Source organism: Lepidochelys kempii, chromosome 5 (genome assembly GCF_965140265.1).
Source record: "Lepidochelys kempii isolate rLepKem1 chromosome 5, rLepKem1.hap2, whole genome shotgun sequence".
NCBI lineage: Eukaryota > Metazoa > Chordata > Testudines > Cheloniidae > Lepidochelys > Lepidochelys kempii.
In genome coordinates, this window is record NC_133260.1 from 31,391,508 (window position 1) to 31,463,596 (window position 72,089).

Genomic DNA, 72,089 nt, shown 5'->3' on the forward strand with positions numbered 1-72,089 from the left:
CCCCCTGTGATAGCGGCTCCCCGGCATGAGATCAGGCTCACCCCGTGGGGGTCGGGGGGGAGAAGCAGGTTATTGGGAAGGGAAATTTAGAGGTGCGAGGTCCCTGTAGGAAGAGGAGCAGGGGGTCGGGGCCAGGACCGCTGGGGAGCGCGGGTGCCCCCAGCATAGCGGAAGCGCTCAGCACTCAGCCGACCTTGCGGCGGCCCCAATCCCGGCAGCTCTCGCTCTGCATGCTGGGAACTGTAGTCCTCTTTCCCAACGCGCCTCGCGCCCAGGGTTTGACAACACACCTCAACAAGACAGTCCGCCGGAAGCATGCGCATAGTGGCTAGGAAGGAGCTTCTTCCGCCCCCCACTTTCTTGAAAAGGAACCCTCCCCCTTTGACTGTTTCCTGGAGCGACGGGCAAATGAAATGCTTTGATTCAAGAAGTGGCTCCGCCCTCTTTTTCTCGGGGCCCCCAGTTTCTCAGAGGAACGTTCGGATTGGCGCATCAAAGCACCCACGTGACTAATAGTAGCCAATTACTGGTGTACACTCCCCTGTCCGTCCCGAGTCTCCCTCCCCCTCTGACAAGATGGCAGCTCCCAGGGGGTGGCGGTTGGTGTGGCAGGGCAGCTGTCGGTTGCTGCACACCGAGCTCTCCGCGGCCCCTCAGCCTCAGCCTCCGTCTCCGCTCTACCCGCCCGTGGTCGCCTCCCACACGGCCAAGAGCAAGTCGGCCAAGCGCCGCCGGCTGGAGTATTTCTACCAGCAGGTGCACGCGGCGCCCTCCATCGCGGAGAAGCTGCGGCTCTACGGCCGGCTGCAGCGGCTCAAGTACGTGGTTTACCCGCAGACCTTCTCCCTGAACGCGGACCGCTGGTACCAGAGCTTCACCAAGACCGTCTTCGTGCCGGGGCTGCCCCCCGCGGGAGCGGAGCCGGCGGGACCCGGGGGCCCGGATCTGAGCGAGCTGCGTTCCCTGGCCTGTGACGCGCTCCTGCAGGAGCATTTCTACCAGCGCAAGCGAGAGCGACCCTTCGTCTACCGAGAGCAGCAGCACGTCGCGGCCCCCTTCCTCACCCAGCTGGTCTCCTCCCTCACCGCCGCGCTGGGCAGCTGCAACCCGCTGCTCGCCGCCGCCCGCTTAGGTGGGGCGGGAGGTTGCGCGAGGGGGGTTACTGGGGATCGGGGCTGGGGCTGGTTGGGAGGTTAGGCCATGGAGCAGCAGAAGAGATTGTGCTGAAATGCCCCTGGGCTGTTGTGGGTAATGGTTACATCATTGACTGATTTTTTTATTTTGTTTTTGTGCTGAGGGCTGATGTCTTTTTGCATGCTTTCACCAAGTATACACGGGGGTAATGGGCTGGCTAAAAACAAAATGTGTTTCATTTCAGATTTAAAACCACAGGTTAACTTCTATTGGGAGCGCGGTGAGACTGTTGTTTGTCGAGGATATCGAACTGGCAGAATCGATCCAGTGAGATTTCAGATAGATGACAAACCACAGATTCAGATCCGTGTGCCAAAACAGCTTCCAGAGGTATGGATGTTTCTAATGCTTCTAAAAGTGAATATCAGCTAGTACTGTGTTACAGTAGCATTTAGTATGTAACATGTATAACACTAGCTTTGCTGTGATAGGCACGATACAAACACCTAGTAAGAGAGTCTCTGCTTTGAACAGTTCACAGCATAAGTATGTTCTGTCTAAAAATCCTAACCATTGTTATAAATGTTTGCTTGTTTTTGTTTGATTTTAAACTCAACCAGTCATATCTCAGGGAAAAACTTTTGTAGAAAAACCTAATTTCCTCTATAAAGGTTCTATTGTACGTATAACAATCTTATTTATTTCATGATTTTAGTTGCTATTAAAACTATAAAACTGAGTGACTGGGCAACAAAATGGCAGATGAAATTCAATGGTAATAAATGCAAAGTAATGCACATTGGGAAACAATCCTAACTATATGTACAATATGATGGGGTCTAAATTAGCACTCAAGAAAAAGATTGTGGAGTCATGGATGTCTTTCTGAAAACATCTGTTTTGTGTGCAGTGGCCGTCAAAAAAGCTGCTAACGTTGAAAACTATTAAGAAAGGGATAGATGATAAGACAGAAAATATCATCATAACACTGTATAAATCCATGGTATGTCCACACCTCGAATACTGTGTGCAGTTTTGGTTGGCCATCTCTAAAAAGATAAATTAGAATTGGAAAAAGTACAGAGAAGGGCAACAAAAATGACTAGGGAATATGGATAAAATGAAGAGAAATTCAAAAGACTGGACTAGTCATCTTAGAAAAGAGACTACTAAGGGAGATATGACAGATCTATAAAACCATGAATGATGTGGAAAAAAATGAATAAGGAAGTGTTGTTTACCTCTTCAGATAACACAAAGACCCAGGAGTCACCCAATTAAATTAATAGGCAGTAGGCTTAAAAGAAATATAAGGAAGTACTTCGTCACACAACACACAGTCGACCTGTGGAAGTCATTGCCAGGGAATGTTATAAAGGCCAAAAATATAACTGGGTTCAAAAATAATTAGATAAGTTCATGGAGGGTAGGTCCATCAATGGCTATTAGCAGGCCCATGCTCTGGGTGCCCCATAACCTATGGGACTGGATTTCAGGGGATGGATCACTCGATAAATTGCCCCATTCTGTTCTTTTCCCCCTAAGGCATCTGGCACTGGCTACTATCAGAAGATAGGATACTGGGCCAGATGGACCAATGGTCTGACCCAGTATGGCCATTCTTATGTTCTTGTTTGAATTACAGTGTACTATGTGCTTTCCAAAGGTAGGTAGATATTGATGAAATGGTATCCAAGATGACTTAGGCCAGGTCTACACTACAAAGTTTGACTGATGTAAAAGCACAGAGAACTCGGCTGATACTGGAATGCTGAAATTATTCGGGCTTGTATGCTGCTATTGTACTGGTGCCTGCAGAATTCATTGTAGAGTGGGAATATCTCTTATCGGGGTGGAAGAAACAAGATTATCTCTAGAAATGTTCAGGAGACAATTGCAGGGTATCTCCATGAATGTTGAGGCAGTGCTCAAGAAGTAATAAGGCACATTCCATTTCAGATAAACAAAAGACTCTATGTGGGGGGAACTGTGGTTCTGTCTAGCCCATCAAGACATATAATGGAAAAGCAGATGCTACCTCAGTCTTTCTTCTACCACTGTCTGACAACAGGACACTGATCTGATGTGGACTGTGTAATTCGGACTGCCACACTTTTTTTTTTTTAATCTTCTTGTCAAACGTGTTTCAGAAGGGTAGCTGCGTTAGTCTGTATCTGCAAAAGCAACAAGGAGTCCTTGTGGCACCTTAGAGACTAACAAATTTATTTGGGCATAAGCTTTCGTGGGTTATAACCCACTTCATCAGATGCATGGAGTGATAGCCCATGGAAGTTTATGCCCAAATAAATTTGTTAGTCTCTAAGGTGCCACAAGGACTGACTACTTGTTCTTTATTTTCAAACATATTACACATACAATGGAAAATCAGAAGTCAGTACTTTTGTTCTCTAAATGCACAAATGAGATGGGAGCTATTTTTAAATGGGGAAGAAGGGTGAGAGGGAGAGGAGGTTTTGGGCAATAAAAAGGTAAAATGCTTATAAGGAATTATGCATGTGTACACTTACCTGAGCACTCTCCCACTTCATAATCTGGCCCATCTGCCCTTGCCTGGTGGGACTGTCTTGGCTCCAGAAGATTGTCAAATAGCTCCTGGCTCACTGCAGTCCTCCCCTCCCTTTGTGCACTGAATAGATCTTTGCATCAGGCTCCGGCAAAGTGTCCCGTCATATGTGGTGTGCTGGTGGGGTCTATGCCATGTATGGCATGCTATAAGCATCAGGTGTAGGGGAGGCCCCAGATTTGTTGTTGCCCTTCCTTACCTTCTGATAGTCCTGCTGAAATTTCTTCACTTTCGTATGGCACTGCTGCTAATCCCTGTTGGGCCACAATTTCAGCACCCTATGCAATCTGTACACCTGTGTGTCTACACTTCAATTAAAAACGCATGGCTGGCCCGTGCTAGCTGACGCAGGCTAAGGACCTGTTTAATTGTGGTGTACACTTTAAGGGTGAGGCTGCAGCCTGTGCTCTGGGACCCTCCAGCCCAAGCCTGAACATCTCCAGTGCAATTAAACAGCCCCTTAGCATGAGCCTGAGTCAGCTAAGTCACAGATTTTTTAAGTCACAGGGCATTATAGACATACCCTAAATTTCTTCGGCTGTTCCTTAGCTTGGCTTGTACGGTTTCTTCTCCCCACAGGCTGAGGTGATCCATGACTCTTTTCCTACTCTTTTGGAGCCAGCATGGTCAGATGCTCACAACAGTGGGCCCAGTAGGTGTTCTCACCTCAGTGGGCAATCAGGAAAAGGCATTGCAAAAATAAGCTGGGGGTTTTAAAGGGTGGGGACAGGCTTCTGGTGTCTATGACCCCAGGCAGTGGAGTTTAAAATTGCGACTGATGCGAGCACAAGGGCAAATTGTGAGACAGCTGCCAGTCGACTGTTACAGTTGAGATGGGTAATGTCTACACTTGCACTGCGTTTACAGATCTAGATTGACTGGCTCTGCTTCGTTTGGGGAGGTGGTGGCATTGCGTCTGTAATAGGGCGTTTACATCTGCAGGAGAGAAATATATGTGTAGACAAGTTCAAAACTAAGTCAAAAAAAGTCAACCTAACTTTGTAGCGTAGAACAGGCCATAGGTAAGGGCTTCTTCTTAATGTCATGAAGTGTAGGTGTCCACTTCACTATAAATTCTTAGAATGTTTTTAGTCAGTTTCTTGGTACTGTTTACATCCTCTTTAAATTCTTCATGTGTATAGCATGCATAGAAGCTTGTACTGGAAGAGTCTAGCCCCTGGCTTTTGTAGCTCCTCCTTTTGTCACAGATTCCACTTTTGCCAGTCTTGGTGGGACCAGAATTCTTCCTTTTTTTTTCTCCTCAAGATGTGAGAGGCAGTGAATCTGGGTTGTGGTACAAATGAGGGGGAGACTGAGTCATTGGAAATGAATGAGAGAATGAATATGTAGATAAAGTGAGCAGAGTTGAAAGGTGGGGAGAGGTTGCATCTAAACTTTTAAACTTGAACTCTGTAATTCCAAACATAAAAATAATATAGAAGAATCACTGGTGTTAGCATATAGCTTACCAAATTTTTGAAAGCTGAGCTGCCTCTTCAAGAAAATGAAACTGATTGCACATCCCTAACCTTTCCAGGATAGCAGGGCAGCATAGGGGAAACATGCACACTTTTCTTTTGTGCCCCTGCCAGCTAGTCCTGTGTGCTTCTTCAGGGTGCTGTGCTTTGCACTTTGACTGTTTTATTGTTTTGTTAATTTGATTGTGTGCTTTGCCAAGGTTGAGACTGCTAGATAGGATTAAACTGAGTGACAGTAAATCTGAAAATCAGAGTTTTAGTGTCAGGAAGGTGATAAACGTGGTGCCCTTACAAGTAGGCAATGTAGCTTTGAACATTCTTTAAAATGCTTTCTTTGACTGTGTTGGTTTTAACAAGGCTTTCTTCTAAATCATGAGGTAGGATAATTACAAATAGGTAGACAAAGAATAAAATCTAGTTAAATACAGAATAAACTTCAAACTGTTAAATAACAGCACATATAGTACTGTAGGTGTGTATGACTAATTTTTATACTGGGTTTTCATCTGTTTTCAGAGAAGTTTTAGGGAACTTTTGAAAAAATAGCACTTAACCTCTATTCTACTTTTGTGAGGCATTCAGCAATGCTGTACACAAACACTTTGGGTGAGACTTTCTTAGAATTTACTACTAGGGAAAGAGTCTCCTGTTTATCCTCTTCTCCTACCTCCCCCACCAAAATAAATAAATATATATACAATATGTATGTAGGGGGAAATCAAGATGTAATCATTCAATTAATCAGAAACTTGAGTTTGGAAAAATCTAGTTTGTATTTTAGAGTAAACTTAAGTGTGGGGGGAAGGAAATAAATATACATATATAATATGTGAGGAAATCGGTGTATACTGGGGCTACTACCCATTGGAGGAAGCCTTGCTAGCAATCATATGGTCAGTGCTAAACTCAGTGGCAGGACTGAAAGTTTCTCAGTTCCGTATGTTTTATTTAGATTTTCTATAACTTGCCAAAGAAAATGTACACCAGGATTTTAAAAAATGACTTTTTTTTTTTTTTGCTTGGGTGTTCAACTTTTGAGTCCTCTTTCAGAGGATGCATGCTTAGCATTCTTGAAATTGACATCTTGAGTTGGGCATCCAGTATGATTGGCTAGTTGCTTTTTTAAAAATCTGAACTGCAAAATACTATGACCATGTTGTATTCAATGTGAGGATAAAAGTCCAACACAAAATGCTGTTAGTGAAGTTTTGGTGTTCATTTTTTGTTTCCCCTGCAAAATGTGGGATATGCCATCTCCAGTCAGTGGAAAGTGGTGCTAACCAACAATTGTCCAGGCTCTGGCACTTCAGTCCTTCCTGTTCTACACACACACTTCTCTATTGCTGCAGGAGATTCACGCTCTCTAGGACAAACATACGATCTTGTTGGTTTCTCTCTCGGAACAGGATCAGGTTTGTTCAAGGTTGTAAAATGGATGTTGAGCTCAATGAAAATTCCCTAGGTGTTTGGATGGCTGTTTAAACAATTCTTTCTTAAGAATCAAAATATTGGTATCAATGTACTATGTAATAATACTGAGATCAAAAACATTTCTATGACTTGCTGAACTGATTTTCTTTCTCTCTCGTTCCTTCAAGTTTGTACCATTAGATTATTCAGTCCCTGGAGAAGTTCCTGTTGTTAATCACAAACCAGACAAACTTCCATTGTTCAAAAGACAGTACGATAACAAGGTATTTATAGGTAAGACTTCCTAGTGATAGAAACATAGTTACTGTGTAGAAGTACTAACGAATGGTACACTTTTGAAAACGGCTTATTGCAGGAGCCAATTTCAAAATCTGTCTAATGGCATACATGACTGTGGTGCTATACTTTGCTGCACATTAATTTAAAAAAATAAGAGACTGGGTATAGTCAGTAAAACCATACACTTCAAATTGTGATAAAGTGACACATTAGACACTTCATATTTCAGAAGGAGTCATTTAAGTCTTGATCTGAAAATATTTTATTCAAAATGCAGAATGTTTTCTGAATGGGTCATTGGGCCTTAAAAGGATTTTGTTCTTTGCTTTTCTTTTAGTTACAAGGGGGCTCAGATAGCTTTACTCATAAAGAGGCTGCTGCTTCTCTGTAATAAACCAGATACCTGCACAGTCAGGGCCAAGCCCACTCTTATTCTCCTACAGCTCCAGAAAAATATGCTTCTTACCACTCTTGCTAGAGGAAGATCAGTTACCTGTCAGCTTTAAAAGGAGTCTTCTGGTCTTTTTAAACAACATCCAGTCAATGAAGGGGGAAGAGGCAATACCGCTTTAATTTCAGTGGGAGCAAGATTGGACCAAAATTAGTAAATTATTAACTTTAATTTCAGTGACTTTTCTCCAAATTAGCCAGCAAGTGAGTTCATAAGGAGACTGTCTTCTGAACTAGAGGAAACCAAAGAAATATTGATGTCAGCATTGCAAACCAAACTAACTTTTTAAATAACTTGTTACTTTGGGTAGAAGTTGAATAATAGAGATGTCAGAAATAATATTTTTTCCTTAACCTCTGATGCTACCTATAACATTTCATTTGATTTGATTTTTTTTTTTTAAAGTGGCTTTTAACTTTTCTCCTTTTTATAACTCAGGATCAAAAGTCGCAGATCCATGCAGCTATGGTCATACGCAATTTCATTTGATTCCTGATAAACTGAAAAGGGAGCGATTATTAAAAGCAAACCTTGCTGATCAAATTGAAGTAACTTATCGAGCTAATGGTATTGCAAGTCTCTTTGCTTGGACTGCAGCACAAGCTATGTATCAAGGTGAGGCAAAACTTATGCTTGATTGTCTTTACATCTATAAATGGCGAGCAGACTTCTTTCTCCCTTTCCTTTTATCGTCCATATGTGATTTTCTTTCTGTGTAGAGCATGTTTTAATTTCATTACTGAAACTTAAACGAGCCAATTAAACTATGTATATGGGTGATATTAACACATTCTTTAAAACAAGACCCTTAAATCTGAGTAAAATGCTTGAAGACTAGGAGAAAAGAATCACGCCAATATATATAGAACATTAAATGGCACTTATTAATTTTGCAATTATATACGTTAAATTATTTTTGGTATTTTTTAGGTTAAAATATGTAGTCTATACACTAAAGTTTTTTGGCTGTAATGTATGATAGTAAGCAGCTGAAATTAGTATCCCAAAAAATAGGGTGTTATAGTGGAATTTTGGCAGTTAAATTCTACTCTGTGTTTGGTGCACATAAATCAAATTTCTCTTATCCAAATCTTCATGGAAGGTTGAATTTGATTATAAGCCAGTTTACTATGCAATAGGGTGAACCGTCTTTAAAAGCAGTCTCATGAGCTTGTATTGTATATTATAATGAAACACAAAAAGATGAATAGTTGCTATGGGGATCAAGCTAATGTTTTATCCTGAACTAGTAAACCATTACAGGCACATGAAATCTAATGTTCTTGCTCTAGCGTTTGGCCTTTCAGATATGCCCTGTACTAAATTCTAACAGTGTATATCTGAAGAAATAATGCCCAGTATACTTGCATAATATCAGACTAGAGATTTTTTGTAATCCAAGATAGATTACAAAAAAATAGATCTACATATTGATCACTAGTATTGCACTACTTGTATCTGATCAAAATAAAAGCCAATAAAAAAAACCCTAATTGTTGAGAAAGAGTGTGTGTATATTTGAGCAAACTCCCATATTCACCATCTGTACAATTCAAATTCCATAAAGGGCTTATAAATATTAAATAAGACCTTAGCTGGAAAGAAGAGAAGGTTCAAGAGAACTTAATTCACTTAGCTATAGATGCCATTCGCTAGTAACTAGCTTCTGGCAGTGGAAGCAGATTCTGAAGTAATGACACCATGTTTGGGTCACAGTGATGCAAATCCCCTAATTAATAGATCTGTATAAAACAATAAGAAAATAGTTTTGCATCAAATTTTGCACGTGTAATAGCATATGCTAATCACATGTGATCCAAACTTCTTTTTTTTTGTGGTGTACCTGTAACACTGAAATTGATTCTCATCTTTACAAGTCAACTAGAATCTTCAGTGACATTGGTGTATAAGACAGAACATTTGTCTTCATTCTCTGACTCTACCTGGTTATTTTATAATTTTAGTAGTGAGCATTGCTTAAGGAAGCATATGTATTCAATATTTGTGCTGTAAGTTCAGTTCTCTGCATATGCTACTGCATATGTTGTGCATGCAGAACAACATGATATTGTATAAAAGGAGAACCCCATGAAAGATTTAGCTTGTCTGTCTAACCATTTTAGCATTCAACAGTAATGGTGTATTAAACTTGAATCAACCAAACATATTCTTGAATTGTCATGATGAATAAGTGCATTCCCTTATGGATAAAGTCATTTCACCATAAGAGGGTTCATGGAAAATTCAGTTCTCCTCTAAATAGAAGGTGCTGGGCTGCCAACGGTCTGGTTCCCTGCCCCCAAAAATAGTATCTGCAGGACACACCAAATGTGTGGTGCTGTACATTGTATCTAATTTTAAACATGCAGTTTTGTGAAAGATGGGTAACCTTTGCAGGCAGACTCTGTTCCATGAGAGTCCATACGCATTGAAAATATTAGTTTTGTGAGCATATAAATTAGTATAATTTTGAAAGTGGTCCTTAAAGTATGTGACATAAAACTTTTCTTGGGGGTAGGTGAGGTGGGGATGTGTTCTTAGTTTTAGACTTTTCAGTCAAAACATTTTATATAATAATCTATCTTGTTCCTTGAGGATAAGCAGTTTAGGTTTGTAACTGTCTCTATTTCAAGCCCCTGTTTGGAATTGTGCCAATATGAATATTACTTATGCCTTGTGTAACTAGGGTGTAATTTCATTTACAGGATTCTGGTGTGAGGCAGATGTGACCCGTCCCTTTGTATCGCAGGCTGTGATCACTGATGGAAAATACTTCGCTTTCTTTTGTTATCAGCTGAATACCTTAGCACTAACTGTACAAGCTGATCAAAATAACCCTCGGAAGAATATCTGTTGGGGAACAGAAAGTAAGCCCTTATATGAAGCTGTGGAAGGCAATAACGTAAAAGGTTTTAATGATGAAATTCTACTTCAGTTAGTTCATTTTCTGCTAAACAGACCAGAACGATTGTAAATTAGGCTACCAAAGGGCTCTGTTTAACTGCCTGGGCTTCATCAGAAGTCAAATGAAATGTGATGTGGAATGGTTCTTCATGTTTATTCTCTCACACACACACACTCTCTCTCTCTTTCTCTCTCTCTCTCTCTCTGTCTGACTCAATATTACTGTAAAATAGATTCTGTATTCTGTGATCTCTTGTGGGGATTATTCCCATACACTCACCAAAATATGTGGTGCTATACATTGAAAATAAAATCTAGAATAATATAATGCCTTTTGCATACTTGTATTTGAAGTAAGGTACCTTGACTTTTTAAATAGAATAAAAAAAAAAAGAAACACAGAATCCAGGTCAACAAACTGAGATTTCCTCATGCAAACCTGATTGGCAATAGAACAGTGTTCATATAGCCTGGGGTGCCAAAACTGTATGGAGGGCCAGGTTGGGACGGCTGTGCTTCCCCAAACAGCCTGGTCCCTGCCTCCTATCCGCCCCATCCAACCTCCCCGCTCCTTGTCACCTGACTGCCCCCTCCTGGGACCCTCTGCCACCTATCCACACCCCCGCCCCCTGACAGGCCCTCTGGGACTCCCACACCAACCGCCCCCTGCTTCCTGTCCTCTGACTGCCCCCCTGCCCCTTATCGAACCCCGTTCCCCTTACCATGCCAGCTGGAGCCAGTCATGCCACCATGCAGTCTAGAGCACTGGAGCAGGCCAGCAGTTCTTGCAGCCACACTGCCCGGCAGGAGCTTGCAGCCTCGCTGCCCAGAGCACTGGTGGCATAGCAAGCAGAGGGAAGGAGGGACAGCAGGGGAGGGGCTGGGGGCTAGCCTCCCTGGCTGGGAGCTCAAGGGACAGGTAGGACGGTTCTGCAGGCCGTAGTTTGCGCACCTCTGATATAGACTGTAAGCTCCTTGGAAGAGGGTTTCTCAACACAATTGAAGTACTTATAAAACTTGATAGTGGTGTATTTTGTTTGTTTTGTTTTTTGCACAAGTTTTCTGATGACGCACTAACTTCATCTTGTAAAATCTTTTTTAATGCTGAGGCATTGTTTTAGCTGTGAGTTCAGGGGAGGGGTTAGAAGTCAGTAAACGGGTAGGTTTCTTTTCAAGTAATTGATTTCTCCTCTGGAATAACTTACACAAAACTGCATGAACTCTGATTAACTTTTTATAGTTAAATGATTCCTTTTTACAGAGTTGAGTCCATGGGTTTCATATCTTCCCAGGCCAGAAGGGACCGTTATGATCATCTAGTCTGACCTCTGGTATAAAACAAGCCATAGAACTTCCCCAAATTTAATTCCTAGAGCATATCTTTTTAGAAAAAACATCCAGTCTTTATTTTAAAATGGTCAGTGATGGAGAATCCACCACAGCCCTTGTCAGTGTCTTTTTTTTTTCCTTTATGCCACTTTTACTGGTGAGGGTTGTGGCAGCAGCATGGAGAGTAGGTAGGACCAGACCTCCCTTTCCTCCACAACATGTTTGAGCTCCTTTTGAAGGATTCCCCAGTGTTCCCAGGCCAGCTGGGAGATACAATTCCTCCAGCGTGCCCTGGGTCAGCCTCAGGGTCTCCTCCTAGTGGAATGTGCCCAGTAGAGTTCCAAAGGAAACCTCCCAGGGGCATCCTTATCAGGTACCAGCTCAGCTGGCTCTTCTCAATCCAGAGGAGTAGTGGCTCTACTCTCAGGCTCTCTGAAATAGCTGAGCCCCTCATGGTCTTGACAACTGGCATTCCATAAGGAATTAAGAAAAACTGACAAACAGTAGATGGCACTGTTTACCATTCTATTGCAGAAGAAGAAATGAAATTCTTTGCTTTATATTTTTCACTGATTAGCAAAACTGAGACAAATCATAAATATGCACAGTAGTCTCCAGCACATTAGGCAAGTTATTTTGTTTTAGTAAGTAATCTGTAGAATGGCATTAATCTTTCCTTTTGTATTGTTGTCTGGTCCATAGTATTTAAGAGTGAAATACACTGACAATGAAGGAAATTTCTAGTATTGTTTAAAGTGGGAATATATAGCTGCTAAATGTTTAAATCTAGAACGTCAGACACTGCAAGATTCCTGTTCTTTAGCTCCATTCAGCAGAAACATTTGACCATGGGACCAACCTTCTTTTTTTGGCATCTTATTCTGCAGGGTTTGGTGCCTGACAGTACTTTTTAAAAAAGGCAATTCAAGGGAGTCATAAGGGGATGAAACTTACATGAGAGAGGGTAAGGAAGAATTTAAAAGTTAAATCACATTATTTTTTGGGTAATAGGGAAACTATTTGTCTTTCTCCTTATAATCCCAAATGCTGAACTATTTTGCCTTTAAAAAAAAAATTAACAACCCTCAAGCAGATACCAAGTCTGGGAAATGTCAGCTGTTCTGGTGTCTACATTCTGAGACTGAAAATAGGGGACCTGTACTGGAAACTTTTATGCAGCCTTCTCTAAATTCCATGAAGGAATGCCAGGAGTCTGAAGACTATGTACCCTTGCCTTTATGCCCACATAGGACTAGATACAATCTAGTCCAAAACTATTGAAATGTAAGTAATTCTCCCTCTTCCTCCATTCAAGAAAAGGCAGTGTTGATGTTTAATATCTGCTCAGCTCTTGTCTAGGTATTTGCGATTCTTTTTTGTTGATGAGTTTTCATTTTTAATCTGCACCTATAAATAGGAAGGCTCCAGGATTAGCTGAAATATTCTTTGCAAGTCAACATTATTCTTTGTTCCCTCATTTACCCAATGAACTTTGTTTTATTGACATAGATCTTATCTTGCCTCATTACTCTTCCCATCCCTGCTGATCTATGTTGGCTTTTACTTGCCTTATTAAGGGCTAAATTCGGTCTTTTGGGGTACAACAAGGGTGAAAAGGTGACACTGCCTACTGTCTCTTCTGCAAAAGGACTTTTGCTTACATTTCTGTTTGTTTTGTGTTTGTTTCATATTCAATTAACCTATGATCGTTAGAGCCTGGACAATTCCCACTGTCAAGGAACAGGAAATTACCTGAACAGAGTTTAAATGAATGGAGTTACCAAACAGCCTGTTCCATTTGGAGAAGCAGCAGGTGCACTTTCAGTTAAATGAATCTCAGGATCTGCATAGAGAAGAGGGCTATCTGTGTGGAGGGATAAAGCAGCATAGAGAGACTAAGGTTCCCTACATCCTAACATACAACTCCTCTTTAAGCCCTGCTGACCTGTATTTTCCAGCTGTGCTCTTAGCCAACCCACCAATTTCTTGGGCTATTGGGAGGGGGAATAGCCAAAAACTGAGTTAATATTCAATGTGCAATCTGAGGGAAAATTCCACTGGCAGTTCTGCAGGTCTGGAAGGGGATGATGTGCTATAGGTGACCAGCCCCAGCCTTTCTCCCTACATTTTGCTTCTTATCTGCCAAAAGCCCTGCAGAACCCCTTGTAGTTAATGTAGCAGAGCTTCCACAGGATCAGAAAGGGATCTGGTGCCCATTAAGCCTTTTTTACTCTGTGTCCCAACACTCAGCTCGCTTGTTTTATGCATTAATGCATGGAGAATACAGTAGCACCTCAGAGTTATGAATTGACCAGTTAATCTCACACGTTGCGGTTCAGTGATGAGACAGAACACAGCTTTATGCAAGCAAACAGGCTGGTCAGCGGAGATGGGCTGTTCTGCCCCCCCTGCCTTCCACCTTCTCCTTTTATTATATTTCTCCCCCTAAGCATTACACACTGCTACACAAAGGAATGTATGACGTTGATTCATATGCTTAGTTACCATCCTCTATCTACTACAATCCTGGTTCTCAGGCCTTGAGCCCAGGCTAAAGAAACCTCCCACAGTTGCTGTCCAAACAATCAAGTTCTCAGGGTTCATATCTAGCCCTTGTCCTTGGATAGAGCAATGTGTGCATTGCTCCTAGGAAACAGTCAGGGTGTGCCCCGCCTGCTTCCAGGTGGAATAGCTAGACATTAACCCTTCATCTCCCCTTTTTTTGTTTATTGATAGTTGGCCATCTTATGGTAGCCGCCAATTTGTTTTGTCATGCTATTTAACTCCCAGACAGACAAGGACATAACCTGGGGAGCTTTCCAGGGCAAAATTTTACAAAGTCTTAACAAGGAAGGAATACATTGTACACAGCAACAACAAAAAATAAGCCCAATGATTACAAACACAAAATAACCAAAAGCTTAACATCTGCAATATAATCATCTAAAAGGGGTACACTTCTTTTACTACAATTGTAACCAGCAAAAGGCAATATAAGTATCATTCTACTAAGACAGCAAAGGGTGCCATCACTTAAATTTGCAGGAATATAATTAAAGGTGCATGAACCACAAGTAAAAACCCATCCTGATGGTAGGATGATATGGCCATACTTATATGAAACATTAACAGCATGAGAATAATTTAAAAGGGATTGAGAAATTTTTTGACAGCCCAATGGCACCTTTGTACTAGTGCAGTTAACTACACGCGCACAGGTGACATTGTGAGCCCCGGCCGGGTACGGTGTGTGAAGGGATATAGCCGTGCAAGGCAGAGTATAGTTGGCCGGGCCCCAATTAGCCATGCTAGAGTACTGGGAGAAAAGATTAGCATAAGCAGAGAACAGTGTCTTATTCTCCTTCGGGCTTGTAACGGGGGAGGCGCTTCCAAGCCAACCCCTACAGGAAATAGCAGGCACAAAAGGCACACAATCATCACAGAATTAGCAGTGATTTGGGCGAGAATCGCCACAAACAAAGTCTTAGGAGTTTCTGGCTGCTGATCTGCTGCCAGTTTTCGTTGAGCCGTGGCGACCAACGCTTTTACTGCTCCCCATGTCACGGGCTGGCTTGGGACGCTACGCCTCCTCCGTTTCCGTCCCGCCGTTGTCGACTCGGGGGGCAACGCGGTCTCCTCCAAGGTCAGCTGAAACTCTGGTATGGGATTTGACAGCCCCTGGTGCCATGCCATGTTGTTTAAGTGCTGGTCGCACGCACCGGGCTGGAACCCACAACGGTCCTGCAGGGAGAGACACAGCAGCATATCCCCGACCCCAAGTGATTAGAGGTGCTGGGCCCAGCCACTGTGGATCGGGCAGCTGACGGTAAAAGACACGCGGTCTTTCCAGTACCTCAGATTTGTGAAAATGCCGATCCGCAGGGGTCTGCTGATCTGCATTCAGTGTTAAATTATTTAAAGTAAACAAGAGGATATACATTTGTTGTTGAATGTCTCCTAAGGTTCGGAGACGCAGCTCCCCTTGTTTTAATTGTTTATCTAGCAAGGTTTTGAGTGTGCGATTGGCACGTTCAACAATGGCTTGGCCCGTGGAATTATAAGGGATTCCGTGTTTAAGACGGACGTCCCAGCGGGCACAAAAGGTGGAGAGGGCTGCAGAGCAGTAGGCTGGGGCATTATCTGTTTTAATTTGGCAAGGGCGACCCATAACAGAAAAGCAGGCCAGCAAATGGTGAATAACTTTGTTAGTGGCTTCCCCACGTTGTGGGGTTGCCCAAAGGAAGCCTGAATAAGTATCAACGGAAACATGTAAAAATGAATAGGGGCGGAATTGTGGTACATGAGTAACATCCATTTGCCACAGCTGATTTGCTGCGGTACCTCGGGGGTTAACGGCATAAGAAAAAGTAGGAGCAGCAGCAGCACAGTGGGGGCAGGAACGAACAATGGAACGTGCATGATCAGCAGGAATGTGAAACTGCCGGGCCAAAACAGAGGCAGACTGATGAAAAAAGGCATGGCTTTCAATGGGGTCAGAAAAAAGGGAATTTACCTGACCACGCAACGCGCGATCGGCGCGTGCATTGCCCTCAGTGAGTGGCCCAGGCAGAGGGGTATGACTGCGAATATGAGCAACAAAGTAAGGGAAATGACGAGTGGCAAGAAGATGCTGTAAAGACAAAAACAGGTGAAGGAGGTCTGCATCAACCTGAGGGGTAATGAGGGCAAGGGGTAAATGATCAATTACCTGATAAACATAATGGGTATCCACAATTAAATTAAAGGGACAATCAGCAAAAAGTTAAAAGGCCAAAATAACAGCAGCCAATTCTGAACGCTGTGCAGAACGCTGAGGCAGTGTAAAACGAGAATGCCAACGAGGGGGGTCACCCAACTGATAAGTGACTACACCTCGGTGGGGAGAGCCATCAGATGTTAATATCGAGGGTGGTGTCTAACTTTGTAAGTAAATCACGGCCCCAAATATTGAGGTGGACAGGGAGCACAAAAGGGCGGATTGTAGCAAGGGCACGGCCTCCTGGTTTAGAGACCGTGACCCAAGACAAACTTTGGCGCCCGGGTTTGCTACCCCCAATCCCCCACAACTCTTTAGAAGGAACCGTAGGCCAACTAACCGGCCACTCCAGATCACGAATCACTGTAACGTCAGCTCCAGTGTCCACCAGCCCTGTAAAAGGAACATCATTTAAAAGAAGTGTTAACTGAGGTTTCGAGGGGCGGACTGACATTGTCAGAGCAACAAGTGGAGAAGACGCGCTGTGAGACGGCGAGTGAGACAACGGCGATCCAAAGCCTCCTCCGCCCCGAGTTCGATCCTCGGCAGCTGGCACCTGATAGGGGACTAAAATCAATTGTGCAATTGACCGTCCACGCGGGAGCGGCTGTGGAAGATGAGTCCACACCTGAACCTTAATAATGCCAGTGTAATCAGCATCAATGACCCCTGGAATGACAAAAAAGCCCTGTTTCCCAGCATGTGAGCGAGGGAGAACAAGACCTACAAAGCCGGCAGGGAGAGGTCCCGTCACCTGTGTAGGTATGGCACAGACCTCCCTGGCAGCTGAAAGTCAGTGTCCTCCTGCATGATCAAATCAAGCCCTGCACTTCCAGCAGTCGCTGCCCTCATAGAGTCTACGGATTCCAAGGCAGAGGAGCGATTGCCTGAGTAGGAAACACCCCTGTTTGGCCCTGGGTTTGGGGGGGACCCGTCGCGTGGTTTCCCGACCCGCCACGACACTGATTAGCCCAGTGATAACCTTTCCCACACTTGGGGCACTTCTTTGAGGGTCGGGCTGGTGCCTTAGATGAGCGGCACTCCCGCTGAAAATGACCCTCCTTTCCACAGCGGTAACAGCGCTTCCCCTCCTTCCCAGTTTTTCTGAGGGCGGCAGCCAGAACTCCAGCCTTGTGGGCTTGTGTGCCAATGTTCTGGCACGCCCGCAGCATGTCTGAGAGCTCTAAAATACCAGAGACTTGCGCTGCCTGGAGAGCACGGTGGCAATCCTCATTTGCATTTTCAACTGCCAATTTTAACAGGAGCTCGTGAGCTGCCTCAGTGTTATCCACCTGTCGGAGGATAGCCTCCTGCAATCTGTTGGTAAAATCCAAAAAGGACTCTAAGGCACCCTGACGGATACTGACAAAGCTTTTGGTAGGCTTGCCTGAATCCGGGACCTTCTTGAAAGCATGCTGGGCACAGGTGGAAATAATGGGGAAGACGGCCTGAGGGAGTTGAGACTGCATCTCAATAGTAGCAAACTGGCCCTCCCCTGCCAAATGCTCATAAATGATACCTTGCTCTCTATATACCTGGGCTTGGCGTTCTGCCATCTGCCGATACTCACTAAGCCAAATAACATACTGACTGGGTGACAACATCATGCGCAGCAGCGTTTTCCAATCCTCAGGGATTAGGGAGTACCCAGCACCCATCCCTTCAATGAGACCATGCACAAAGGTGCTAGTCAGGCCAAATTCACGAATTGCTTTCTTTATCTCTCTAACCACCGAGTATGGCAGAGTGGTCCAGGTGCCCACGGGGTTGCCCTGGTCATCATTCTGCCAGGTCACCGGGCAAACGGAGACCAGATCAGCCAGCTCCTCTGCTGTAAGATCTGATCGAGCTTTCGCTGCGTGAACCATTTGTTGCACCAGCGAAAGCTTTTGAGCAGATGCAGATGACTCTCCGGGGGGCCCCATGGGGGGAGGGTGATCACACACCGGCTCCGGTGGGGAAGGCCAGGGAGGCGGTGGTAATAGAGGCACTGGGGGCGAAGCAGGGGGAGGGATGGCTGCAGGAGCGGATGGGGGTGGCAGGATCGGCAGCTCCTCTGTTGGTGCTGAAGAGGGCCTTTCCGAGGCGACACGCTGTGTCGCATTGCCAGGAGGGGGGGTGGCTGCAGGGGCGGACGGGGGCGGCGAGAGCACCAGCCTCGCGAGGGAGGGTCTGTCCGAGGCGACACGCTGTACCACGTCGCGGCAGAGGTGCCAGGCATGTAAAGCCTGCACGGGTGCCCGAGGCTCTTTGTGCAATGTCTGGCCCAATCACTCCCAGTCCGCTAGCTTAAAGCTTCCAGCTTCAGGATACCACGGGCACTTGGCACGCACCTCCTGTAGCAGGAGAGTGAGTTCTCGAGCCGGGCAGTCATGCTGAGCCTTACGCAGCAAATACTGCAGCTCATTGCAGTGTTGCACTTGCAAAGCAGAGAGGGAGCTTCCCATACTTACCACAATGAAAAATACTCACCGGGATCCACGAAGTGGATGAGTGACGCGTCTGAAACCCTTGCCGGGCGAGGTGAGTGCTGAGGGCCCCACGTTGGGCGCCAGTTGTTGCGGTTCAGTGATGAGACAGAACACAGCTTTATGCAAGCAAACAGGCTGGTCAGCGGAGATGGGCTGTTCTGCCCCCCCTGCCTTCCACCTTCTCCTTTTATTATATTTCTCCCCCTAAGCATTACACACTGCTACACAAAGGAATGTATGACGTTGATTCATATGCTTAGTTACCATCCTCTATCTACTACAATCCTGGTTCTCAGGCCTTGAGCCCAGGCTAAAGAAACCTCCCACAGTTGCTGTCCAAACAATCAAGTTCTCAGGGTTCATATCTAGCCCTTGTCCTTGGATAGAGCAATGTGTGCATTGCTCCTAGGAAACAGTCAGGGTGTGCCCCGCCTGCTTCCAGGTGGAATAGCTAGACATTAACCCTTCACACACACCTCATTTGGAAGTACACATTCAGGCAGCAGCAGAGACCCCCATCTCCTCCCCACCCCCAAAAAAGCAAGTACAGGTTTAAATGTAAACTACTAAAAAGATAAAGTGAAAGCAGCATTTTTCTTCTGCATAGTGAAGTCTGAAAGCTCTATTAAGTCAATGTTCAGCTGTAAACTTTTGAAAGAACAATAATGTTTTGTTCAGAGTTACGAACAACTTCCATTCCTGAGGTGCTCATAACTTTGAGGTTCTACTGTAGCATGATATATGTACAGTGCCTCCCATTATATAGGTTCTTCAGCATACCATATATCAAATAGTGTTACTGGAACAGGACAGCTCAAGTGAATCAGAGCAATCTGCAGATTTGCAGGATTTGGCCCCTAATCTATTTCTAGTCCCACTTCTTTGTGATCAGTTAAGGGACAGTTATTCCAACAGTATTTGCTACTTGTTCAATTTTCCAGTAATGCCACAGTTGGCATTACGTGCTTTTGAGACTTTTTTTAAAGAAAAAACCCTCTCAAAAAGAATTTTTTTTTTTAAAAGCTTGGAAGTCCAGGTTGAGACTTTCAGAAAACAGAAAGTTCTGTTTTCCAACAGGCCGTACACAATAAAACATATGCTATTTTACTTTTCTGTTCATGTGCCAAGGAAATGGAAAAATATAGTCAGCAGAAATGCACCTGTACAAGGCTGATGTCAGCCAGTTTACAAAAAGTGAACAGAAGCAAAAATCGTCTAGCCCATCCTTCTGTTTCTCCAAAAAGTCATTTGAATGTGCAATACTTTCTTTAACCTAGTGAAAATGCATTGAGTAACTTTTAAAAGTTGTTTTGCTCTACAGTGTTGTTCAAAAGATGCCCTCAGAAACAAACATCCATATCTTTGGTAGTGGTTATAACCACACATATCATGGGGTGATAATAGGTAAATTGAATCTAGCTTGAATCTTTCAGTGCCCCACCTTCACTCTGACCACCAATCCATCTTTCAGGACTCATTTTGAATTTCCAGCCTCTGAACATCTTCAAACAGCTGTCAGTTATTTAAACAACTATCAACCCAACTCCCTATTCCCCGCTCAGAACCAACCTCCTCCCCACCAACTTTCTCCAAGTGTAGAACTTCCCCTCAAAAATCTGCACTGGCCTGAGGTTCAAGACAGGCATACTTAAACCTGCATCAGTGACAGATTTAATGTCTGATTCAGTTTTATGTATTTGCAAAGACTTCCAACATTCCTAGGCAGGGCTGGCCCTAGACCAAATGGTGCCCCAGGCAAGGAGCGTCTTTGGCACCCTCTGCCCCTCCATTTATTATAATTTTGAATACCTTATTTGTTCTTGCATTTGTACCTATTTCATGACTTTGATGCATGATTTATCCCTGTTTTATAAGATAAATTTGTACATTAGGATCTGTAAATCTGTATTTATTCATGCCATATATAAGCAAATAAAAAAATTGTTTCCTCTAAGCTTATAGAAACTTCTTAATTTTAAGAATAACTGAAATGTACTAACATCAAGAAATTGAACTGTGCACAAACGTTGAATGACCAGTGTTAAATAGTGTTACAGTAGGTGACAGCCTTAGAATGTTAATCCTAATCCTTTAGTTCAAAGGTCGCTTTTCTCTCCTTTGCCCTTGTGAACAGAAACACAGTGTTGGACGGATCCAAAGACCGGCCAATGGCATTTTCAAGCAATAAAATAACAACTGATTGGACATCTCCAGTTGGACATTGTCCATCCAAGATATGTTTTAATGGTCTGGAGCTTTGAAAAGCTGCACTCACCACTCGCAACTGTGACCGGCAGCGTGAGCAGAATCCTCAAAGTTACACACATTAGGAAAAGCGTCCTTCAGCTCTGCATCATGAATGAATTAGCAAACTTGGAGTAGAGAGTGTTTCCAGTGTTGCAGAATGTGATTGTCCAATTTGACAGAGGTCTTTATCATTGACATCCAAATGTTCTCCATGTGTTAGTATCTGGTGAAGGTCTGTACAATTGTTCAAGGGTGTTTTTTCTGTCCGCCAGCAGCTTATTAAGGTCATACAAAGGCCCTCAGTCTTTTTATGGTCCTTCATTTGTTCAAACATTTCTGCAATGGACACTTGAGCTGTATCAACAAGTGAGCAAAAAAATTCCCTCTTGAATTTTTTTTCAGACCTTCTCATCATCTCTTCTCTGCCTTTGTAACGAAACTATCTCTTCGTCCAATGAATATGAGTTTTCTTGAAGACAGGCTCAACTCCGAAGTTTTCCACTGTTTCTTTGGCAGCAGCAATGGCATCTTCAAATCTGTTGTTTCTGTAGGCCACAACGAAATCAAGGCAGCTTCTCATCAAAGTAGTAGCAGTGTAATGTGCGTTGACTGAGTTTGTAATGCTTTGCTTACAACAGTTACTTGGAACAGAATATCGTGCCAAACCACAATTGAGACCAGTAATCTGGTTTGCCAGACTTTGCGCCTCTTGTTGGATTTTGGCCTCAGCTTTACTTCACTGCACCAGAGGGCATCATAAACCTCAGTCCCTTGAAACTTCACTGGCCATACACTGTCAATGCAGCTCTCCCAGCGAGCATCACTTAGCGGCTGCATGGTCGGATTTGTAACATTGTCCATGAGGATCTTCCACCTGATAGTTCAGGCTGTATATCCTTTGCAGTAGTCTGAAGAGAGATACTGAATCTAAAGAAGATGACCCCTGCATCTGACACAACCAAGTTGAGGGAATGGCAGCCACAAGGCATGTCAAAAGCTCTTGGATTCAGCACGAGGATCTTTGCCTGGACGCCACTGTTTCTTCCCTTCATATTCACACCATTGTAGCCTTGGCAGTCTTGAAGCTTTATTTTATTCTCATTCAAAACATTCATAAACATGTGTCAAGGTTCCTTCCCCACTCTGAACTCTAGGGTACAGATGTGGGGACCTTCATGAAAGACACCCTAAGCTTATTCTTACCAGCTTAGGTTAAAAACTTCCTCAAGGTACAAACTTTGCCTTGTCCTTGAACCCTATGCGGCCACCACCAAGCATGTTAAACAAAGAACAGGGAAAGAGCCCACTTGGAGATGTCTTCCCCCCCCCAAAATATCCCCCCCAAGCCCTACACCCCCTTTTCTGGGGAAGGCTTCATAAAAATCCTCACCAATTTGTACAGGTGAACACAGACTCAAACCCTTGGATCTTAAGAACAATGAAAAAGCAATCAGGTCCTTAAAAGAAGACTTTTAATTAAAGAAAAAGTAAAAGAATCACCTCTGTAAAAATCAGGATGGTAAATACTTTACAGGGTAATCAGATTCAAAACATAGAGAATCCCTCTAGGCAAAACCTTAAGTTACTAAAAGACACTAAAACAGGAATATACATTCCATTCAGCACAGTTTATTTTACCAGCCATTACACAAAAGAAATCTAACACATTTCTAGCTAGATTACTCACTAACTTTTTATAGGAGTTCTGAACTGCATTCCTGATCTGTTCCCGGCAAAAGCATCACACAGACAGACAGACTTTGTCCCCCCCTCCCTCCAGCTTTGAAAGTATCTTGTCTCCTCATTGGTCATTTTGGTCAGGTGCCAGCGAGGTTGTCTTAGCTTCTTAACCCTTTACAGGTGAAAGGGTTTTGCCTCTGGCCAGGAGGGATTTTATAGCACTGTGGACAGAAAGGTGGTTACCCTTCCCTTTATGATAACATGTCAAAAGAAATAATAGTATTTCTTTTATATTGTTGCATAGATAGGGGTTCCATAGATATTTCTGTCATTAAATATATCCTTTATTAGTTGCTGCTTACACTCATCAGGTCTTAAAACACAAGTACACTTTCACAGTCACACAATAAAATGAGGTTCACAGTATCACAGCTGGGCTCTCAACTCATTTATCTTCATTCTTATAGCTCACTGATGATGCTCGGTCCCTTATATAGCCGCGAGAGCATGGCTGAGAGCATTCTAGGACGTTCATGGAAAATGTAGTTCTCAGAAAGTCTGGAAGGTTCCACAAGATTCTACAAAGGTTCAGAACATTCTAGGAGGTTAAAGAAAAATTATTCCACATACAGAACACCTGAAACATTTTACTTCAAACATTCTGTTTTCCCTTTTGTCGCTAACAACAAAAACAAAAACCCTCTAATACCGGCACCCCAAGTGGTCGCCTGGGTTGCCTGCCCCTAAATGCGGCCCTGTTTTTAGGGATACAACACTTGCTTCTAGTCCTGGAAGATCCTCAGAGATCTGCTGTGAAATTCCTGACTTTTTGTCTAACAAAGCTAATTTTGATATTTTTAATAATGCATTTTTATCTTACATACTTCAAGAGGAGGAATGACCAGACTCGCAGACACTGAGGGTGCCTGAGGAAGAATGCATGATGTGGTGGTCTGGTATAGACATTTAATCAGCATGAATTTGGGCTGGCCACATTGCAGAGATGCAATTCTTTAACTGCAGAACACTGACATACAATTGGATACAGAAAGCTCAGTGTTATTTTTAGGATACATTTACCGCTAGTTTAGCTCTCTTCTGCTTGTGCAACCCAGGAGGCAGGGATCCCCATGGCAGAAAGTTGTCCATAGAAGGTGCTGAAGTGTAAGGTGCTCACAACCACACCCTTTGCCAGTACTCTGTCTCCTCTTACCAGTATTGGATAGTGCAAGTGACTAGGGATCAATGTGTCTGGTGTGGACAACCTCTGCTGGTGATGCTCCATTTAAGACCATCCACCTCTGAGCCCATGTCTGCTGATCTTTGGATGTGAAGCCTCCTTAGATTGCAGCAGCCCTTGGTGGTACAAAGCAATATTTTATATTGTAACACGCTGATTAGTATGGATTTTAGCATTGCCCTCTAGTGGATAATACCTTTATAAGCAATGACAAGTTTCAGAGTAGCAGACGTGTTAGTCTGTATCTGCGAAAAGAAAAGGAGTACTTGTGGCACCTTAGAGATTAACAAATTGATTTGAGCATAAGCTTTCATGAGCTACAGCTCACTTCATCGGATGCATGCAGTGGTTATGCTCAAATAAATTTGTTAGTCTCTAAGGTGCCACAAGTACGCCTTTTCTTTTTATAAGTAATAAGACTCCTGTAACTCAAGTGAGTGGAGCCTGTGCTTATGGGGCAGAAGACTTTGGATTCTACCTCTACTGCTTCCACGAAGTTCTGAGTGGCCATGGTGTGTAGTATAGTGACCCAAGCTGGCCAAGGATTTGTTACAGTATCTTTGCTCTAATGTTGATTTACACTTAGATAAAACCAGTCAGGTTTAAAAAAAATCAGAAACCAGACAACCCACCACCAAAACCATTATTATATCTGTCTTTGCCAGTTATGGTTTTTCTTAACTGAGCATCAGTTTAACCATGATTGGAGCCGTCAGTTAAGTTCGTAAAGACCAGACTCTGTTTGGTAGTGCTCACTATCCCCAAAGCCATTTCAGAAGTACTGCTAGGTTCACCTTTGCCATTACATCATTTTAACAGTTTCTCTCCTAATTAGGAAGGAGCTCACTGTAAAGTATCCATCTCAGGGCATGTCTAAACTACAGTGCTACATTCGCACAGCTGCACTGATTCAACTGTGCCGCTGTAGCACATCTGGTGAAGACGCGCTATGCTGACAAGAGAGCGCTCTCCCATCAGCATAATTACTCCACATTGAGAAGAAGTGGAAGCTATGTTGGCAAGAGATGCTCTCCCCCCAACATAGCAACTGTGTGGACAACGCAAAACTTGCATCGCTCGGGGGGAGCAGTGGAGGCTTTTTCACACCCCTCAACGATGTAAGTTATATCAACATAGGCTGTAGCGTAGACCTGACCTCAGATGCATATCATGTCTGAAAGTAAACTCTGACTGGATATTGAATGACGATAAATTATTCAAGCCATGGCCCAGTCAGCAGGAAACAGGGGTAGGGGAAGGAAATTGAAAATATGTTTACTCCTAAATGCCAGGTACTCATTAACTTCAAAGCAGGCAGGATTCACTTTAATACTTATTTAGGAGCAAATATCAAATTCTTTTCAAGAAAAATTAAATGGCATAATTCTAGTGGATTTCACACTTGTTTTAGGACTTTACTGAAATGTGGGGTTGAGTAGGCATTCAGTCAAATTGCAGCCAAATTTCTGATATTCATCTGAGCAATTTTTCAAGCCTCTTGTTTGATTTCAACTAGGTGAACTCGGCTTTTCCCATAATACTTGTGGAGTGGCTGACTGGCTGTTTTTTTCCAGTCTCTTATGGCAAGGGTCTAGCACAGGTCAAGGGAAGGAGGGAAGGTTATCAAGAGGTTCCTTACGCTTTTGGTCACTTCTTGTGATACCAGATGCTGCTTCTGCCTTTTCTGCTTCTGGCCAGTTTGTCCAACCATCTATGAAAAAAATCCCAGTGGTTTGGTGGAAACCATTGTTTAGATAAGATTCTGATGGTATCTGGCATTTTTAGTGCTATTCCTCTATTTTGAACAGATGCTGCCTGAAAATGGTAAGGTTGTACAGGTGCAATGGAGGGCCATATTTGGCTCATGTTATGGAAATTTTGTTGCCCAATATTAAAGTGTGACCACTTCTAGGGCGGGATGTGGCACCTAGTAAACTTTGAACAAAATTTAAAATACTTTGATCTGCTGTATAGCTTGTCTAAAATCAGAAATGTATACACAATATAAAATAGGAAGAGAAAAATAACTTACATTGTTGTTTATTTTGCCATGCATTTTGCTGTTTGTGCTTTCATAGCATCCAAATTATTTTTATTCCTTTTCATTCACTGCAGTTATTGCAAGCTGCTCTTCAAATGCTCTCTTTTCCAACAGAGAGCTGTAACCTGGGGCCTCTCTGTGCTCTGCTAGTATCCCAAGATAAGATAAGTAGCCTGAAGGATCCCTAGCCACACTTCTTTCCCCATGGCCACACCCCCTACACAGGCCACAGGGTTGTCAGAGTGGGGTAGCATAGGAGCTTATGTTCTCACTCTCACTTGCGGATCCTTATATGCACGAGAGCTCCTAAAGGACCAGTTTTGTTTTAGGATATACAGAGCTTTTGGCTGCACAGAATTTGGTTGGAACATGTTTGAGCCATGTTATCTCATATTTCTACAGGTCATCTTGTATGTCTACCTCATACGCTGTATACTACTTACACCTTATGAACACAGATATGGGCGGAGGCTTTTTTGTCCCATAGCTTTAAGAGGACAGAGGAGGAAACAGGCACTACTGGAAGGCTTGATAAATATAGTTTTAATGTCGACTTTGATTCTTCCTTATTTTATCCAGCTTTTTAAAAAGAAAAAGAAGATACCTTCCCAAGGAAATTAAGATCAATATCAAGACATTGGGTGAAATTTGATAGTCTCTCTTTACTCTTAATGGAGACATAAATATCTATTTTAAGTAAACGCAAGATGGGCCTGGAACATATGAGTGTGGCCCATCTTGGGTTTACATAGGATTTGAGCAGAAACCATCTGCTGAGATTTGAGTAAAAATATGTAGGGCCTGGATCTCTGCTGCCTTGCACCTTGTGTAGTCATCCAAATGTGTGCAAAATAAGTATAAAATGTTACTAATTCAGAATGGTAGCATTGTATACCGCACAGCTGCAAATGACAGCATTGGCAAACCAGACCTTCATAGGGAAAAACCCACAAACAAACCATTACTATTGCATCTTAGTTTCCTGAAAGGAAACTGTTGATGTTGAATATGCAGTTAAAACAACAGATTGGATTATTTATCATTGTATTCTCTTTCAAATCAACTCCAAAGCCAAATTCTAAGTGATGCTGAGTTCCTGACTTCTGATAGGGTAATATGCTAAGCACCTACTTTGAGCTGTTGAGTGCCCTCAACTTTTATTGACTTCCCCACGGAAGTCAATGGGAGTAGTGGGTGCTCAGCACCTTTGAAAAGTTCAAATGCCTAAATATGAATGTCAGTGACCAATTTTAGGTACCCTGAGTGCTCTTCTATCTGTGATACATATCTATTTGTATCATCTATGTCTGATAGAATGCAGTGTAACTGTACTAGCTTTAAACTTTAATTTCTAATTTTCTTTGTTATGGGTTAAATCGTATCACCCAGTATTTAGGGTCAGGCCTTATCCTATCAAAGTTAACAGAAATGTTCCATTGATTTATATGGAACAGGTGTTTAGGCAAAACTCCAGGGGATCTTCTGTACAACTCAATAAGGACAGCAGCATTTGGTACTTAATACTATTAATTACATTCCTGCAATTTCTTTGGAGAAAATAAATGTATTGGAAATGTGTGGGATTCTGCTATAGTTTTTGTTTCTGTTGGAAAGGTGTCTTTCTGGGAGCATACCTGGCATACAGTATCAGAGGGATTGATCTAACTTCAAGTGAAGCCAACTGGAGTCTGTCCAATGACTTTAGTGGAAATTGGATCATTCCCTTAGGCTGGTATGTGAACTAGCCATCTTTTCTGCCCCATAATTAGTTCTCTATATTCTTTTATGTTTCATTTGAACATGACTGAAAAGGAAAAGATGAATATGTGTCAATAATCTCAAACCCATAATAGCATGTAGATCCAAATTCTCCCCTTGGATGTGAACATCCACTGGATCAGGAGGAGTTGGGTACACTTCTCTGAGGGTGCACTTTGGCTGTTCACATTTTAAGTTCTCAAAATAGCAATTATTGTTTGAATTCTGCAAAAAAGGGCCAAATAAAGCACTCCTTAGTGTTTATTTGGGTAACATTCCCAGTAGAGGATTTACTTTAGTAAGGACTGAAGGATATGGTCCATAGTCATTAGCATAGAAGCAGCCCTTTAACCTAGTGAAGCTATGGAGGTATCTTCATGCTTTCATTGCCTAACATAGATTCATAGACCATGAAATAGTTAAGAATGCTGAAAGAATATTATAAGATATACTATACAAATGTTTGTGGTGTTGCCTAACAGGAAAGCTTCTGCATCCACCTGCTGTATATTTTCTGAACACTCAGTTATAATTTTGTGCTTTTACAAAAAGGACTCAATCCTGAAAACTCTGACTCATGCAACATCAACAGGATGCCTTGTCTGAGTAAGAGCTTGCATATGGAAGAGTTTGTGCCCTTAGATTACATCTAAAAATATTCTTATTCAAACAGCTTTAATCCAATTTGTACACTTAAAATAACACATTTCAACATCCAACTGGAAAGGATTCACAATTTCCTTGCCAGCTGAACACTGCAACAGGAAATATGGGAAAAAATGAAAAGGAAAATAAACATTAAAAGAAATACCAGGCAATGACCTACTGAAGAGTTATTTTCCCTGACTGTTGTGTTTAAAAATACATATTTTCTTTTATCAGCTTTTTGCCTTTCAATTTCATTTGTTGTCTATATGTACTCAGAGGGTGTACCACCAATTTACATTCTCTGCACCATTCATGCATTCCTTGAGGGTGTCCTGTCTTGTTTGTCTCCTCCCTCAATTAAACCAACTTAATCTTTTCAATCTCTCCTTGTATGGAAGCCTGAAGATCCTTGCTTCTAATAATTGTTATTGCCTATCCATGGGCCCTTTCTGTTTCTGCTTTATCTTTTTGGAGATGAGGGGACCAGAACTGAACAGTGGGTTCCAAGCAAGGGGTGTACAAATACAACTTTAACAACTTTTAAGGTAATAGTTGAGCACCTTCAAAAAGAAAAAAAGAAGGGGTATTTGTAGTGTTGTTGTAGCCAGATAGCCGGGATTGAGGAGTACTGCTGTCATTGAAGCTTAGCCTTCAGCTGTACAGCAAGCTCAAAGTATTCTGAATTTAGGATTACTGCTCATATGGTAACGTCTCTGGGGTAGTTGTAACTATTTTGATATCATCTTCTGTTTGTATCAAATTGTACACATCATCGTGTGGTTCATAGAATATCACGGTTGGAAGGGACCTCATGAGGTCATCTAGTCCAACCCCCTGCTCAAAGCAGGACCAATCCCCAACTAAATCATCCCAGCCAAGGCTTTGTCAAGCCTGACCTTAAAAACCTCTAAGGAAGAAGATTCCACCACCTTCCTAGGTAACACATTCCAGTGTTTCACCACCCTCCTAGTGAAAAAGTTTTTCCTAATATCCAACCTAAACCTCCCCCTCTGCAACTTGAGACAATTACTCCTTGTTCTGTCATCTGCTACCACTGAGAACAGTCTAGATCCATCCTCTTTGGAACCCCCTTTCAGGTAATTGAAAGCAGCTATCAAATCCCCCCTCATTCTTCTCTTCCGCAGACTAAATAATCCCAGTTCCCTCAACCTCTCCTCATAAGTCATGTGTTCCAGTCCCCGAATCATTTTTGTTGCCCTCCGCTGGACTCTTTTTCCAATTTTTCCACATCCTTCTTGTAGTGTGGAGCCCAAAACTGGACACAGTACTCCAGATGAGGCCTCACCAATGTTGAATAGAGGGGAACGATCTCGTCCCTCGGTCTGCTGGCAATGCACCTACTTATACATCCCAAAATGCCATTGGCCTTCTTGGCAACAGGGGCACACTGTTGACTCATATCCAGCTTCTCGTCCACTGTAACCCCTAGATCCTTTTCTGCAGAACTGCTGCCGAGCCATTCGGTCCCTAGTCTGTAGCGGTGCATGGGATTCTTCCGTCCTAAGTGCAGAACTCTGCACTTGTCCTTGTTGAACCTCATCAGATTTCTTTTGGCCCAATCCTCTAATTTGTCTAGGTCCCTCTGTATCCTATCCCTACCCTCCAGCGTATCTACCTCTCCTCCCAGTTTAGTGTCATCTGCAAACTTGCTGTGGGTGCAATCCACACCATCCTCCAGATCATTTATGAAGATATTGAACAAAACCAGCCGGAGGACCGACCCTTGGGGCACTCCATTTGATACCAGCTGCCAACTAGACTATCCATTGAACCCGACAATCTAGCCAACTTTCTATCCACCTTTACAGTGCATTCTTCCAGCCAATACAACTTTAACTTGCTGGCAAGAATGGTTCCTAGATGTGAAGGTAGACTGTCTTATAAAAGTATATTTTTGCACTAAAATTGTTGCTTTGTTGATTGTATTGCTATAAATTTGTAGAGCAGCTGGATCTAAACAAGAGCATGCTGGAGAGTGCAGGATATTCTTCCATTTAGATTCTTGTATTGTGCACCCATTTCTGTGATATCCAAGTGCCTACTCACTTATTCCAGCTAGGATGTCTGACATTTACAATCCACTGCTAATGAATTTACTCTATTTTATGTTGTTCTGCATGTTCTTGTATTATGTGATAAGCTAAATACAGCGCTCCCAATTTATCCCACTCTTATTTTACATACATCTATCACATTCCCTGTTTATCTCCTCTCCAAATTAAACTGAATATTGAAACCTGAATACATATTAGTGGCATTTGTGTTCATAATACATGAGATAGAAGTATTTTCTACATATCCGGTCACCTTAACCTTCCAAGACTGCTTCAGTAAGCAGAGAATGAAGTGGGGACAGGTATGTGTATATGCTTTCTTTCTTGTCAGCATTTTGTGCAGAATTACACAACTCTGGTAGAAAAGGAGGAAAGGTTTGATATTTTTAGTTAGGTATTTATTTTTCTGTCTAAAGGAACTGGTACCTGGAATCAAAAGGATAAAAATATCTGTTCCATGCAGATATTAGCTGCCTGGGATCATTCAACAGTATCAAACCTTTAAAGTGTTCAAATAACCCCCAGTTAAGAAAGAGGTGGTGGTTTTGCTCATCAGAAGTGCTAAACAGTAAGCAGTCCATCCTGGGCTACTCTCAAAATAAATGGATATCATGTGATCCTAAGATAATTTAATTTAGTTTAGCTATAAGTCTCTTGTTGGTTTTGTAGGATCTAGCAACGTAGCCAGTATTAGCATCTTTTCATTTGACTTTTCTGAGATTGTAAGCTCTTATTGGCATAGTCTGGCCCTAGCCGCCTTGTGTGTTTGTACAGCCCTTGCACAGTTGAGCCCTGATCCTAGTTGGGGCTTCTGGGAGCTACCATTATGTAATTGTTTAATAATAATAATTAACAGTAATTTGGCCTAAGTATGGATTTGCTTCCATCTTGATGATTGCTTCCTGAGCCAAAACTTATCTGAGCCACACACCTTGAAGCTTTGTCCAGCAAGCCTCTATGAACAGAAAAGCAGCATGTTCAGTCCCTAGCCTAGAGGGAATTAATGACTTGAATCGCACCATAGCAATTGAGCTTATTAATGCTTCTGAAGGCAGGCTTATCCTGCCCTTCTTTGCTATGACAAGGTGTCTGCAAGCTGGATAGTATAGTTCAATAGACAATAAGTGATCTTTTGAATGAGAGGGACCTTCCTATTCCTAATTCCTGATTCTTTGAATGTGTTGATTAATAATTATGTAAATAATTTTGATAATAGACACAAGGAGCATAAAACCTCATTCCTGCTTCTTCCCACTCCAGAAATGAAGTTCTCTTCTTTTCACACTCTTTTATCCCACTCCATACAAAAAGGTAAATATAGGGGAATGAGCTATACTGCTGTAGGCACCTTTATGTCTGTGTTCACACAATGGCTGTACCATTATAATTATACCAGTTTCAAACCAATATAGTTAAAGCAGTTTAAAAATGTGTTTGAACAAACCCTCAGTAGTAGTTATTTTTTTTCCCTTGATGGTGGTAATTCTGAGCCCGATTTTTCAAAGGTAGTTCAGGTGCCTAAAGATGCAGATAAGCTCCTAGAGGGATTTTCAAAAGTGTTTAAGTAGGTTAAGCACTTAACTTCCATTAAAATAATTGGGAATTAGGTGCCTAAACTGCGTAGGCATTTCTGAAAATTGCACTAGGTGCCTATTTTCTTCTATAGGCACATACCTTTGAAAATCTGGCCCTTCATTGTCTAATGAAGATTTAAATACAGTACAAATCTACGAAATGTAGTAGTATTAAATTCTGGGCTAAGGATGAACAATGCACCAATCCTGAAATGTTCTATATTTTCAGTTTTGTAAGCATAATATTGCAGTGGCTATGAGATGAGCTAGCACATGACCAGAGTGGCACTGCACATTCATTCAACCGAATCAGCATTATGGCAGAATTTTTGGACTTTTGCACTCTTCAAAGACATAGCTACTGGGCTCTTCTGAAAATGTCATAATGTGCACGAAGAACTGTGGCCTACATAGCGCAGATTGTATTTTTGTGGCATACTTCTGATTACAGTCCTTCTTTCTTCATAATTTGCAGATGGCCAGAAGCTGCTAGAGCTAAAGTTTAAATGTCAAAATATGATATTGCCATTTTGCCTTCACGCTTTAAAAGATGACTTGGGGGAGGGAAAGGACGGAGTGAACCAAATACCTCAGTGAACACCCTTTGAGCAAAGTAATTAAAGGAAACTATAGGGGGAGAGAGAAAGAAATGAAGATAATTTGTCTCATGTGGGGAAACCATATGAAAGATTAAACCAAAAACTGAACTCAAAAGAAAAAAGTCTTTACAGGGCAGCCCAGTTTATTTGTGTGAGCTGAAAAGAAATACCTTCCAAAAATAATAGCCCAAGAGATTCACACACCCCCTTCAGTGTGAAGTGTAGGACCTTAATAAGTAATCAGTAGATTCTTTCTAGTATGATAGCCCATAGAGGACACAAACAAGATGAAGATCCACTTAGGCTAGGCACTATACATACACATAGTGAGAGACAGTTCCTGTCCAAAGAGTTTACAATCTTAAATTCTGATACAGCAATTGATAGCACACAAATAGACTGCTGCTCCTGAATGGAGCTCCACTGACTTCAGTGGGGCTCTGCACGGGTGCAACAGTCCTTCCACATCTGTCAGTTGTAGGATTAGGGCCTAAATAGACAAGGCAGATAAAGGGTGAGAACAGAATTACCCGAGATTAAACAGCCGATCAGTGGCAGAGTTTAGAATAGAACCTAGATGTCCTGATTCCTACTCCTGTGCCCTTTTCAGTAGACTGTGCTCTCTGATATTTTATTCATCAAATCTATTATTTATAACAACATATACATTTCCTTATAAACACTTAACATGTTAATAATTACTGCCCCTGTTTTGCAAATAGTGAGGAAAGACACCAGCAGCCAGAGGAATGGGTGGGGTACTTAGAGTCATGAGATATCAAGTTGTAATCCTTGCTCTACCACTGATTTTTTTATATTTAACTCTCCAGAAGTGGCCCATTAGAAGTAATGTCATCCCTCTCCTTTTCTTTCCCCATCTGTAAAATAAAGAAAGTAATATAGTTGGGTAAATACGGTGTTAGGATATAGATATTCAGGCCTGTCTGCAAAGGCCTGTACTTTAAGAATTTAGGTGTATTCTTATCACTTGGCTAGTTAGAGGTATAAAAGAAAGAATCAAAATCACTGTCTGCTGGTGTAAGGGCCTTCTCTTACTGTGACAGTCTGAGGCCCTGTTCTTAGGCTAAGGCCTTTGGCTAAGCAGCAGAGGCAGCCATAAGCTGGGAAGCGAACGGTCACATCCTCACATTCCAAACTAGTCACATTGAAATAAGGTGCTATTGGGCTGTTAGGCACTATCAGGACAGGACTGTATTCCTATCACCTCCAGAGAAAGGGAAGTGCCTAGAAAATGTAAAAGGATAGCATCCTCTCTGGCAAGAACTCACTTATCAATAGCTGGGATGTGAAATCCTCACTTCTGTATTGTTTTGTCATTATAGTTCCCACTTTGCTATTGTTTGTCTGTATAATCTCTGTCTGGTTCTATGATTGTTCCTGTCTGCTGTATAATTAATTTTGCTGGGTGTAAACTAATTAAGGTGGTGGGATATAATTGGTTACATAATCATGTTACAATATGTTAGGATTGGTTAGTTAAATTTCAGGAAAATGATTGGTTAAGGTATAGCTAAGCGGAACTCAAGTTTTATTATATAATCTGTAGTCAATGAGGAAGTGAGGGGGTGTGGGTGTGGGGGGGGAGTGGAGGTGGGTATGGGAGATGGGAACAGGGAATGGGGGTAAGAAAATTGGAATCATGTTTTGCTAAAGGGGGAAATGGGAACAGGGAATGGGAGTAAGGAAGTTGGAATCATGTTTGGCTAAGGGTAGGAATGGGAACAGGGACACAGGTGTAAGGCTCTGTGGTGTCAGAGCTGGGAAGGAGGATACTAAGGAAGGAAACTGGAATCATGCTTGCTGGAAGTTCACCCCAATAAACATCGAATTGTTTGCACCTTTGGACTTCGGGTATTGTTGCTCTCTGTTCATGCAAGAAGGACCAGGGAAGTAAGTGGGTGAAGGAATAAGCCCCCTAACATACGGCATACACATTCCCATAGTAATCATTCCAGTTTTGTAAACATATTTCCTTTGGTACAGCTCACAGTGCTTCTCTCTTTTCTTTCTGTGAGTGTTCAGAAAGCGAATTTGAATCACAAATACTCATTTAAAGTGAATGTTAAATTGGCCTTCCACACACATGCACAACAAACACCTAATTATAAGTCACATCTAGTGATGTAACGCAAACACAATAAATAAATAAGAAAGTCTATGTATTTACATGGTCCCCATCACTGTAATATTTAAGTGCCTCTCAAGTGTTTAAAAATAGAAATAACAATCTCTCTCTCAGATCCTGATCCAATGTCCACTGAAATCAACGCAAAGACTCATGTTGACGTCAGTGGCCATTGGATCAGGCCCTCAGCCCACAGGAGAAATAGCTTGATTAGTTCCTATGGTTTTTTGTTCGCTTATTGAATATTTGTGTCTGAGAGTGGTTGTGTTCCCTGTGTGAAGCAATTAGTGTCTTGATATCTTTCTTTCTTTTACCTGGGGGACTTTGGCAATATTTGAAGGAATGGGACTGTGACATCATAGAAGGCTGAAACCTAATCTTGGTAGGAGGAGCTGTTGAGTCTTATTAGGAAGTCAAGGGAATTTTCAAGTACATCCAGTGCCGTGTAATTAAAATAAATGTGTTTTGCTCCTGTCTAACATAAATATGACATTTAATTTCAAAACCAGTTTTGAAGAAAGTTATTTAAAAACATCCTTTAATGCTGTAATTATTGTTTCCTACAGAGGATAGAGTAGTTGCTATGATATATAATGTGATTTTCAAAAGAGGAGGAGTCTTCAGAGAGAGAGAGTGAACAAGTACAGTATACAAAGCAAGAGCTGAAATGTAGGATGCGATATTGAAATCAATGAAGGAAGATTTAGAAAAGCCTGACAATATTTCTGTGGAGCTTTTATTGCTAAATTTTAATGATTTGCTACTGCTTCATAATTACTTTTCCTGATGTCACTGAAAGTTAACTTCAAAGTTTGCTTCCTGTTGTTTAAGTCTGATATGGATTCCTCATTAGAAACTGCTCAGACAAGGAGATGCTTTTTAAATTCAGATGCATTTCTTTCTGCACTGTAAAAAAAAGTTAGGCTTGCAGCGTGACTTTCATATCAGTACCTAAAGGAAACAAAGCTCTTCCCTGCTCAAGATGAATGATTTCCCTTCAAATAAACTCCCACACATTTTACTAGCTTCAGGGGGGAAAAAAATCAAAAGCTAAAGTGGAATACGATATTGCTTATTGTAAGCACTATACAGTAAAGGGAAATGGAGACCAAATTTTGTGAATAAAATCTTTGGGGCTTAGCCTTGGGTTCCTTATCCTTGTTGCTCATTTTTTACTCAGTACCTGCTCACACAATCTTCCAGTGCAGTTACTGGTCCAAACTCTAGTGTAAATCTGGAGTAACTACATAGAAGTCAATAGACAAGAGTCTTTCTTCAGTAAGGATTTCAGGATCTAGCTGCCTTAGTTCTAAATATGAATGCTTCATCTTCAGTGATTTTTGGCTTATGCTAGTTGGGAAGATTCCCCACTCCAATAAGATCTGTATTTTGCCATTCACAAAAATCATGTAGGCAAAATTTTGCCCTTAGACCCTGTTCAACTATCTTGAAATTCTTGGGGTTGAGAATTTAGGCAAAACACTTGTTTTTGTTTTGAACCTTCAAACTTATAGTAATGTGCATAAAGTTCTCTGTTATATATTAGAATATTCTATTTTGTATATTTCCTCAGAAATCATAGGTTCTGCAGTCCCTTCATCAAACTCCATTCCGTGGCCACATCCTTTCCCCTGATATGCAGTATTTACTACTGCTGCTGGGGAACATGAGGCACAGAGGTGAAATGATGTGCCCCGGCTCACATAGTTGGTCAATGGCAGAGTCTCTTGTCTACAAAACCTGTACTCTAACCTCTGCATCACTCTGCCTCCCCCACCCTGTCAGCACAGATACAGTACAAAGCATTGAGTGTGTCTCACCAGGCCCCATTTTCCTTTGTACTGAAACATCAAACACTAATACACACTAACAAAATGTAGGGGAAGTATTGATGTGTGTGTGCTATATAATACTTTGAAATATTTATGCAGCAATTCAAAGTCCATGGTTTGAATACTTTATTTGAGGAACATTATAAATGGAAGTCAATGGGACTATTTGCATGTGTGAAATTAAGCACCTGTGTGCAGGTTTAATGTACACATAAGCAGAACCACTCATATCACAACATGAAGTGAGAAGGAAAGGGTTAAATAGAAGTGAATTAAAGAGGGAATTTAAAAAGTAATCAGAAGCTTTGCTGGCATAGAGAATGCAAAAATACTACGAAAACTGTAGCCAAGTCATGAAAAAATAATTTGAATAATGAGTGAAACCTGGATAAAAGAATTGGAAGAGCCACACTATCATTTATTTATACTCAAGGAAACTAACAAATGCAGCACTTTGAATGGTTTTGGATATCAGTAGAGACAGCTGGAAGTTGTGCATATTTGACAAATCTTTTTTTGTGGTAAGGATTTATCAGGTTACATGTTGGACTCTTCCTAGCGAGGTAAGTAAGAGGTTCAATATATTATGATAAAAAATAATTGCACAGACGACACTGAGGTCCTTCTTCTCTTCCTTCCCTGGAGGCCTTTGTCACCCTCATCCTGTGCTGACATCAGGGAAGGAGGTAATATGATTAGGGTACCCTCATGGTTATCTCTTCGGTCTCGGGCTCCCCACATTACAAGTCTTGGGCTCCCTTTTCCTTGGTCCCATGACCTAAAGGAGAGGTTATAATTAAAATTAATGGAATAACATTAAGAAAAAGTAAATGTAGGTTGCTAGCTCTGTGACAGGGTATACCAGGCCCTGAGGCCCCCTGCTGGAGGCTTCATGATCCTAGCACACCCTGTCCCATTAGTAGAGTTCAGGGTCAAACATTTAACAAATAGAAACAAGGGCTAAATTTGCCAGATAACTGAGTTGCAACAAATAATGCGACCAACTCGAACTGTAATTGACATTTGCTCAACTGCTTAATTTCCCATCCGTTTGAACCAAGGTTGACCGTGGTGTGAGATGAAGTTTAACTTTACAATTATGGAATGTATAGTAAAACTATCCCCTTTTGCTAAATTAGAAGGAATAAGCTTCAGATGGGAGTTTATGTGCCATGCTAACAGATTATAGAAGATTAAAGGGAAATTTTAATGAAGTGAAAAGCAGCCTCTAAACCTCATGATTAGAGGAGCAGAAGCAAAGGGATTTAGCAGGGTTTAGCAAGATGCGGTTGATGGGGTAGGGAGATTACTACTTGCAGTTGGAACCAGTTGTTTGTCTAACTCATGTCTCCTTAACTAATATATATTTTAGGGCTCCAATTTATTCAGGAGCATCGGGGAGTATAGCCTGTGAGAAGCATAGGAAATATAGGCTGTAGGAACAGCTTCAAGGGTCAGTTGATCAAAATGAACGAAGTGTTGAACAGGACAGCATTTATGTATGTGTGTCATCTGCATATGCACACATTATGTATATTTGTAACAAAAGAATACAGAAAAGTTATTTTGTTTTCATATGATAATACCTAGCTCTTATACAGTACTTTTTGTCAGTAGATTTCAAAGCACTTTGCAAAGAAGGGCAGTATCAGTATCCCCATATTACAGACCGGGAAACTGAGACACAGGAAGGAGACACAACTCCCCCATGATTACCCAGCAGCCAAACCAGGAATAGAAACCAGATCTCCTGAGGCCCACTCCGATACTCTGTCCACTAAGCCACACCGCCTCCCATAAAACCGAAACTCTTGACTACCCCTTTCTAGATAGTAGCAACTATTTTGTGATAGGAGAAAAGTAATGTAGTTTTCACTATAAATAAAAACATTATTTAGCATATACAATTGTAAAACATTTACAGCAGTGTATTTGCAGCGCTGGTCAAAGATCTTTCCAGGCCTCTTGTTCCTCCATGTTACTGTGATGATGGAGGGGAATGTAAAAGCTGCAGGCTCAAGAAGTTATCATGAAAACACCAAAGGATGGTGAAGGATGGCATTAACGTTGGGAGATGAAGAATGACTTAAAAAAGCAAGTCACTGTCATGATACAATCTGTTACCATAAAATAGGCTTTATATAGGAGTTGTGGGTGCTTGGCACAGAGGAGAAAAAATAGAAAACTGTGTTTATGCCAGTGTCATCAGTGTTTTATGCCAGAGCTACTCTCCTAATCTAACTAGGATTTACTCTGTTCTGAGAAAATGTCATGATTTTGACAATGAATACATCCTCTGAACTGCAAGGTATTAGCACTCAGGCCTGATTCTGCAAAGCACTTAAGCATGTGAGTAGAACTACTCATTTGATTAAAGTTAAGCACATGCTTAAGTGCTTTGCTGGATTGGGCCAGGGTACTCATCAACACCTTGTAGGATCTGATCCTTGACCATTGCAAGAGGCTGTCCTTTCATCCCCCATTTCTTTGCCAGGTGGATAAGAGGATTAGTATAAGATCCTGGACTCTCAGTTTCAGGCTTCATAATTATTATTTCAAATATTTAATTTTGGGATAATTCCATCTGTTGCTTCCATTTTGTCCTCAGTAGAATGATATTCCTTAAATTATAGTGCAAGCAATATTTTAATATACACTAAAATCTCTGCTGGTGGATGGATTAAACTTCTTGGCAGTACCTCCTGGAGATGGTATTTCCAAGAATGATACAAAAAATAAAGTGCTATGAGTGTAGGTAAAGATACTGGTGCCTCTGAAAATATTTGCTACAGCTATGGATCAGTAGGTACTCCAGAGTTTCTCCAGTACCTGAAGTTTTGCTAACACAAAAAACCACAATTTTACTGTATGTTTGGATACTGTTAGGCCTCTGTTCACATAGAATCCCCAACCCTCTTAAAACCAAGATGTGTGGGTGTTAGTTTGCATGCAGAGGCATAAGCCCTGGTGAAAAAAAAGAGAAAAGCCTTGGTGGTGTGGGGGCAGATCACTAGAGCTTCCCTCCATGAACAATATTCTACAATCAAGAATAGGTGGAAAACTCTTCAGTGCTGGTGATTTCATCTGACAGCAGACGCTGCTTCTTGCTTGTGTTGTTAACTTTTCACTGTTTTATCACAAGAAATTAGCTTTTAGTTCTAGCATCCTGTGTTTTGTTACTATTATGGAAACCAAGGGGAAAAAAAACAGTCTTGTTAATTTTTTCAGCTGTATACCCTTGTAATTTTTTCTCCTCTATCCCTTAACAATTCAAAATCTTTTCTTCATCTGGTATCCTTTATTACTGAAAGGATTGCTTACTGTGTTTAGTCATTCCCCAGGAAACTCTCTCACTGCCAGTTTTGGTTTTCCTCATCAGTTTATTTTTACATACTGTTTTTTGAAAATCTTTTCCTATCTCTCTCAGATTTTTTGGATCTTATACATATCTGCTTTTTTCTTCTGATTTCTTTAATTAACTATTTTACTTTTACATCTTCTTGAGATAGTAATTGGGAGCTAGATCCACAGTGGTATTTAGGCCCATAACTGCTTCTGTAGGTGCCTCAGTCCAACATCTATGCCCCAGTGATATTCTCAAAGTCATGCTGCTGACTCCATAGATGCCTAAATCCTCTAGGCGCCTAAGTTTCTACCAGTAACCTGTGCAAAGCCACCTAAGTGCCAATGACATTCCACAGCTAATGAGTTGCCTGCAGCGCTTGCTGAGACCCCGGCAGCCCTGAAGTGGGATTCTCAATCTAACTGTTCTCTCACATACCTTGCCATAAGGTCTTGATCCTGTAGGCATTCTCAGAATACACCTATGGGATTACACCCTGCACAAAATACAGCCAAGAGAAAGCAGCTTGGGAATTTTGGGAGCTGGTTGGCTTGTGTGTATTGCCATAGGGTTGGAGTGCTTACCTGAGATATGGGAGGCCAAGCTCAAAGCCTTGCTCTGAGTGATTAGGCTATTGAGTATTCTGGGTTGGGTCTCTTGCAATTTCTTCTGTTGAAGCTGCTCCACTTTGCATAACTGATTTAAATATTCACTGAGCCAGAGAGAGAGACTCTATAGCCCAGTGAGTAGGGCATTCGCCTGGGCTGTTGAAGACCAAAGCTCAGATCTTTGCTCCAATACTCATCCTTTCAACAGCACTGAGACTAATGGATGAAAAGAGCTATATAAAAGCTAAGTATTACAAACATGGAGTAAAATTTCCTTCAGAACCACTTATTTCCACTCTTTATTTATTTCCCTCTCTTATATCATTATTTCAGGTGATCATTTCAAACAGTACCTCCATTTTGAGCTCCATTAGTTACCCCTTTGTCACTTTACAGCCTCACAAACCAAAAATACATGGGTTTCTGGAATAGGCAGACAAGTTACAAATTAATGACAGTTACAGATACTGCATTTTACAATATTTCTCTGACCATAGTTAATAGGATCAACTCAGACAAAGGATTCTATCAAAGCTAAGAATAAGCCTACAAACTGATCTACCCTTTTTGTTTTACCTATTTGCATATACCATATAATTCTTTGGATTTTCTTCGTTTAAAATAGGGATTTTAGTACTTGTTTTTTTCTAAAGTAATTTTTAAAAAAGTCCAACAGTCATGCAGCCCTCCCTGCAATAAATTTAAATCATTATTAAAAAACAGATGACCTTAGAGAAGAGCATTTTGTCAGCAATGCATGTTGATTGTTTGCATCCTTAGTTCCTGCAGCAGTATCTGTAGGTCTACCAGTGGCAGTGTTTGAGTGGAAAACCTCAGGCTTACAAAAAGAAAAGGAGTCCTTGTGGTACCTTAGAGAGGCTTACAGTGGCTTTAATTGATAAGGGATTTGTCACTTGGTAACACTGCAAAAAATGTTCCATGGAGATTCGCTGGAGGCTTTAAATTTATTTGCTTCAGTTACGTTTGCTTATTAAACATTTTCAGCATTTTGCTAGCAGCACTTGGTAGAACTCTCCCCTGCCCTCAAGTGTATATTCGGGTAAACAAGAAAGATATGCCTGAGAATAAAGAGTTTAACATATGAGGAAGAATGTCAATTTCAAACCACAAAAGTTAGCCCTTTTAGAAAATCTGGTTAGTGTAAAGGACACTAAATTCCTAAAGATCCAGGTGGGAGGAGAAGAACTTGACTTTTGATTTTGTGACTGGAATGAGTAAAGCAAATAAATGCTTTGATCGATTTCACAGATACTTGGATCATTCTTGGTTCTTGTGCTAGTTTATAAATATTAGAATTGTATCAAGGACAACAAATGCTCAATACAGATATAAAAGTGTTATAACACTGTTCAGTGTATGGAATATTAATTCTGGCATTCCAACATCAAATGACTGTATATTCCTTACTATAGTCTGTAACACATTACTTTTGTTACATAGGTTGGACAATATTAAATATTATAAGAAATTTCCCCTGATGAAATACCTAAAGTTTGAAATTCCTTTCTGAGCTTGGTCATCCCTTGTCACAATGTTACATTTGAGCCTAAAGAGCCAAACTTTGCTGTCTTATACTCAAGTCAGTGCAGTGCTTTGAATTTAGATTGGTGTAACTGATAGAATTTGGCACGTCTTTCAACTTGAACGTACTTTAAAATTAAGGAACATAATCATGCAGCTACAGACATTGGCAGAAACAATTTTCAGTTCCGTCTACTCAGGGTAAAAAACAGCTTATACATTTTTGTCAACTTCCTGTTAGCTACATTTAAAGGTTTTAATGGTAACAGCAGACCTCTAGAGTAAGTCACTGAAATGTTATTCAAAGAACCTATCTGTTATGTAAGTGAACTGAACTGTATCAAACTCAGCAGTTTCACCTGTAGGGGTTTCATGCAAACATTTTGTCCCATTTTGATCTGCTTGAATTCATTCCCCACTGAGCTAGCTTTGAAATTCTGGATTGGACAAAATCTTAAAGTAAAACTCAGCTGAAAACACTGGCAGCCAGTTTTGATTTGAAACAAAGCTGCTTTTTAAAGGTAAGGTTTCCTTGTAGCATGTGGCTAATAAAGCAGAAGGTTTACATAATATGCACTCATTGAGAGAGAGAGAGAGAGAGCTTGAGATCATGGAAAAGAAGTCTAGATGTGGACTAGAATGTAGCATCTAAAATACTCTATGACCAAGACACATAGACCCAAGGTCTGATCACAGTTTGAGGGGGATTGGAACCATTGGTCTGGTCTGGCCCATTTCAACTGGTAGCATTGGGCGCGTGGGTGGGGGCAACAACAACAAATTGGACCATTCATTTAAAACAAAGATATCAGCGAGATGTGGAGATATGGCATAACCACATGTACCTTCTTAATTCACGCAGTGCCTTGGCTATGCAACTTAGAAATGAACAAGGCAGAAACATTTCTGATGCAGCCCACAGTAAATCAGTTTGGACAGTGCAAGAACCTCCTACTTGTTCGAAGAAAGAAAAAAGTAAAATAGTATGTGTATAAAATTTGTGATGAATCCATAACTCTGTAACAACCTTGCAAATAATTCATTGAATACATTGAAAGAAATTATGGCCTGGTCATTTCACAAACACAATAAGAGGCTAAATTTCATCAAATAAATTATTCACTATAAATTGTTTGCTCAGCTCTTGTTATACAACTGTGAACAATGCTGGATACTACAAATGCAGCAATAAACTACTCTTATGGTTTGACTGTCCTTGTGCAAAGTCATTATAATTTAATCTGAAGAATATTTAAAGGATACACAGAGCCACTATGTAAACTCACTAAGCCCAGAACTTGCAGGTTTCCTTTTTTCCTTCTTGTAGTTGAATTAGTGTGAGATGAACAGTGCCCATTGTTCACCACCAGAGGTCTTCAAAGAACATACTATAGACAGCTTTTTAGTTAACTGGAAATGAGAGGGATGTCTGACAGCCACAGCTGACAGGAATGGATAGGAAGTAATTTACTCAAGTATTCCAAGTAATTATCAGTGATGTGCAAATCTTAGACAAAACATTTGTGCTAGGTGGAACTCCTGCTAGAAAATCAGAACAGCTCTAGTAGTTTTGCTTTATGGTCTAGCTACACTGTTTTTTATTTCCCCTGCTTGGTGAGGTAGGGAATTTTTTAATCTTGACAACGATTTTGCAATTGCGTCTCAAATCTGTTTAGAAATAGGGAAATTATTTTGGGGCAAATGCCTAGCATTACCTATGAAATCTAGGCAAGGGACATTGGGGATTAGGGGTGAGCATAGGGAATATAGATTTGTGTGCTCGCAATGACCGGTACAATAACCATCCTGCAGTTGCAAGGCAGGATGTTTTGGGGCAGGTGGCTACCATGTGCTGCTGCTGATATTTACTGCTACTCCAGCATGCAATACCTGGCTGACCCTTGTTGCAGACTGTACCCTTCATGACAATCCACTGGAGCCATAAACATGCCCTCTAACCAAGAGACTCTGGATTGTCATGCATGGGCTGGTAGGCCAAGCATACTTTCCTGAGTACTATTTTAGCGAAGTGTGGAAGATTCTCCTTGCTTACATGCTCTTCCATTACTTAAGGAAGGATTTAACCTATGTCCCTCTTTACTGGTTTTATATAGCAGTTGTGGTTCTATTGAAAAATAAATCCCCATTGAAAATATGTGTCATAGCCCCATATCAATAAAGAAAATATATAAAGTGAAAGAAATCACTATGTCTAGGGAACAGTAGCATCAGCATGTTTGGAGTTAAGTATTTATTTCAGGCTTAATGGCTGTCTTAAAAATATTTAAAAAAAAAACAACAAAACTTGGTTGCATTAATGGAGAGGTTTTTTGGGAAAAAATCAGATTGAAAGCTGAAAATCGGATGCACTTTTTCTCATTGTTCCAGAATGAAAAGGCCAGGGGCTAATGATGGTTCAGAACAGGGTGTAGTGATGTTTTAGCTCTGTTTGCCAACTGTATAATTAAGAATGATGGCTGTACAGTATAGAGAATAAAACAGAGTAGGATTAACTGATAGCTATAGCACAGTAGGAGACAGAGTACAAATCAGAGCTTAGATGCCATGGTAATGACTCGTGCTACAGAAATCCCAGAAGCCAATAATGGCAAAGTTAGACTATGAATCTGTAAGTTGCTACGAATGGGTGGAGGCCCTGCACTTGCACAGAGTCTTACTGCAGCCAGAGCGGCTTCACATTAATGGAAGTGTCTACCCACAGAAAGCAGCTTCCAGGATCAGGGCTTTAAATGTAAAATTTGAAAAAGAAGAGCTGAGTTAAATCTGCACAATGCACCTCTGTAAAAACTTCTGTAGTTTCAGATGGAATTTATTATATACATTATCTGCTATCTGGGGATTCTTCATGTTACTGGCTGTAGAGCAAGCATGTCTCTAATAGGACCTTAAGGTGTTCCCATTTTAATTTTGCAAGAGGTGTGTTGCTCTAAGCCAACACTTTCTGCTCTCTATTGTATGGTGTTCGCTTTTATTTTAGGCCCTCACACCTTCACAAGAGCATGGTGGTTTTAGTGGCTGTCCTTTAGAAAATAGGAACTTTTATACACTAGTTATTAGGATCACTGTCTAATTCAAAAAAAGCATTAGAGAAAGCATAAGGCTCTGTCTCTAATGACTCTCTTGTTTTGGGGGCACCAGTGACACCTGATAAAGAGAAAAGCCGTACAGCTATTTCACAAATCTGGAAATTCTTGGACTGTTTTCAGAACAAGTCTAGGGAGAATTTCTTCTGGAGCAGACAGTTCATGAAAATACAAAGTCAGCTTCAACATATTTCATCTTATCCATCAGTCCCTGCCCCTGAGGGAATAAAAATATTAGAAGACCGACACTTTCCATTTACTGCCCTATAGTAAAAGACTTGATAAATGTAATGCTGATTGATTTTTTTAAACAAAAAACTAGCATATAACTGGTGGAAAGCGAGAGTACAGCAGTAGTTAGCTCTGACCCTCTGTATTACGGTTACTTGCCGTGGTTCAATTTTTGTTTGAGGGCGAGTGAGTCTGTCAGAAGAAGTTAATCAGAAACAAACTGGGGCCCTGTAACTCCATCTTGAGCTGATGGAGTTCTCCTTTTATTATGGACCACATTTTGAATTTTCTTGGTAAGGTCAGTCCTTAAGATACATAGTTGCTTTCACTGCCAAGAATGAAACAGCAACTTAAAGTGAAGAAGAGAGCTCTGCACTGCAGCATTCATACAGCCTGGGTGAAAGCCTGAGTCCTCTGAGGTCAATGCAAAACTCCCATTGCTTTCAATGGAACAAAGTTAGACCAATATTGAGCACTTTTAAAAAGTCCATCCCACATGTGCTGTTAATTCATCTGTGCCTCTGAAAAACTAACATAGGAATAGTTCTCTCTTGCAGATATTTTCAGACTGTGCTGAGACTGTTAACGGTTTTCTGAAGTCCTCAGAATTACTAGCATTTACACTGGCTTTTTAATTACTTCTGCACTGATGCACTGTAAGAAGAGCACATCCCTGCAGCCTGCCTGCACCAGCATTGCTAAACCACTGGTGCTTTTGTTGTTGATGATTTCTCAGAAGAAATTATGTACATCAGTAAACCCACAAAGTACAGAGTATTTTAAAAACAGGGTTAGAGAACAGTTAAAAGAAAACACAAATATGCAGAGGAAACTCCATTTAAAGAAAGGCTTTAGAAGGCTGGACATTAAAATGATGATGGGTGATATAGAAACTCCTACTAAAGCAGCATGTCTGCAGGTGGCAACCCCCCCCTCAAAACTTTAACAAAAAATCTCAATAAATTATGAAAAGCTTTTGAAAGGTCATCTTATTTTAAAAGTATTAAAATGGATATGTCTTAGTTTTCCTTTAATTGCCCTAATGTAGCTAGCTGTCAGGGGGCGGGGGGATGGTTTCCTGAAGGATGGGGAAAGTTTTGATACTTTTTGTGTTGTCCTGATTTTGTGCTTTCTGGCCTGGCCTTTGAATGGGATATCGTATATCTTTGTATTTGTACAGCCTGTTACAACACATATAGCCCTCTCTGTGTTCTGTGACTAAGGAGTTCTCATTACCTCTCGGAATTTACAATTTGCTGTAGTCAGTACACAAGATAAGAGTAAAACACCCTGTATGAGATAGTGAAGAGCCTGAACCAAAACACTGGTGTGAAACATCTCTGACATTTAGGACCAGTCAGAGCTCAGATCTGGATTTTCCAGCTGGCTCCTAAGCTCTTTCATGATCTGAACCAAAGTCCCTGATCTGAACACCCTCCCTCGTGAATTTTGGGTCTTTGAAATTTGCATCCGGATTTTGCTGCTCGAGCCCATGTCTGTTCCAGTCACATTGGACATGAATTTCATAACGTTACCACATCACATCTAAATAGTGCTTAAATGGGACCTGTCTCATAGGTCTTGTACAAGCTCTTTCAATATAGGAGAATTCCCTTTAGGATTAATTATGATTTATTTATATAGCTCCATCAATATGCATGCACCTCACAGACAAATAAAACGATACCTTCAGTGAGAATTGTCAGAGGTGCTAAACACCAGCAACTTCCAACAATGTCCGTGGAAACAGAAGGCCCTCAGAATTCCTGATAATCAACAATTGCCCTCTAAGCTAAGACATAATAGAAGGCCTGATACATCAACATCAACCAACCTTTTTACTCATTTTTATTGCTCAAATTCCAGCCCAATTGCCAAATATGACAGCTCACTGCCCTCTGTACCTTTAGGGTAAAGATGAAGCTGCTTAGCCAGTGCTTTTATAATTGGTGAACCCTATCAATAATCAATTTATATTCATGTATAAATGAAGATATAAGTACAAGCAAAATACTGTGGTTGTTTATGCCTGATTAAGAGAGTATATAAGCTATGTATGCAAATCATGTGCAGTACTCTGGTTGCTAGCAAATGGCCAATGCAGTCCTCAGTCTTGTAAATCTTGAGTACCCTGGTAGTATAAAGATGTGAAAAATATTTCACTTATAAATCAAAGGTTTGATATTTTGTGTATATGTCTGGTTGTAGGAGCAACTGAAATCACTATCGTCGGTTTTACGTCCGCCACTGAAAACCACCTATGCAAATTCATGTGAATGTATTTATAGCAAAGTCAAATTTGGTTTCAAACAAGGAAAAATATTCTTAGGTTGAGCCCAGTGCCAAAACACATTTGGCCTTGGGCACCAAATAAAGAAATCATAATCTTGTATACCAAATTTTATCCTTGGAACAAATCCTTCCAGATGGAGGAGGGCAGGTTTGGATTGTAATAGAAACTCTGATAGTGCTTCCTGTAAAGCATGTGCAACCTTCAGCACCCATCCTACAACGGGAGCCGTAATGTCTAAGAAGACATTTAATGGGTCTTTTGTTGTTGTTTCTAGACTTTGAAAAATATGGGACAAGGAACCATTTCTTTCTGCCTTCACTAAGAATTTTGTGCTCACCTCTGCTTTGAATGGAAAGGCATGTCTCTGATCATAGCAGAACTTAACTTTTTAGATGTAAAGAAGATGCACAGAGTTCTGGTCAACAAGTAAAGAAACTTGTAATGAAATAATTGAAAATTCTTTTTCTTTTTTCATTTTGAAGTGTTCAGTGTTTTACAAAATCCTTTTCAACTTCTTAATTGTATTGAAATCATCATGGAAATTTTATGTTTACTGAAAGCCTAGTAAAAAAAATAAAACTTTTTTTTAAAGCAGAATTTTTTTTATGAAAAATGAATTTTTTAAAAAATATTGACAATATTTTCAGGAAAAATATCATTGTTCAAAAAGGCCATTTTCGTTCAAAAAGGTGAACCAGCTCTACATGTAAAAACAAATATGCCTGTGGATTTTAATCTATACAGAGTAAGTATACAGCGGGAAAAGATAAATTCAAACTTATTTATTCTTATTTGCCTGGGGTCAAGACTTAAAAAAAAAAAACAAATGCCCAAAGTTAGGTTCCTATATATATATTTAGATCCTAAATCAGCACTTTTGAAAATGAGGCCACTTATTTGGGGACTTACCTATAGACTTAGGTATCTAATTTTAGATACCCATTTTTGAAAAATCTTTACCTGGAAGTTTAGGTGTCAGAATATTAAGTGCACTAGTAAAGGTTATAGAGGACTTATCTTCAAAGTAATCTATGAATATTAATTAATTAGTATTACTATAGTACATGTCCAGCAGAGCTGTGTTATAATAATTTGTTTTAACATATCCCTCAAAATCTTTATTGATGTGTTGCTGACATCGTGTACGTAAGTATAATTATAATTTAATAGGCTGCTCAAATATAGCTATATAATTCATATATGTTGGTGATTAATCATCACTTTTGAAGGCTAGAAAGGCTACACTGCACTATCATAAACCCCTTAGGACAGAATAAATGCATTTATTCCATATGCATTCAGTAGAAAATCAAAAACAAGAAAATTGAAGCATCAACATCATAATTCATTAATGGAGAGTTTTGCTTTTTCAGTGACTAATACTGACAAAACATCTGTTAATTCATTTAAATTGTGCTTGAGGTGACCTAGTTTATGTAATAAATGTGTTTGGCAAATCTGGATTGAAACTAAATATAGAAATTATAAATGACCAACAGATGTACAGTCAAAGAACAATAATGACAAAAAACCCTGCACAGTAAGTGTATAATTTGAAATACATCATTGTATGCAATGATTCCATAATTAAATGCTAGAGATGAGCATATATTGAAACACTTGAGCCATGTGGGTTACTGGATATTAGCAAAGTAACCACAAGTAATTCAGTAACCTGTTCCCGGAAAGTGCAGGTCAGCTTTTGAGAGGAATTAGTGGAAAAATAACTGCTCAGGGCTTGCAATAGGTATTGTATGTATTTTGCCTGGATTTAGATCCACTGACATGGTGAAGGATTAAAAAACAAACAAACAAACAAGGAAATATGAGAGTACAAATCACATGGCCTCTTCTTAATTCTCACCCTGCTCAGTCAACTAACTCCTTTCAACACATATGATCCATCCATTCTCCTGGATTGTTCTTTTGTGAATCTATATTCTATTGATTCTACTAGATTCTTCCTACCTCTCTGACTGCTGCTTCAGAATCACCTTGAATGGCTTCTCCTGCTTGCTCCAACTCTGTCCACATCATTCAGCATTCTTTCCTTGATCCCCTTCTTTTCCCTCCCTGCTCTTTATTTCTGAATGACCTAAACCATTCTCACAGTTTCAACTATGCAGATGATTCCCAAATCTACCACTTCACCCCATTCTGTCTCTCTCTATTTAGTTTCACATCTCAAGGTGTCTTTCTGGATGTTCCACTCTCCGTTCAAACCCAATATGGTGAAAATGAATGATCTTTTTTCTTCAAACTATCACTGCTGCTCAGTTCTTCATTCTAACTGGTAGTCTTCCTATCCTCCTTGTGACATAGCTGTGTAGCCTCAAGCATCATATTAACGCCATTTTGAGACTCGATTTTCCATTCCTCATCTCCTGTTTCTTATGGTCTGAACTGTATTGTCTCTCCAACTTAATTCACAAGTCTCATATTGCAGGGATTATGTTTTTCTCTATGTATTGTACAGTGCCACATTCACTGGCAGCTCTTGGTAAATAATAAAGATGGTAGACAGAAATACGCTGTGGGCTTTCTCCCTGTGTAACAGATCTCCACTAGTCCTGTCCAAAGTTAATGTACTAGCATTTGGTATGTTCTGTAGATGGAGCAAAAAAATTGTCATACTGGATGACGACAGTAGTCCTGTCGTTGAGTTATGGAATAAACTCCCCTCATGGAAATTGTCTCCCTAACCCCTTCAGTTACCAGATGACTTGTGCCTTGAACCAAGTGGGATTCCTTTAATACTTAACATTTACAGTTACATTACATTAAAAAGTACTCATTCTCCATATGCATGTCAAATCCTTCTGTGAAACTTACTAGGCTCTTGACCTTAATGATATCTTGTGGCAATGAGCGTCCACAGGATAAGTACGTATTGTGTAGAAAGTTTTTTTTTATCTATTTTAAATTTATTGCATTTCAGCATTATTGCATGTGTCCTCCTCTTCTTGTTCTATGAAAAAGGTAGAGTGGCATCCTGATTTACTTCCTTATGTCACTCAATATTTTTATAGCTCTGTCAGTCTCCTCTTATTTGTCTCCTCCATCAAACAAACAGTTCCAAGCTTTTCAAGTTCTCTTAGTACAGACCTCTTTCCATGCCTCTGATCATTTTCACCACTTGTCTCTGAACCCAACCTGATTCCACTGAATCCTTTTTGAGACAGGTTGACCAGAATTGCACACAATATTCCAGGTGATGATATACCATCAGTTTATATATGGCTTTATATAATATTTTCAGCTGCAGACGTATATTGTTTTCATAGCTCATCTCACCTTATATTGTTCTAGATAGTAGACACTTTTTATTGAGTGTGTGGAAGAATAGATATTCACAGAAAGATAGGTGGCAGTCTATTAATATTGCTTCTCTGTAAGAAACTCAGTGTTTATACTCTCAAGCCATTATGCATACTCCCCTTCACTTGACTCTAGGTTATCTGACTCTATTTCTACTCTTCTGCACAACTGGACAGTAGATTGCTTGGGCTTGATTTAAATGGCCAAAAGGTAGTACATACCATCCGTTCTTCTGTTAAAACTCTTGACCTTGGTATTTCAGCAGCTGACTCTCTTTCTTTTCTCACATTGTCAACAAAGGGTATTTTGGTGTAGATTGTGTTTAATGTCATCAATAATTCTTGGTATATCTAAAGTATACTGAAAATAGAGCAAACAGCTCTGAATGTTTTTATCTGTTAGCACATAGAATACTTCCTATTACACAAAAGGAAATGAATAAAAAGTGGAAAGGAGATGCAGCCTGATTTCTGAAGTAGCTGAACTCTAAGTTTGCCATTAAGGCACTAAAGTTCTACATTGATTGTTGGCACTCTCTGAAGGTGCAGCCGAGCTGGGCACCTGACCTTGCCATCCTAGGCTTCTCCTGGGAGTTTGTTCTCTACATGGAGACATCTGACATTGGCCTGGGAGTGGTAGTCTCCCAAGACTTTGACGGTGAAGAGCATCCCTACCTATATTTGAGCTAAAAGTTCTTCCCCAGGAAGAAAGCATATTCTATTATTGAGAAGGAGACTCTGGGAATCAAGTGGGCTGTGGACTCTCTCAGGTATTACCTTCTGGGTAGGCCCTTCTCCCTAGTCATAGACCATGTGGCTTTACAGTGGCTATACTCTAAGAAGTACTCAACCTCACGGATTATGTACTGGTATTTGGCACACTGGCCCAATAGCTTATAGGTGCAGCATCGAGCCAGCAAGGAGATTCCCCCCCCCGCCAGAGATTGGGTGGGGGTGTATGTGATGGGACATTCTAGTCTTGAGAGGGAGGGGTTGTGATGGGACACATCCCCCCTTCCACTGACAGCAAGCCTGATGAGCAAACTTGCACTCAGGCAGTGCCAGTTAGATGCATCTGCAGAGCATGCTCTGACTGCAGAAGGGGAGCTTAAAAAGGTGAAACTGGCCACAGAGAAGGGGGGGAAGTTTACCCAAAAGGAGATGCTCCTAGAGAGTCCAATAGCCAGGAGAGTCTGACCTTAGGTAGTGACTAGCCTTCCTTTTTTCCCTGCTTTGTTTACAGCAGACAGACACAGAGAGAGGCTCTGGTCATTTGCTCTCTGTCAGTGACATGGACCTGAGGAGCAGTGCCTGGGACTGGAGGTAATTAGACTCAGAAAGGACCCAGACAGTGAGCTCAGCTCTTGTAGGGAACTGTAAGTTTGCCTAGGTGCGGGGGCTCTGGAGGGGACCCTGGGGCAAGAGCCATAAAGAGACAGTGGCTGAGTCCAGGCTGAGAGCTGGACAACTACAGTGGTTAGTGTCTTTTCTGCTGAAGTCACTGCTGAATATTGCCTATCCTCCCATTGATATACATATAGTACTGAAGTTTTAAACAGTTAACTCTCATTAAAGCCAATGGGATTTATACACATAAACCAGAGCAGATCAATAACAGACTAGAAACCTGAGTATTTATATACAGAATGTCAGAGGCCACTAGCTAAAGGGCAGGGTTTTTACTGAGACATCACTGCAAAGTGAGAATGATGTATGAAGTTAAATGGCAGTAAAAGTGTCTACCTGCAACACCATAAATAATAATAATTAATAATAAATAAGCTTTATAATGATGTTATATTTTTGGTTCTTTTTTTAATGGAAAGAGGCACATTTGCCAAGGATTTCATTTTGCTTTGATGTCACAAAGTATATGTGAAAGAAAGTCATGACATGAGTGTTGGCATTAGTTTGGAGCTAGGGATGCTTAAAATGCCTGTACTGTTTAGGTACACTGAGCACTAATTTATTTATCCGTGAGCTGAAGTAGTACTAAATTCCCACATCCTTCACTTTATATTATCCTTAACAGTGTACAGCCCCAAGGGTCTAGAACCCAGGCCTGTAGAGTACTAGGTAGCTGGTATTCCAGGCTGGCACCCAGCAGCAGCAGCAGCTGTAACCTACTTGTGTCCCGCTTCCCATGCCCTGCTGTGGGAAGTTCCGCCTCAAGAGTTTGACAGACAGCAGCCCCATGACTTCTGACTGGCGCTCTGCCCTATATAAACCCAAGGGGTGGTCCAGGAAGTGTCTATGTAACAGTCCAGAACTTTTTTTAACTGCCATGACTGTTCCTTGCTCTTGAATTCTTGGCTTGACCTCAGCTTGATTTGGACTTTGCCTTCTGACTTGGACCCTGAAACTTGACTCTGACTCTGACCCTTGGTATCAATCCTGGTCTGAACCCAACTATAAACTCCTCTGCTACTCCCAGCTTCAGACTTGCCCCTTCTCTGAACCTTGGCCCTGACTGCCCTTGTTGGGATCCTGACAAATACATTGTTATGAATGGGCTGAGACACATATTGCCCTCTACTGGATGGAATCAGACCTGTTCAATATTATATTATGTCATGGAGTTTACACTATAGTGCTATCAGAGAATCTCCTTTCTGTGTTTTTTGGAACAAGAGGATCTAAGTGCTGCAGTTGATGAAAAACTGAAGCTGAACTATCAATAATATCCCCAGGCCCAGGAAGCAGTGTATCTGTCTTCTGGTCTGTGGTGCAGAGCAGCAGTTAAATCCGCTCATTAATCTATCACCTGTTTTAGAGGAGACCTCCTCATGTCTGATACCCTACATAAGTCACTTCTGTCATGGCCCAACTTGGCTGGGGTAGCTGTGAGGCTATCCTCTGGTAGGGAAGCCAATACTACTTTTAGGCGATGGAGGTGGTCTTCCCATGTATGGCTATAGATTACAATGTCGTCAAGGTAAGCCACAGTGGTGTCGCTGATGGGGTCCGAAGATTTGATTCATCAGGCAATGGAAACTCACTGCAGCCCCTTGCAAGTCAAATGGCATGATTTTAAAGTGGAATTGCTCAAAGAGGGTTGAGAATGTGGTCTTCTCCTGAGAGAATGGAGACTGGGATTTGCCAGTCGCCTTTTGTGAGATCCAACATGCTGAGGTATTGTGCCGGGCCTAATTACTATAACAGCTCATCTGACCAAGGCATTGAGTAAGCATCAGGCATTGAGATTCCTCACCCAGTTAGATACAGTCATTCTACTGCCAGTATCTCCTACCTGACTGTTAGTGTCATTGGTATCAACACTATCTGTGATGGAACTAGCTTTACAAAACTCAATTCGGAATCAGTGCGCCATCCACATGGAGCTTCTTCAGTCATTCTTGGACTCCTCAATGACCCCCATGTGAGTTCCACCTGCCTGCTGCCCGCTTGCACACGGTGCCAGCCCGAGGCCCCTCGCTTCTCCCCGCACATGGGACCAGCCGGAGGCCTCCTCTATCCCCCCCACCACATGCACACGGCTGTCCCGGCCCAAGCCACTCTCCCTAGCCCTCCCTCCCATGCAGGGCCGGTGTTGCCGCATGCCATCCCCCAGCATGTTCCTCTGCACCCTGCTAGGGGTTGCACCTGACTTTTTTGGCAAAACTGGGCTTTTGGCAAAACTGATCATCAGTTGGCAAAAGCAAACGGGACAAATGCCCATTTTGTCAAAAAAGTCAGGATGGCTTAAAAAAGACAGGACTTAAAAAAGAGACTGTCCTGACGTATGGTCCTTGAGGCTTTGTATCAGGCATAGGGCACCATGCCCACATTCTCCACCATTTGTAGTCAGCTAGCTCTCAGCCTGGGCTTGGCCATCATCTCTTTACATCTCTTGCCCTGAGGTCCCTTCAGAACCCCCATTCCTGGGCAAGTTTAGGGTTCCCCATGGGAGTTAAGCTCACTCTTGTGGTCCGTTCTGAGTCTAACTACCTCCAGTCCCTAGCACTGTTCCTCAGGTCTAGATACAGGGCACTGATGGAAAATAGATGTCCAGAGCCCCTCTCAGGGCTGCAGGGTCTGTCTGCTCTAAACAAGTGGGTGGGGGGGCAGGAGAGAGAGAAGGCTAGTCACTAGCTCAGGCTGGGCTCTTTAGCAGCTTCTCCTTGGGCAAAAACTCTTTTCTCCCTACACCCCTTAAAATTACCTTTTTAAGCTCCCCTTCTCCAGAAAGAGCATGGTGTCCCTAATCGGCATTGCCTAATACAGGAACACTTGTTCAGCTTGCTGTCACTGGGATAGGGTGTGTCCCATCACAACCACACCTTGTGCCCAATTGTGATCTGGGGACTTCTTAGTGCCACCTGGCAAGGAGCACAAAAGGGGTAAAGAAGGATTACAGCGATCTCCTGCGTCTGGCATGTGCATTCGAGTTCACCAAAAAGTGGCATGTGAGGTCTCAAATAAAAGCCAGTGTCACACTGGTCATCAATATTGTGAAACGCGTGTGTGGATATTGTGTAAGGAGTTATGTATATACACTGACAATCATGTTCTTTAGGGTTGTATTTAGGGACTGGGTACCAGCAAAGGTGAAAAACAGGTTTTCTCTCAAACAGGACTATATCTGGCTGTTTGTATGTAAATAAGTACTGTACGGTTCATAATGGGTCTCCTCTCACCAGTCTGAACCAAATGCTAATAAAGGACTGTGAAAACTTCAAAGACAGAACAGTAACAGGAAAACGCAAACAGGGTTCCTTTCCCCTCCCTGCCATCTTGTGGTGCACATCAAAGGTTTGCTCTAATATATTTGGGGGACAAAGAAGATACCATGGCAGCCTTCATCTAGGAAGTAAACAGACAGCGAGTTTGCTTCATGAAAGAGAGGTCTCAACCAGATTTGGTTGAAAATGCTGGAGACAACTTTGGATGAGATCAGCTTCTTTAGACTGGAGCATAACTTGTTAGTTAAGATTAGTCTCTTGAAAGCTTGTTATGATTTTGCTTTGTATGGAACCATTTGTTTCCAATATTCTTACTCACTGTCACTTGAATCTCTGTTCTTTGATGATAAATGTATCCTTGTTTTCGCATGAAATGTAAGAGCTGTGTTCAGTGAAGAAGGGGCTGGATGCTGCAGGGAACGCTCTGAGGACAGCGTGTGCCTGTTGCTACCTGTACAGAGACACCAAGGCCTACGAAGGCCTCAAAAGTAGTGCTTGTGTTGCCAGAGGCTGGTGGTTTCAGGGAGCTGAGCCACAGCAGGCACCAATAAGGCTTCCCCATGCTAAGAGAAGGTGGTAATGAGGTGCCTTACAACCCTGAATACCCTTGGGGATCGTCAGTCTCAGAGTAACCGATTTCTAAAAGTTTTTTCCCAGTCTGGAGGCTAAATTGAACACTAGTGTAACACTATTGTCTTCAATGAAATCATATCCACTTATACCATGTCTTAAATGGATCCTTACATTTTTTGTTTTTGTTGCAAGGTCCATATTTTCAAATAGGTGCATGCCTCAGGGCTGATCCTTTTAAGAGGGAGTTGAGAATGCTCATGCACTTCTTCAGTGCCCTCCATTTAGGGTCAAAGCCCTCCCAAAAAGCCAGGAAAGGCATAAATATACACAGAGCTATGAGTTATGAAAGATTTAATTCCATTTAAAAGCACTGATTGTCATTTGTCTGAAACTAAAGGGAATAGCAAATCCAACACAGACTACATTTCAGTGCTGCGTCTGGGGAGGCATCTATAGTTGCTCTCTGATGTTAATTCAGCTGCACAATGCAATATTCATGACCTTCTGTAACATTGAAAAAAAAATCCTAACACGTATCTCCACAAAAAGAAGGAAAAATGCATAACTGAATCTAACTTGTACAACATTCATCCACTAGCAGGTCACACTTGCAAACCAGTGTCTGGAATGAATTATGGTGACAGATGTTGGGGTTATGTAGCACTCTTTCAGGCTATTAACAAGCACCTGACAGATGTTGTAACCTTGGTGCTGGTAAAGCAATCATTTCAGTATAAATCGTTATTTCATTTGATTGCATCAGCTTTATCATCTCACTCTGAAAGTGGAGGATTCTTTTAAGATGGGGATTCCTGGTGCTTTTAGGCTTCTCTGGTAAATATGGCTGAAGCCCAGAAAAAGAGGGCCTGAATCAAACTTTGGGTGTGGTGATTAATGCTTTGTAGGCAGGGGAGACAGGCCAGCAGTGTGCATGTGTGTATTTACTGGGGAAGACAGCTCACCAATTTAGGCCCTGCTTCAGGAAGGTACTTAAGCCTGTGACTAACCTTTGCATGTGAACAGTCTTCTTGAGTTCATTATGATTATATTTTCATTTATTTATTTTGCACTACAAGGAAAAGAATATTTTTAAAAACCAGAAGCTATATGTGCCATGCAGACCATATAACTACCTCAAGCCAACTGGATCAGGCCTGTGAATATCAATACTCTAAATGCTGCAGGCAATCATGTTGGTGACTCACTACAATGCACTCTTCTCTCTGAAGCAATATTAAACCTTAATGCTTTATAGTGGTTTGTGATGATTGGATAAAAGGTGCTATAGAAGACCAAGTACTACTATTAATTAGTTAGTCCTTGGTTTCACAGGCTATTGTATTCTGACTCAATTTTGTTCATGTCAGACTTTAGCCAGGAATGACTCTGAAGAAACCTGCTCATTAGTGTAGTAACATAATTCAGTAATAGCTGAACATATTGTAATCAGTCTGTGGCTAACGAACACTTCATGCTTGTTGCTATGTTGCACATCAGGGCAACTCAAAACTTCACAACTGTAGCAAGGTTTGTACTCAGATCTTCCTATTTTAAAACACAGAGCCTTAAATGTTGATATAACTGAGAACTGCCAGTAAGTGTTAACAAAATTGGGCTTATTGCACACAGTCGACCTCAGTGTTCCTTCCATCCAGTAGAAGACAATGGTACACCTTAGCCAGTTCATTACAGTGACATGGAATCAGTGAACTGAAAATGGAAATGGCACATATAGTACCAGCATCCACAAAAAGGGCTACTCTTGGGCTTCAAAATATTTAATATACTGATTCCAGTTTGTCTACTCAACTTTTACCTATTCAGCAGTGCATCACGCAGAGAGCTCCTGAATCTCTGTTGTATGACAATACATTTACAGATGGATTGCAAGAGGTTGGTTTAAACTTAAGCCACAACTTGTTTGGCACCTGGTTCTTTGAGAGGTTTCAGAGTAACAGCCGTGTTAGTCTGTATTCGCAAAAAGAAAAGGAGTACTTAAGTGCCACAAGTACTCCTTTTCTTTTTGCGGTTCTTTGAGAGATCACCTCTTTCCCTGAGATAATACCACAGCTAGGGTCGGCTGAGATGCATGAGTTGGAGCCCCCCTCAATTTAAACAGGAGGGAAATGCATTAGAATGTCAGAGTTATGAACACCTTAAGAATGGAGGTTGTTCAAAACTCTGAACAAAATGTTGTGGTGGTTCTTTCAAAAGTTTACAATTGAACATTGACTTAATACAGTTTTGAAACTTTATTATGCTGAAGAAAAATGCTTCTTTTAACCATCTTAATTTAAATGAAACAAGAACAGAAGCAGTGTTCTTACCTGATCAAATCTTTTTTTAAACTTTCTCTTTATTTTTTTAGTAGTTTCCACTTAACACAGCATTGCATTGTATTTGCTTTTTATTTTTTATTTTTATTTTTTTGGCTCTGCTGCTGCCTGACTGCATACTTCCGATTCCAGATGAGGTGTGTGGTTGATTGGTCAGTGTGTAACTCTGGTGTTCGTAATGCTAAGGTTCTCTGTACCAGCCTGGCATTCTCCACTTTGCAATTTGCTTCCTCCGGCATTCAATGGAACCAAAGTTGGTTAATCTTTTAGGTTTAGTGAAATGTCCACTCTTTTTTTTCACAGGTATTTGGAGTAGAAGGAGGCTGATGGACTAAGATTTTAAAGGGATTGATGCGGGAGCCAATTTAATAACTGATTTAGTCATTGATGGTAGTTATATGGCCCTCATTTCTGAATTATTTGAGCTTTTCAGAATCTTAATTTTATTTATCCTCAATATCCCTGTAAGGCAGGAATTATTATTATTCACAGATGGGGAACTGAGATACAGAGACTCAGAACCAGATCCTCAAAGGTATTTAGGTGCCTGTTTCCCATTGATTTCAATGGTAGATCTGTAGCAGAGCAGGGAATTGAAGCCCAGTCTACCAAAGAGCATAGACTACTGCTCTAACAACTGGACAGTCCTTCCCTTATAAGGGTTATTGTTGGGGTACAGGGCAGCTTTCAAAGGTTATGCTTAATTTTTTGTGTAAAAGGAAACAGTTAATGTTTGGGGCAGATCTTTTGACTGATGGTTTTCTTTTTTGTGCTTTGATGTGCACTTTAAATGTTGTGAATCGTACCAAAGAACCAGAGGCGCATTTAAAATTTAAATATGAAAACATAAATAAATTAAGATAAATGACCAGTCCGAAAACAGTTTAAGCACAGAGTGACTAAAAGTTTGTTAAACTACCTGGAACGAATAAAACTATCAGCATAGGATAATCAAAGAACAAAATATTCTAGAGTGGTTTGAATCATTGCAACTAATACATATTTGTAATAGGGATATGTGATGGCGTCTACAGGCCCCACATTGAACAAGGGCTAGGAGTAGGACAATACTGGTCTAGGGAGGCCCTGCCACTCCGGAAGTTCAAGGCATGTTCCCAGTAGAGCAAGAGTTTAAAAGGACACTGGTAGCATAGTGGGGGAATAAGCTGCATGTGGCAACAGGAAGCAAGGCTGATGCTGGGCTAGGAGTGGAGATAGCTTTGTGAAGGCTACTCTGGCAGCCAGGACATGGATTCCTCCCATGGGAGTCAAAAGCCCAAGGAGAGATTGACTGCCCCAAACATAACAGAGACCAAGACTGGGGAGAGACTAAGCCTAGTGACCTTGCCCCAAACTGAGGCGCTCCAGACTGGCAGGAATTGATCCAGTGGGATAGCTTAGTAAATGGGCTGAACACTTTGGTAAACCCCTAGGGCCCTGAGTTGGGAACTAGTGGAGTGGGTGGGCCTGGCTGCCCTTCCCCGTGCTCCTTAATAGTGACTGAACTCTGGAGAGGCAACTGGAGTATGAGGGCGGTGATTAAGGCTGCAGCCTGAGCCCCCTCTGTGATGAATAGATGGGCAGACACTGTAAAACCATGAGCTTACCACTAGACCAGCTGGCCATCAGACCTTCCTGCTGCTGGGTGTAAAACTTGTATTCCCAAGTTTATGTAGTCTTGTTGTTAAGGATATTTATTCTGAATAATTTGTGAGATACAATTAGACTTCTACAATCAGTTGAATAAAAAATATTCTGTGCCATATGTGTTTTCATGATTGTTGATTTTTCAAAATGAAAATGTCTTTCTGAACTCCATTTTACTTCTTTGATACACTGAATCATAACCAAAACAGCCTTTTTGCAAGAACTATTAGTGAAATGAGTCAGCAGAAGGAATGTTTTCTAGATCACCATTGGAGAACGTTTATTTTATTTTTGGAAACATATTTTTTTATTTTAATATATTTTTCTTACCTTTTTTAAACTATGAAATTGTTTTTGTTTCCTGTGAATTTTTTTTATTGTCTTAAGGGTCCTGCATGATTCATTTTTCATGTGTGCTGGTAAGTACCATTTGTCTTTTGTACAGATTACTTGTGCCTGTTCACTCAAACTAAATAGCAGTCCCAGTTTTTAATCTTTTTCTCTGCACAGTCAGTTCCATATTCTCGCCATTTGAATGAAATGGAGTTGGGAAGGGTCATAGCCCCTTAGTGAATGGCATTTGAATTATTGAACTGAACTGATCCCTTGCCGTCAGAACTGAGTAAAAGGTCTTGATTTTACTTTGGGAACCTTTTACTTTTTACCTCTGGCAGTCAATGCAACTGTTGTTATACTTATGTACAAAGAAAGGACACTTGGGGAAACAAGCAGTTGAAAAAAAATGGAATTAGGAACTTCAATTAATGGAAATGATTTTTTGAGACAGGGTCATGCTAAAGTTTCATAAAAGTGGGACAGAAGACTGGCTCCTACATTCTCATGCCCAGTACAATTCTAGTCTCTCTGACAATCTTATTTTGCATTAGGTACAAGATGAGTCAAAGATACGAAATACTGCATTACTTACAGAACTGCTGTTGCAGTATTTTTAGAACATTGAGACAAAGCCTCTTACCGTGCCAGCTTGCTCACTGTTGTGGTGTGCTGTGATAGTTCCAGAATATAGAACTCAATTATGCCAGGTACTGTGTACTTTGGCACCAATCCTACAAAGTACTGAAGCACACGAGAAGTGCCACTGAATTCTCCTTCTGCTGTTCTGGTCACAGCTGCATGCAGCTGAGCCAGATCTTCCATTGAGTTGCTCCTCTTGTGGCAGGAGGCCTAATGGCTGCTCCGTGGAGAAGCCAGCTCAGATGCAGCAGCAGACCCGTGTCTGGTAGAGAGCTTGCTGCAGCCAGCTATAAAACAGTCAGATGCATACAACTTGGCCAGGAATCCGTTGAGGCATCTCCCCTGTCTCCCATCCAAAAGTAAGGCAATTTACATATAAAGGGGTTTTCTAAAAGGCTGATGCTGAGCAGCTATGGCCAGTTTATTTTTTATCAAAAGTTGGAAGTACTAAATAAAAAGGCTTAAATATATTTACATTTTGTAATGTTCATTTAATAAATGCATTTACAGTATCATGTTCCAGTGGATTATTAGCATTCCCCCTCTGCATTTCCTCTCCCCACACACATACTTCGTTGGAGATATAATACATGTTTATAATGCAATAGGATCTACTCAGTTCATACCCACTTTTTATCTTAGGGCAAGAACATTACATGCCCACACAGGAAAGTAAGAAGGCACAAGGTTCCACTTTGCTCCTCTGTACAGGGTACCTTCATTGTAGACACAGCGGGGTGAACAGCCTCCATAGGGATGCTATCCCCTCCCATAAAGGTGGGAAGGCACTAGAAGGAGTGGAGACTTGTGTGACAAATATGGCAAATTCCTGCAACATCCGTGAAAAGCCTTATTGTAGTAAGTTTATGTATTATTGTGGGCCAGAATTGTATGTAACCTCTCTAGGGTAGAGATGTGACTTATGTAACAACTGGGAGTTCAATAGATTATATTGAAAATGTGCCAGACAAGTATGGACGTATGGGACAATACTGTTAAGTGAATTTCCTGGAAATTACTTAGGATGGCGGTTCCCAAACCATGGGTCATGACCCCAAGTGGGGTTGTGTCATCAGAGGATGGGGTCACAATCCTGTGTGTGGAGGATACCATTTTACACCACAAAATGGCAACCTCCATGCTGTCTGGTGTCACAGAAACCAATAAACACTGAAAATGGGGTCATGCATGCAAAAAGTTTGGGAACTGCTACCCTAAGGAGAGGTTAAAACAAATTACCCAACTGCAGTTATGCAAAAACCCAGCCTTGTGGTGCTACACCCAGAGGAGAGGGTCTCTATCTCCTCATTGCCTGTCACCAAAGGCCTAAGCAATATAAAGAAAAGGCTCTGGTTCTGATCTTAGATGGTTTTCCCTGTGGTTACAAAGCTCATAACTTAGTAGTGGATATTGAAGGACTGACCCCCTGTCAGATCCTGGAGTTGGGGTGACCTCTGGTAAGCTATTTAGTATGCTTGTAAGTTCTTTTTATTGGTTTTAATGTTTTCTCTATAATGCTTTCAATTTAAGAATAAATGTGCTTGCTTAGAAAAGATTATGTGGTAACTTATAACTCAGACAATTATACTCTTCTTAACCTCTGGAGATGCTGGTCTTTTAGATAATGTGGCTTTCTGGGGCTATCACAGTGTAGGAAGTCTGGAAAACCCCAGTTATGGGGGAGAGACATGCATCTCTCCTCAAGAGATGTGATGGCTGAGAAGCCAAGAGTCTAGCATGGGTGCCCTAGACTGGGAACCACAGATGAGGACTACAGGTGTAATTACCCTGAAACTGTATCACCTTGGTTCCACCTCGCAATGCACCTGCTAGTATGGCTGAGATAGAGTGGAGCAAGTAATCTGTGCATCCCATAGGGGTGAAGCAAGTGGGGAAGCAGACACTAAACAGTCACAGTTCATTCCCCGGTCTTACCCTGGGGCAGAGCAACTGTGAGATTATTTTTGTTTACAAATTAAGTGCTTGTTTATAATGAAAAAAAATAGAATTGGAAAGGCAACAAAAATTGACTAAGGCAGGAGCTATGATAGAGGTCTATAAAATCATGAACGGTGTGGAAAAAGTGAATAAGGATGGGTTATTTACCCATTCACATAACACATGAACCAAGGGTCATTAATAGGCAGCAGGTTTAAAACAAACATAAGGAAGTATTTCTTCACACAACCCACAGTCAACCTCATTGCCAGGAGAAGGCCAAAAGTATAGCTGGGTTAAAAAAGAATTAGAAAAACTCAGGGAGGATAGATGGTCAGGGATGCAACCCCATGCCCTGGTTGTCCCTTAAACCACGGATAGCCAGAAGCTTGGACTGGATGACGGGGGACAGATCCCTTGAAAATTGCTCTGTTCTGTTCATGCCCTCTGAAGCATCTGGCACTGGCAATTGGTTTGACCCAGCAGGAACATTATTATGTTCTTAAAGACAAGAATCTGTGGGCCTTTCAGGGCAAATCAGAAAGGCTTTGTATTTATTTGCAGTCATAGAAAACTAGAGTAAAACTTCTCCAGCATAGCTCAAAAGAGAGAGCACCACAATTTGAGTGTGATAAAGCATGATTAATCCCTATATTTGAAGAAAAAAATCCTACTTGAACTGCAAGATTGCTAAATCCAAAAATATCTTTGCCCTCTAATCTACTGCTATAATTACTGAGCTTTATTAAGGAGCAGTATTTAGAACTGTGGAACTGCAATGAATGCACCAATATAGCTCCTCTGGGGAGGGGAGAGGGAAACAAGTCTTGACTCACTGGAGCCTTGGGTCAAGCCTTGGTGGCTTTGTATTACTGTGATAAATGCATTTCTAAATAAATTGTATTTCTTGTTACTGGTAGACATTTTCTGATCTATTGCTACTAGTACACATATATCAAAGAGTTTACACACTGCCCAGGAGCTTTACTTTTCCTTTGTTCTGGCTTCTTAGCTCAGGTGGAAGAATCTGAAAAACAGTGTATTGAACAATATGTAAGCACTAGGAGAAAAAAGTCAGATGTAATTTTGTGAGAGATTGTCAGTTGCTTCCCAGTTTAGCTGGCTTCCACGTAGGAGACTAGTCTATAATTCTGTCTGTCGTTCTGTCTGTCGTTGTAGGGACCGCTTACTCTTGACTCATCTACACTGCTCCAGCAAGGGGTAGTGCCATTAATAGTTTATGGAACTTAATTTTTTCATAGTTCTATAGAATTTAAGTCCAGAAGGGACCATTAGGTTCTCTAGTCTGTCCTCCTGTAGATCACAGGCCATTAAATTTCACTCAGATACCCCTATATTAAGCTTTAGTGATACCTAAGTGTTTCAGGCCTCAGAAGTCTAAACTATTGTATTCTGCCTGTGAGAGACAAAGGAGAGACCAATGCTTGAGGGGATTGATTAGGTGACATTTGCTCAGATGATCCTTGCAGCTGAACCATACGCCATACTGCTGAGGAAGGTGAAAAAGTCCCTGTCAATCTGACTTGGGGGAAGATTGCTTCCTGACCCTAAATCTGGCAATCTGAGCAAGACTCACCACCAAGGCATCCAAATAAGAAAATTTGACCATGTCAGAACACTGGCCCACCCCATCTGGTGTCCTGTCTCTAGCTGTGGCCAATCTTTGATGCTTCAGAAGAAGGTGCCCCGCCGCCCAATACATTTGGCCAATTGTGCATTGGGGGTAAGGGTAGGAAGAAATCTTTCCTGGCCCTGCAGACTGGCTGAAGCCTTGACGCCTGAGATTTGATTAGTCATTGTCTTAATGCAGAGCTGCAAGTATTATGAGTGTGTTGGGAACAATGCAGAGCTTCTTGTCCCCTCCCCGCTACCCCCATGACCCATGAAGGAAGGGAATGAAAAGGGAGATTCATAGATTCTCCTGAGAGAAAAGGACCAACACAACCATCCAGCTCGACCCCCTTGCACAGGCCATACACTTTTTTCAAAGAAACTGTAATGAAACATATCTTTTAGAAAGATAATGAATCTTGTTTTAAAGACCTTGGACCCAAGTATGCAGGAGCAAGCAGGTGTGTGGTGATTATTTACTCTCCCCTAAGCAGGAGGCTGGGACCAGAGGGAGGGAGGCTGAAGAGTAGATGGAGCCTTTGTTCTGTCCCCTCCCTGATACACCACCCAGCATAGCTAATGTGGGGGTGTCATAATTTCTTGCTTGCACAAGCCACCAGTGAGTTAGTACCCATGACCCCTTTCTAGAATAAGAGGGAAGCAGGGAGGGAATAGTCTCTGAGTCACAGTGCTTTGGGGAGTCATTCCTGGGATGGTGCAGTTCATGTATCACCCCTTGCTCAGAGGACTACAACTTGACTGCTGGAGAGACAAATGTTCTGTGTGATAACAAAAGGCTGGTTATATTGAAGAATTGATTTGTAGTGGGTAGCCATGAGCTATCCAAAGAATATGCTACCTTTATAAACGAAGCAATTGGATACACTGCTTTTTTATATGTGGGGGTGATTAGTGTGTGTACATCCAAAAGGTAAAATCTTAATGTAATTTGTCCTTTGCGTTGATGTGTGAGTGACGGGTTTTTCAGGACATTTCTGTTTTTAAAGGGATGTCCCAAACCAGCCTGTGTTCACTGAATCAGGTTTAATTTAACAACATTCCCTTTAGAAAAAAATCCTGCAGTTCTTTAGGTTCTCAAAAGTAGTCATGATTACCAGGCAATGCTGTTGCATTTGTCATTGATAACAAATGGGGAGTATGACAACTTCTTCAACAGCCATGAAAACAACTAGATAAATACTAGCAAACCCCATAGCTTGAAGTGGTTTCCATCATAGGTTCCATCAAGGTTTCGACATTGGTGAGGCCTCATCTGGAGTACTGTGTCCAGTTTTGGGCCCCACACTACAAGAAGGATGTGGATAAATTGGAGAGAGTCCAGTGAAGGGCAACAAAAATTATTAGGGGTCTGGAACACATGACTTATGAGGAGAGGCTGAGGGAGCTGGGATTGTTTAGCCTGCAGAAGAGAAGAATGAGGGGGGATTTGATAGCTGCTTTCAACTACCTGAAAGGGGGTTCCAAAGAGGATGGCTCTAGACTGTTCTCAATGGTAGCAGATGACAGAACGAGGAGTAATGGTCTCAAGTTGCAGTGGGGGAGGTTTAGATTGGATATTAGGAAAAACTTTTTCACTAAGAGGGTGGTGAAACACTGGAATGCGTTACCTAGGGAGGTGGTAGAATCTCCTTCCTTAGAGGTTTTTAAGGTCAGGCTTGACAAAGCCCTGGCTGGGATGATTTAACTGGGAATTGGTCCTGCTTCGAGCAGGGGGTTGGACTAGATGACCTTCTGGGGTCCCTTCCAACCCTGATATTCTATGATTCTATGATTCTATGATATACAGGGTTTACAGTTTGGTTCAGTGGTTCTCAGCACATCCACTACACAAATTGTTCCAGCACCCCTGATCTCTGGGGACTAAACACAGCACTTCTGAAAATGAAAGCATGAACCTCTACCAACGGAACTAAAGAGCCAGATGTCATAGCATGGAAGTAGTAGCAGTGTCATAAACCTCTATAAGTGCTCTAGCTACTAGAGGGCAACGCAGTGTATTGTAGATTACCCAAACATCTAATCTGACACATTCCTTCTGACAGACTATGTGGCAAAGTGGATGAAGCTTTGCTCTGTTATTTTAGTGCCCTTTTATTCCCGATTCTGTCTAAAGTGATCTTGTGCAAGTTCCTGGTTATCTTGTCTGTGAAACTGCTGAAGACTAGTTATTGTCCTTCATATGAAGTCTTGTCTCATAATTAGGACAGTGAACAGCACAGATTATGTCATGCTCCTGGAGATTGTGAGTTAAAACCATGCTGTGGGAATGAAAAATATACACAAACACACACACACTGACATATATAGTATATATAAAAGGACCCTAGAATCATCTTACACTGAAAAACATTGCATTATAAATGCATATGGATATTGTGCTAATTGTTTTCATCTTGCATTTTTATTATTTGGATTTGGTTAATGAGAGCTTTCCCTTTAAGAATAGGGCGTGGCGGACTTGCAGATATGCTTGACTGAGAGCAATGTGTGAGAGATTTTGCCTGTGTGGCCAGAGAGTGGGAGAGCCTGCCTATAAAAGCTCCTAAAAGGTCAGAACTTGATTTAGTAAACTTATATTTTCAGAAAGCATGCCTCATTCTCAAAGGTGTAACATTAACACCTATGGGGGACCAGCTGCGTAAGGATATTGTTAATCAGCTATGGAGCCTATCACCTGATGGTTACCAGTGAATCCTGTCCAGCTCAGCAGGGATAAAAAGTAATTCTTATCTAAAGAATTTTTGGTAGAGTCCATATGAGCTGATGTTGAGTCCCAGCTCCTACGTTACACACTCACAACCACCTCTTACTTATTGTTTGTACAGTGCATAGGTCAATGGGACCATAATCTCCACAGGAGCTCTTTCTGGAGAACCCAGTAACATGGCCAAAATGACCTTACTTACTATAAATCTCAGAGACTTACCAACACTGTCACACACACCCATCAGAGATGAGTTCAAAAGTCAGACGAAAGAACAAAACCATTACTTAATCTTTTTTTAAAAAAACAAAGCAAACTCCTTATGGTTTTGGGTCCAATCTCATGATTTTTTGGGGGTATCTGACTCATAATTTTTGAACTCTTGGGATTGGCAATACTGATTCACTCATTTGCAATGGCTTCTACTGAATATTTGCAAATATGACTGTTTATATTTCTTTACAGTACCACATCTTTTCACAGCTGCGTGAATTACACAATAAGCCTAGTGTATTCCAGAAGGGGACATGGGCTTGATCCTCATCCCATTGAAGTAAATGACAAAAGAGCCAGTGACTTCAGTGGGAGTGGAATTTGTCCCAGTATTTTCCTTTTATATCTCGGGGATAAAACAGAACACTGTATTTAGTTGTTAGCTTTCTTTACATTCATTCCCCTCCTCACATTTTAGAATTGAGTTCTGTGAGGTACATGCACTAATATGCACCCTTCAGATAATTTTCAGAGAGAAGTATAGTAGCAGCCCCAGCATACATCTGTTGAGAATGATTTTTTTTTTACTGGGCCCTGAATCATAAGTAATATTTCAGGTTTTAATTCTCTGTGATATGAATGGGGGTGGGTTTGAAAGCAGCTTGTGAAAATGCATCATCTGGTACAATTGAAAGTCTAAGTTATTAAGCTTTTTTGCTGAAAGAGTCATTTGAAATGATCACGTTCAAAAGTGCTGTCTGTTATGTTCCTTAAGAAGGCGGATTTAAAGAAATAAAATGGATCAGACAACCTGGTTCACAATGTAACGTTCTATCAATGGAGCTTCACAAGGTGCATTCCCTCAGGGCTGATTATTTGCTATGAATAAAGGGCATGTCACTCAGTTGTAGGTTTCCTTTTATGTGACTTGTCATTCAAAGACCCTACATGCTGCCTCAAAACTACTTATGCTGACTCATCTACAAAATTATAACAAACTGAGGCCTAGGGAAACAAAAAATTTAATTCCTTAAGTTTTTCAATAAAAGTTTGCAAGATATGAAGAGTGCCTGATTGCCTCAGGCAGGGCACTTTCCTGTGGAAGGAGAGTCTGATTATTTCAGCATTCTGTCTGAAACCACTATAATATGTCTTCCTGCTACGGAAAACAGGTGCCAAAAAATGTGAAAGTTGTGGGGGAAGGGTATTCTGAGGGCCTTGAATCTATCTAATAGATTCAAGGACCTGAATGCCATTTCTACAGTAAGTGTACTGAAAATGGCAGTAAAAATGACCTGCTACCCAATGGCAGTGCCTGCAGTAGCAACCATACTATCCTGTTCCCAGTAGTGCACGTGCATTGATGAGAAATCCCTGTGTTGCCATTTTCTTTTCATTGACCACTGTGTGTTCATCAGATGTGGGACACATATCCCCCATACTTCTGAAGACTAGACCAGTGATGGGAAGTGATACAGTGCTAACACACTGCTTTTCAACACGGGCTGCTCTGTACTAACTTTTTTCCAACCTTTTGTAGAAAGTTATTTCTCTTCATCTATTAGATTGGATCAGACCCAGTGCAGGCACAAAGTCATGTAGCTCCACAGATACACATGTATCATCTTCCCAAACCAAAATACTGATCTGCAGCATTTTTGTACATAGACCTCCCCTGAAAGTTGGAGCCCATTCAACCATCTTAAATGGCTAACATCCACTACCCCACATCATTGACCTCCATTGGTGACACATCCAAAATTTAACCCATGCCATCTACCTTTCTACACTCTCACTCATTCATGCATTCTTTGCAGTTTTTACTAGACTACACTAGCAGAGGATCTGGCCCATAATGTAGCATAGCTATATTGAGGACTGGGACTCTGGAGACCCTGTGACTACTGGCTCTGCCACTGATCTTCTTGGTGGCCTTGGATAAATCACTTCACCTCCCCATGCTCCAGTTTCCCCACCTGTAAAATAGTTATAATGATATTGATGTCCTCTGATGAAAAAAAAAACTATATAACAGCTAGGTATCTTTATTTTTTTTATTATTATTACTCAGTGACTTTAATGGAATTCAGGATGTTTCCATTTATGAGAAGTTGGTATAAAAAACTTCCAATGGCATCGGAAGATCATATGGATAGATGGATGGCAGTGATCTGCAAAGGTAAGGTTGGGAGAATAATGGGTGTGACTATTCAATGACTTGCTGAATTCAAATGGGCCACATCTACTCTGATTGAACTGTAATTGAAATTACAAAAAGTAATTTTCCCTCAGTTGGTATTCAACCCTTCTTGTCAACTGTTGTGAACAGGCCACATCCAACTTGACTGAACTGGCCTCGTTAGCACTGACACCCCAGTTGGTAAGGCAACTCCCATCTTTTCATGTGCTATAATATATATACCTGCCTACTATATTTTTCACTCCATGCATCTGATGAAGTGGGTTTTAGCCCATGGAAGCTTATAGACAAATAAATTTGTTAGTCTCTAAGATGCCACAAGGACTCCGCGTTGTTGTTTTTTGAATGGCTAGAGATTCCAGTATATCAAATGATTGAGATGCCATTTGTGCTGACACTGTTTTGACAACAATACTACTTGATTTACTGTAATCATACTTGACCTGGAAGCTGAATATGTACTTCCAGTCAACTTCAAAGGGAAGCTGTTGTTAGAATGACAGTTGTAAGACACTAGCATGTCTAGTTCTATCTTGAAATTGTGACCAAAACACATTTCACAGCTATTTTTGTCACCCATTTGTAGGCAATATATTGAGAGATATGGATTATTATTCTCACAATTCTAATTGCGATTATCTTAAATTTGAGCAGACATTCAATCCCTCTCCAAAACAATTTTAGTCAATGACAGCATTTCAATTGCTTGTTTCATTTTTCAAATCCGAAGTAGCTAAGCAGACCATTTAAAGTCTGAACTGACACATGCAGCTGCACGAATAAGAAGAATAAAATCCATATGTCTCTATATGGATGCTTTGGAGGCACAGAATCTTCTGCAGGTTGCTTTTCAAATCATAATCTAGTTTTTTTTTTTTCTGGACTAGCCACACTTGTGAATTCCTTATTAGAGAACCTCTCTATTCTCTGGCACTTGTTTCTATAGGCAAGGAATTTTCTGTCATCCTTTCTCTGAACACAAACATTACATGCACAGAAAATCAGGGACTGGCTATTGCATCACTTTCGTTATGAACAACAACTTGAATGAGTAGGCCTCACACCCCTTAGGCCACTCAGCTCTCTTCATGCACACACATGCTCATGCCAGTTCCATCTGGGGACAGGGAGTCAGAGCTCCCTTGCTTTTGACTTTGTGTCCAAGATACTATCTCACTCTTCCTAACTTTTCTGAGGCTAGAGTTAGTTTCCTTCTCAATGGGGTCCCCAGCATAACTGTTCATACCATTCTATAAGTATTAAACAAATACAAACAACAGCTGTGAGAGCTGAGAGAAAGGTGACTTTGCACTGCTGTAGAGCTCCCCCAGTGCTCAGGCCAGCATAGTGGAGCTCTGAACCATCTCATTGCTGCTTGAAGTTGTACCCAGCTGAAATGGCTCTCAAGAGTCCATTCTGTAAACCTGGGGAATAGGAAGAGCAGCAGAATTCAGGCTCCACTTTCCCACAGCCATGCCCTCAACATACTCCCTATGCCAAGGACTGCAAGGGGAAGTAGCACAGAGCCATTAGGACAGCTTTGCACTACCTGAGGATTCCCCTTGATTTTGTTTCAGTGGAACTGCTCTATCTTGTGGGCAACCTGAATAGCCCAGGTTGCCTTGCACTGGTAATGGAGTAGAGTGAGTCTTGCTGTGATGAATTGTCCATGTATTTGATAGGTAAATTAGATTTGATTCAAGTTGCTCCTCCTTTTGCTGGTCCAGCCCCTGCTGAAATAACTGCATACTTCCATATTGCATACAAATAGGGAAGTGGGTCCTTAATGTCCCCAAATATATATATAATGGACCAGAATCAGTCTCTTTCTCTACATAACGCTCACTTTAAAATAAAAAAAAAAAGTCTTCCCCCCAAATGAAAGAGGTAGCCACCTATGAAAGAAATCAGGTAGATTAGATAATATGAAATGTCACAGATGTGTTATAGACAGTAATTTGCAGACTGCAATTGAGATCATCGGAAGAAGCACAGGGATATTTGAAGATAGAAGTTCATCGTGCATGTGCACAAGGATAGTTGGCATGACTGGATACAAATTGGCAATTCTAC

The 72,089-nt window shown here is 41.3% G+C and overlaps 2 protein-coding genes across 3 annotated transcripts; one reads left to right on the forward strand and one right to left on the reverse strand.

Moving 5' to 3' along the window:
• The first annotated feature begins 558 nt into the window (after window positions 1–558).
• Window positions 559–10,574, forward strand: MRPS30 (mitochondrial ribosomal protein S30). The gene is made up of 5 exons (XM_073343902.1): window positions 559–1,132; window positions 1,379–1,524; window positions 6,795–6,900; window positions 7,796–7,972; window positions 10,063–10,574. Exons 1-5 carry the CDS (start codon window positions 577–579, stop codon window positions 10,329–10,331), a joined length of 1,254 nt encoding a protein of 417 aa, XP_073200003.1. The 5' UTR covers window positions 559–576; the 3' UTR covers window positions 10,332–10,574.
• Window positions 10,575–14,333: 3,759 nt separating this feature from the next.
• LOC140911256 (uncharacterized) lies at window positions 14,334–19,281 on the reverse strand. Of its 2 annotated transcripts, XM_073343904.1 has the most exons (4): window positions 18,819–19,281; window positions 16,687–16,739; window positions 16,104–16,220; window positions 14,334–15,331 (listed from the first exon to the last, which is right to left on the reverse strand). In XM_073343904.1, exons 1-4 carry the CDS (start codon window positions 19,027–19,029, stop codon window positions 14,795–14,797), a joined length of 918 nt encoding a protein of 305 aa, XP_073200005.1. In that variant the 5' UTR covers window positions 19,030–19,281; the 3' UTR covers window positions 14,334–14,794. The 2 variants fall into 2 exon arrangements, 1 of the variants encoding a protein (XP_073200005.1); XR_012158876.1 differs by lacking the exons at window positions 16,104–16,220; window positions 18,819–19,281 and having other exon boundaries at window positions 14,945–15,331; window positions 16,687–16,843.
• Window positions 19,282–72,089: the final 52,808 nt, after the last annotated feature.

Coding starts and splice junctions, on each gene's coding strand:
- LOC140911256 (XM_073343904.1), bottom strand. CDS start 19,029: ATGCTTAGGGGGAGAAATATAATAAAAGGAGAAGGTGGAAGGCAGGGG. Junction 16,740..18,818: donor CATCCACTTCGTGGATCCCG/GTGAGTATTTTT, acceptor TTCCTTTTACAG/GGCTGGTGGACACTGGAGCT. Junction 15,332..16,103: donor ATCGCGCGTTGCGTGGTCAG/GTAAATTCCCTT, acceptor CTCTCCCTGCAG/GACCGTTGTGGGTTCCAGCC.
- MRPS30 (XM_073343902.1), top strand. CDS start 577: ATGGCAGCTCCCAGGGGGTGGCGGTTGGTGTGGCAGGGCAGCTGTCGG. Junction 1,133..1,378: donor GCTCGCCGCCGCCCGCTTAG/GTGGGGCGGGAG, acceptor GTTTCATTTCAG/ATTTAAAACCACAGGTTAAC. Junction 6,901..7,795: donor CGATAACAAGGTATTTATAG/GTAAGACTTCCT, acceptor TTTATAACTCAG/GATCAAAAGTCGCAGATCCA.